General features: G+C 37.1%; 1 protein-coding gene across 3 annotated transcripts; it reads right to left on the bottom strand.

Moving 5' to 3' along the window:
* Positions 1–2,173: 2,173 nt before the first annotated feature.
* TSPAN8 (tetraspanin 8) lies at positions 2,174–36,056 on the bottom strand. 3 transcript variants are annotated; one of them, XM_071218952.1, is made up of 9 exons: positions 35,950–36,056; positions 35,696–35,867; positions 18,286–18,348; positions 14,235–14,360; positions 12,270–12,344; positions 12,063–12,170; positions 8,595–8,729; positions 5,075–5,158; positions 2,174–2,463 (listed from the first exon to the last, which is right to left on the bottom strand). In XM_071218952.1, the coding sequence occupies exons 2-9, from the start codon at positions 35,753–35,755 to the stop codon at positions 2,410–2,412; spliced, it is 705 nt and encodes a 234-aa protein (XP_071075053.1). In that variant the 5' UTR covers positions 35,756–35,867; positions 35,950–36,056; the 3' UTR covers positions 2,174–2,409. The 3 variants fall into 3 exon arrangements, with proteins under 3 accessions (XP_071075053.1, XP_071075054.1, XP_023444235.1); XM_071218953.1 differs by having other exon boundaries at positions 35,696–35,864; positions 35,950–36,054; XM_023588467.3 differs by having other exon boundaries at positions 35,696–36,024.
* Positions 36,057–72,089: the final 36,033 nt, after the last annotated feature.

A 72,089-nucleotide genomic window follows, 5' to 3' on the forward strand; every position in this document is an offset into this window, starting at 1 on the left:
GTGACTAGTTCCCCATACTAAATTCCCATCGTTTGAAATAGCTAGAGGTTTGGGTTTCCCCACCAACCCTAACTGCCTCAGTTCTTTATTCCACTGATTATAATACTGAGACAATATGTGCCAAGGACTATGCAAAAGCACTTGCATATTCATCTTCTTATCTAATTATCCTAGCAACACTGTGAGAGAGAACAACACGATATGATATAAGGAGCCTAGGTTTAGAGTCACTTAGACCATATCACAACTCCTCCACTTTCTAGTTGCAAGCCTTAAGAAAGGTTAGTTGATCTCACTAGACCTTGGATTCTTCATATGTAAAATGGATATAATAGTAGTACTAACCTAAGAGGGTTGCTCTGGATTAAATATTAGTCTATGTAAAGTGCTCAGAATATTTCTAGGCCATGTAGTAAGCTCTCAATAAATATAGCCATCATTTTTAGCTACAATTTCTTGAACACCTATTATGTGCCAAGCATTGTGATAGGTACTGGGGACTTAAAGACAAATGAAAAGCAATCAGTTCCTTCAAAGAGTTGTAGTATACTTACAGGGCTAACACATAAACAGGTGGTTATAAATAAAAATTCAGCAACTATTGATAAACACATCAGAGGAATGTCAAGAAGGCCATAATCAACAGCCAAGATTGGGAAGACAATTGCCAAACACTAACAGTTCGATTCTGGACAAATTGCCTAACTTCTGTAAGCCTCAATTTTCTTACCTGTAAAATGGGGGTAATAGTAGTACCTGCCTCATAAGGTTGTGGTGAGAAGTTCTGGTACAGCTCCTGGAAGATGACAAATGCTTAAAGAAAGATAGCTTCCTTTATCATTCATAGGGGAGCACAGAAAATGGATCCCTAACCCAATCCAGGGCTGCCAAGTTTCCTCCTCCTTGGTGATCACTCTGATCTACTTGTTAATATCATCCTCACTTTCTCTTCCTCCTCTTCAGATAGGGATTAAGAGGCTGTGAGCCTCTTTCTAGTATGAGTATAAATTAGTGCAACTATTTTAGAAGATTGTTTGACAGAACCTTTTAAAGCCAAAGCAATTCCATATCTGCATATACCTAGAAATGATTGCATATATGCACCAAACGTCATATATAAGATGTTCACAGCAGCTTTATTCAAATTGTAAACAACTCAAATGCCCATTAGGAAAATTGACAAAAACATTGCAATGAATTCATATACAGTGGAAAACTACACAATAGAGAGAACAAGCTACAGCTGCATACAACAATGTAGATGAATCTTAGACAAAACGTTGAGCAAAAGAAGCCAAGTATATAATAATACATTATTTATTGTTCCATTTAAACAAAAAGTTCAAGAACAGGCAAAATGAATCAATGGTGACAGAATTCAGAAAGGTGGTCAGGTCACCCTTGGAGAAGTATATTCCAGGAGGGGCACGGGTGTACTGGTAAATGTTTAACAATCTGCTCTCGGAAAAAAAAGCCCTGATTTTAAAGCATTGGCCAATTTTCATGGTGTTAATTCTCCTACTACTGTGGATTTCAAGCTACCACTGTGATATCACCAAAGATGAATTTGGAGGGAGATGCCTACTGTCTGCTCTGGCAAGCTGGCCAGCTAGTGCGAGGCAGCTCCAGGAGCCTTCTGGTGTGCTGGAAACATTCTGTTATCTAGATCTGGGTAATGCTATAAGCAGGGAGCTATACACTTAAGATTTGTTCACTTTACTGTATGTATATTACACTTGAAGAAAAAGTGAAAAAAATTAACTGCCTGTGATACGTAGGAAGAGAAAAGCTCTTACAACTGTGTCTCAGAGGAGGAAGCAAAGAGGCACCAGAGAATCAATGGCTATGAGGCAGGTATGGATATGGAGATATGAAGATATGGAGATACGGATATGGTGATATGGAGCAAAAGAGAGACACCGTTAGTGGTCACTGGTGTACAATTAGAGAAGAGATGGGGGCTCTTTGAACTGGACTATTCCTAATTATCAGCTTCAGACTTAATTCAATCTTATCACCAATGTTTATTTTACCACACAGAAGAGAGTGTTGCTTCTGAAAAGTCTAGATTTGCTGCTTTAACTCACTATGATCCTGTCACTTGGAGACAAAGATTATTCCCCTGGGTGGCCAGCACCACTAAACACAATGATCAGCCATGTAAAAGCACCAGTGTAAACAATGTTATTTTTATTTTGAGTAAAAATGCACATTCAAATCATTTCTCTTGCACCACTCAGATCTTAAATACGTTCAATACGTCTGGAAGATATCTGTGGTTTGGCTAAATGAGATGTTTTAATAGGACAGCTGCTCCTGCCATGTACAGCACTTATATATTTAAAGTTACAAAGCCAAAGCAAAATTTCAAAGGGGTTTGACTGATGATAACTTGACACATCCACAGACTCACTTGTTCCCGATCTGGCAGTACAAGACCATAGAAAATACCAAACCAAGTATCTAGAAAATAAAGTAACAGGATTAACATTGAAATTAAGAGGAAATGCTGGAGACATTACAAATAAGCAGGAAGAACATTATACATACAAAGCTTCTGGCTACTGACAGTTCTCAACTCATTCATCTAAGTCATCTCTCTTCTTGGGAAATTAGAGACTCTAATGGGACAAAAGAACACTTGAGAAAGCTGTGAGGTTGTATGTATGTGTGTGTGTGTGTGTGTGTGTGTTTAATTAGGTTTTCAGTTGGCCCGTCATCCTCTCATCAGCTCTATTTGATTGTCAGTAGCTGCTCCCACCAGATCAATTTCCCCTGTGCTCCAGCTCTCTCACACACACCTACCCTTCTGTACAACATCTCTTCTGGAGTTCTGGGATCTAGATATACCTATTTCTTCCATAAAAAGGTTATTGGCACCTGGTTTAGATCATCTACAAAAAAATGAAGGAGTCTAGAATTTCTCTTGCATTGCCAAGAGGCATTAAAAAAAGTAATTTTTTTTCAAAGCTGCTATATCTATGGGGAATTGCTTAATTCAGAGATTTCCTTTGAAGTGAAAAAGCACAGCTGAATGTCTGGGGCATATTTTCTATCTCATTAAGTAGTTCTCCCAAGAATGAGGGACCCCAAAGCTTCCCCTAATTGGCTTTGCCATTGGTGACTTGCATGCTGTGGCTTTGATGTAGCAATGACAGTTAGGACCTGCGTGCATGACAGATGGAAAGTTCTTTCCAACCAGTCCCCTTCCCTGCAGAGGCATGAGGGCAGTGTGCCATTTATGCTGAGTCATCTCAGAGTCCTGAGACTCTGTGCTTACTAATATTTTCCTGGAAATGCATTTCAAATGAGAACTGCTGCCCATTATTTCTTCCTTCTGAAGACATCAATTCTCTGCAAAAGTAATGATTTTCATTGAGAAAATTCTAAAAGTCGGGAATGAAGAATTATTTTTTTGCCTTGATCTCAGTCTTTAAGGCTAAGGCAATTATTGGAAAAAAATTAAGAAAATGGGTAAAAAATGGAATAAGGTAACCATTGTGTTTCACTTCTACATCCTTGAAGTATAAGCCCAGCACTCATCAGCATACTAGAGAGTTATTATCATTCTTTCTTACATTTCACTACCTCTGAAAAGATGTATTGTTGTTCAAGTGAACTGTGCGTTGTAAGCAAGTCATAGTCAATTATCTGAATTTGAGTTTAATGTGGAATTTAACACATATTGACACATAAATTGAATATTTCATTTAAAGCCTCCTCTCTCAAACTTTCATTTAAAGCCTACTCTATCAACTTATGTGTGCCTTTGTTATATATATAAATGTATGAATATACAAATATGTTCGATTCCCCATTTACTTCTGTGATCATTAGATCATAATTCTAAATGGGTATAAACACAAAGCAGAGCAGCAAAGGGCATTTTACAAAAGGCATAATTGAGAGAAAGAGAACTAACACAGAGCACCATTTAAATGTAACCAGATATCAGATATAAAGGACAACAGCTATACCAACAGAGAATGCTTCATATCTAAACCTATTCATTTGGGCTAAAAGGAAGTAATACTCAACAGCCCAATTTATGACAAATAGTCCCTCTCCTTTCTCTAATGGTTAGCTGGGAAATTCCACCAGTAGCCTAAATGACCATTTCAAGCACTATTTGCTTCAATACCAGGTAAAATTCCTCTCTGGCAGTGTTGTAGCATGACTGGGAGGTAGTAAGCTACCAGAAAGCCCAAGGAAGGCGCTGGGCAGCATTCCATGAGCGTGAAGCAGAAGTCACTCAGCTGAGCTAACCAGCCTTCAGGGAGACCTCTCACCTCAGCAGCATTCTTGCTAATGTTCCGAAATGGGATTGTGAGTGAATTTAACCCACTTGATATCTGAATTATCCGAGAACTGAGATGACTCCAAAATGCTTCTCTGAAATGGTTTTATTTAATCTGTTGATACTTTTAGGACTTGTAAAAAGCATCCTTCAGATTCTAGATAACCATGCCAAAAAATATCCATCAAGATAAATATTCTACAGTAGATTTTTTTTTCAACATCAATAATCAAATTGATGAGCATAATACATTAACCTCAAGCAGAGCCAACTTGAAACTTCTCCAAATGAGTCCATAATTCTTAAACTGGGAAAATCAGAAGCAACTGTCTCTAGTTTTTAGAACTTGCTAGATTTCACTAGAATGGAATAGCTGGAAAGCAACTCTCCACATTTTTGAGTTCTACTTTGATTTTGTTTCAAAATCAGAGTTGTGTTTTGTTTTTATTTAGTACTTTTTCTTCTAACTTCAGGAAACTTTAACTTTTATACTAATTTTCAATGGAGAAAGGACTCCTGGGACTAAGAACTGTGTGGAAATTAAGATTAATTCTATTTTTTTTTCTCAGTAGAAAAGCCATTCAGAAATAATACATTCAGGGCTTTTTGAATTCATAGATCAAACTCAAAGCTGGAAGCTGGCAGAAGGACCCTTGGCATTCCTGTGCTTTTCTGAAACACCTGGTTTTTATTTGGCTTACATATATTTGTTATAAGAATGAATGAACAAACAAGTGAATGAATAAAGAGATTCAATAACGCAAGATTATACTGTACCTCAATGACTGCAAGTCCAAATGCTATTCCAATAACTATGATGATATGTTTTGCAAGTACTTCTCTTATCAAAGAAATACATGGCTGTTAAACAATAACAACAACAACAAACATTAAAAAGTGACCTTTACTAAATTTTTTAAAATTTTAATCAAAATATTTATTCATTTGGTTGACTTTTTAAATTGATATCAAGGAACTCAACAAAAGGGAATTTAATTTTTTCACTCCACTCTCCTTCTCCCTGCCCTCCTCCCATTTATTTTTTTAACTTTTGTGCTTCTTTCATACATTAAAAATCAGTGAGGAGCAATATTTTACTTTAGCTACCCAAATGCTCAATCCAGGCATCTTTAATTATAAATAATAACTTCATCCTAACTTCAGTTTATTCATTTCAGAGCTGATATAAGTTCTTCTTTTTATTTCATATGTGTGTAATCAGAGATTTTTAGCTAGTTAGATTGGGGCATTTTGGGTACTTGGAGTTGTCCTAAATGATATTGCAGGGACAGATGCTGGACATTATATATTGTGCCATAACCCACTAAATATACTGGGGGAGGCTGTAAGCTACAATGTAAACTATAATCTCTGCGATGTAGCAGTGTTCCAAAATGTATTCACTAAAGGCAATGAATGTACCACAATGATGAAAGAGGTTGTTGATGTGGGAGGAGTGGGGTGGGATGGGGTGTGGGGTATATTGGAACTTCTTATATTTTTTAATGTAACATTTTTCATGATCTATGTAACTTTTTAATTTAAAGACAATTAAATTAAAATTTTTTCAAAAAAATTTAATTTCTAAAACAAATTTCTTTAAAAATTCCTTAATAATATATATCTGGGTTGCTTTTTTTCCTTAAGGACAAAAAAATCACTAAGTCCACTGTCATGCCCTTACTTTAGGTAAAAAAGAAAACTTAAAAAGTTGCCTCTCTGCCACATTTTTTTTGAAATTTATACAAACTAGCACACATTTCCAAGCTTAAAATATTTTAGAACAGAACGAAAAGTTCCACTGATTATAAACTATAGGGATCGCTAAAACTGGAAAAATCCTACACGATGTAAGAGTGGTATTCCCTATGTTTAATTTAACTTTGCTAAATTAAAAAGCTCTCCATGAGGCTGGTAAATACTATTTCTCTCTTCATTCCTGAATGCAATGGGCTTCTCCATTCACATCTGATCCAAAGTGGTAACATTAGAAAGAGGAAATTATTATGCCATTTAGGGATAACTATGAGATTAATGATCATATCTACTGAGTTACATTCATTATATTTGAGGGTTTTTTGTCACACACCCCCCTCCTCCCTCCTCCCCCCCCCCCCCCCCCCCCCCCCCCGATAACCAGGCTATCTTGGCAAAAGGGAAGGAAAAAAAAGAAATGTGAGTTATGGCCATTCCAGCATTTTTATTTTTCCAGATTATTTGCAAATGACACAAGGCAGATGGAAATCGTTTATGAATTTATGACCTGCATTTTGGGAAACTGGTTGAGCCATCAGCCTATATTCAGCTGAATTATGTGTGAAATTGAAGAGAATATTTGTTATGTTTTAGGGTAATGCTAGGGACATTTCAAATTCTATCTTGAAGAAAAACATCCTTGAGTTGAATCTTTAGCAGAAGACACATAGCAACCTGCCATTGAATTTACTAATTTTCCCCTGTCCTACCTGGAAACTATATTCACAGGCACCATATTTATTTCCCCTGATCTTTTTGGATATTGTGTCCCTAAACTGGATAGGGAGAAGGGGAGCAGGAAGGAACATAAAGTGTAAGAATAAAAATTTTATGGTGAATTTTTTTTGGCGGTGAAAAGACTGGATAACACTGTAATTTGTTAGGTAACTTCTCCCCCCAAATTACTTGAAATATTAGTGCCAGAAACACCCCTTTCAGTACAAAGACTCTTTAATGTTGATAATATCAGTCAAAGGGATATGAATAGTCAGAAGAAGCAAAATTTTCCCTGAGATACTTTCTACTTCCTTTTACAAATTAACTGCAGTATTGGATACTAACCTCCCCCCCGCCCCCAAAAAAAGGCTAGATCAAAAATAATCACCAGAAATTACAGAAATTAATTCATTGTGAATTATAACAACCTTTTATGTATTCCAATCCCAACTAAGTTGATTCTAGCAAGGGTTTGTCTTGACACAGAGCAGGCACTAAAGAATGACAGCAAATAAATGGGACAGATTCTTCCCAAAAAAGCTCGCAGTAAAGGGCAGATGTCATGTCTCACAGGAAGGCATCACTGAATGCACAGGATTGAGATGTGCTCCCATAATACCTTGTGCCTACTCCTATCTGAGCAATTCCTGTGGCTCATTTTGTAGAATGTGTCTAATTATCTCTCCTATTTGAGGATCAGCTCAATGAGGGCTGACATAGTGACCTTTACGTGATGGATCTCCAGGTCCTGGTAGATGGCCTGGAACATAGAAGGTGTAGAATAAATATTTGATGAGATGATCAATAATAAATGAAAGGTGTAGGACACCCATAAATTTACTGTATACCTGTAATGCAGAAAAGATAAACCCAGCTTTTTCAATTGACTTTAAATATCAGAGGCAACTTCTCAGTTAGAGCAATAACTAAGCAAATTGGCAGGTATGCTTAACTTTCATAGCCTAATCCCCTAAAATCCAAGTCCTTTCTTTATACCTACACAGTTACTTGAGAAAATGAAACTTTAAGAACAAAAAAAAAAACCTTGATGTTTGAAAAGTGAAGTGAAAATATTTTTCTCGAACTTATGTTAAAATAGAAAAAATGGAGAATAGTGAGTAAGGTCATTAAAGATGGGACAGGCGGCGGACTTGGCCCAGTGGTGAGGGTGTCCGTCTACCACATGGGAGGTCCGCGGTTCAAACCCCGGGCCTCCTTGACCCATGTGGAGCTGGCCCATGCACTGTGCTGATACGCGCAAGGAGTGTCCTGCCACGCAGGGTGTCCCCCGCGTAGGAGAGCCACATGCTCAAGGAATGCACCCCACAAGGAGAGCCTCCCAGCGCGAAAGAAAGTGCAGCCTGCCCAGGAATGGTGCCGCACACACACGGAGAGCTAACACAAGATGACACAACAACAAAGAAACACAGATTCTCGTGCCGCTGACAACAACAGAAGCAGACAAAGAAGACGCAGCAAATAGACACAGAGAACAGACAACCCGGGGGGGGGGGAGAAATAAATAAATAAATAAATAAATCTTTAAAAAGAAAAGATGAGACAAAGTAAACTTCTATCTATTAATTTGTACTCTGCCTCCCCTTTTAGTAGAAAATGATGCCAGATTCATAGAAGAAATGAAATGCTTTCATTTTTTAAACATATACTTACATTTAAAATAAGGATTTCTTTATTCTTTGGGACACTCCTAAAATTTTCATATCATGATTCCCATTACTATTGCTGCATTTTATTTTTTATAGAGACTTTCATTATGAAAAGAAAATAACAGAACTTACTGTGCCAAATTTGATTTATCACTCACCTCTCTATAAACGTTTTTTCCATCATATATTGTACAAGAAGAATCTGGTGAAGTTGGACATTCACATGACTTGTAATTTTGTTGAAAATTATTTCCCCAATCAGCAGGTCCATGTACCAAACCACAACATTTAAACTGATGAAAAGCAGATATGAAAAGTTACTAAAGAGGAAAAAACATTATCAATACATTGAATTATATTCTTCTGAAACCATTCTTAAGATGTTTCCCACACTAAAAATGTCGTATAAGTCATCTGACATACTTCTCTGACTATAGAAGCAAAAATGAAAGAGTTTTCCATTTTCATCTTAATATTAATAAAAGAAGAATGGGTTGCAGATGCAAAAGTCAGAGGAAGTTGGAGAGAAGATCAAGAAACCACCTTTCAGTTTTTAACACAAAAGAGGGAGGCAGAGTCAGATCTACATATCCTAGATTTTAGCAAAGAAGATCCTAAAGAGTTCATGAGATAGTCTATATCTCATAAAAGTACTGTTGCTCAGAACAGATGGGAGGTTTTGAAAGTGAAATTTCTATCTGACAATCATTGGTCACTCCTGGAGGAGAGGAAGAAAAGGGGTGACAGGCACTTCAAATGCCAAAGAGGATATTCAGGGACTCCTATGAAACTGAATTTTACATGGACATATATAAAATATGCGAGGAGGCACAAATGAAGAATGAAGCTTTAAGCATGACATCAGGAAGGATAAGGCCCAGAATAAATGGAAACATGGGAAAACTCTAAGGAAAGGGGAAGAGGGACTTGTAGGCTTATTTGAAGAAAAGAATAACAAGGAAATGATAATCCCAATGGCCGTGGCATATGGTCTATAATGTCATTAAATAAAAAGATAAAAATAAGCACCCCTCATCTTTCTCCTAGTTTCTCATCAGGGAGAAAGCTCTTAATGCAAAAATAGTAGGGGAAAATTACTAAAGACTGAGCCGTTCTCCTGGCTAATATGCATTTCAATGCCAGAATATTAAAACAACTTCACTTTACTGGCTGCATGACTGTCCTGGTTTGATTAGTGTACCCCCCAAATTTTGGTCCACCCAGAACCTCAGAATGTGACCTTATTTGGAAATGGGATATTTGCAGATGTAATTAGTTAGGATAAGGTCATACTTGGATTAGGGTGGCCCCTAAAGCCCATGACTGGTATCTTTATAAGAGAAAGAGGAAGGAGTTTCAGACACACACATACACAGGAACACTTAGAGAATGTGATAAAACAAACAATATTTTAAAACCTATGATTAGCACTGAGAATTTGAAACCCAGGTACAATGTCCAGCAAGTGAGACTCACACCTCAACTCAGAAACCCAGTGGCTCTGATATAGCCTGTGCATTAAATCAAAATTATTTCCAAGAGTACCTAGTCTCCAAGATGGCCAGATAAGTAATATAGGCCCTACAGTCTTTGAATGTTCAGAAGGGATGTGAGACTGAGTGTGTATTCAGGGCTGCCTCCAGACAATGTGGAGCTATGCTAATCCAAACTGGCTTGGATGTGGAGAATATGTAACTCACCTGGAGGAAATAACCTATCTGATACTAAGATCTGAAGAACCTAACCAAAGGTCTGTTTACCATCACTGTTAGTCTTCCTAATCCTATATCCTCTGTATAAAAGGGTCTGGAAAAGGCTGTTCAGGGCTCGGTTTTTATTAGGACAAGAGTCCGCCGAGCCCGGCCGGTCGAAATAAACCAACTTCCTTCTCGGTATTCTCGAGTCCTGGCCTTCGAAACCGCGCATACCCGAATTTCTCCACTACAGCTCCTTCTAGTATATCTTCATCTAGGTCAAGACAGTGAGGAAGGTTGAGGCTAATCAGCCCCAACCAGTAAGGGAATCAAGTTTGCTTAATCTTCCTACTCTAAACCTAGATTGTCTGGGCACTAGAGTAGAATAATCCAGGAGAGGAGAGGCTCAAGGGACACAGCTCTGAGGAAGCTAAGAAAAGCCCAACCCAGAGGAAGTTCAGTAGGGAATGACCCTATCAGATTTCAGCTCTTGGAAATAATGTTTTAAGCAAAAATTTTACAAGCTGGAGTGCATCCAGATAGGAACTGGTGAATGCTCTGGGGAAAAAAATGCCATCTGATAACTCAAGAAACCAGAGATGTTTAAACTTGAAAAGTAAAGCTTGGAGGAGGCACACAATAGCTATTTTCAAAGGAAAAGTTGTCATGTATAGAAACATCAATAGATTTTCTTTTTCCTTTGAAACTCTGGAAGGAAGAACTGGACTAAAAGACGTAAATTCTAGGGAGGAAGATTTTGTTTAAATTAAGAAAGAGCACACTAATAATCAGACCTGTATACAAATGGAATGGGATGGGCAAAGACTGATAAATTAATTAGAGAATGGATGACTATAAACAGAAAACACTTCAAGCAATAGGAAGTCAGGTTAAATGGCCTAAAAAAATACATCCCTCTTCTAAGACTCTGGGAATTTCTATACCATGCAAAATTAGTTCTAGATGGAGTTAATACAATGGGATTCTGAATAAAGAAAATGTGGTTAGGAGGAGTTTCAGGGTAAGAAATAATTTAATTGAGCATTAAAGAATATGCAGGATTTGGAAAGAAAGAAAAAAGTAGTAAGTACATTCCACGGAGGGGAAATGAGGCAAAGGTAGGAAGATAGCATTGCTCCGGGGACTAGAAAACCTGGCTGAACTGAAATGTTTGCTTTATGGAGCAGTGTTTAGTAAAACTAAAGATTAGGCTGGCGTGGATACTAGAATACCTTCGATGCCTGCCTAAATTTCAACTTCACCCGTAAGACAATGAGAAAGAAGAAAAGAAAGGTGTGGGGAGGGGCTATTTAAGTGAAGCATGGCATCATGACAGTTTCGATTACTTTTAGAAAGAACTCCCAGCCTTCCTAAGTGATCCTTCCTTGGTGTATTGGTTTAAAAAAATAGACTAAAACAAACCTGGACTCAAGTTCCAACCCCACCACTTGTCAGCTATCAGAACTCTCTGAGCCCCAGCTGCCTCGTCTGTAAAATGGGGATGATATTAGTCATTATACAGGATTGTTGTGAGGATTAAGTAAGCTACTGCATGTACAGCCTGGGACATGTAGCCATAGCTGTCAGCCGTAATGATTTTTATGAGAGAAGGGGGATGGGCAGAGAGAAAGAGAGAGACTCACCAAACTCCCCAACCACACTACCCTTCTAAACGGTAAATATTAAAACAGTTATTGATTTGACCCCATCTAGGCTTAATCGGTCATAAGCATACACTTCTTATTCTCTATTACTTCAGTGAACTACTTCAGAACATCATATGTGAAGATCAAAAAAATTATAAAAATTGTTAGTTTTTTATTCCATCATAACAAAAAAAATCCCCACCTTAAAGAAATGTGCCAGCTAAAAATTAAGTAAGCATGGAAGAATTATGTCAAACTCCACCAATGACCTACAAATTCTAATTACCGTTTCTTGAAATTCCATCAGGGCTTTCTGGAATTCCTTTCCAGAATCATCTGTTGTGCTCAAATACTTCACACTTTCATAAAGTGTTTCATTCAAATTACGTTCAGACTGAAAATTAAAAATTAATTTTAAATTATTCACTCCAGGAAGTAATATTTCATTTTTTTCATAATTTTCAAAAACTATTAAAATCATGTGTGTGCATACCTGGGGCTTTAAAACTGCTCCTAGGATACCTGCTGCCACTTGCAGAAGCAGAATTAGAAGCAACCCTATGAAAAACTGAAAGAAAAAAAAAAAAGGAGAAAGCATATTTATTATCCCCGGTAAATTCAATAACATCTTGGGGCATTTTGGCATGGTTTGATTTCTCTCTGCAGCCAGAGATCACAATATTGTCCATGCATCTCATTTTTCCCACCTTTGCCTCAAATTTCAAAGTTTAGGGTCATTACTACTCAGAATACTTAGAAACGTTAGCTTCAAAGACTGATCAAGAAAGGTGGTTAAAATGAAAGTTTATTTATGGGACAATTGCATTGGGTATGATGTGGAATGGAAGGAATTTTCAAAACTTAGTTTAAATTATTTGAATATTAACTCTTACCCTCCCTTTCCTTATCACACACACACACAAAACTGGTTTCAAAATAGTATTTCTACCACCATCAGAATCAACTGGGGTCTTGTTATAAATGCAAATTCCTGAACCTATATCAGCTCTATTGAATCATTGTTGTGGAGGATGCAGTCCACAGATTTGGCTTTCTTTTTAAGCTCCCTCAAGTGACTACCCCGTATTGTAAATTAGCCCTTCGCAATCAAAAAACAACCGTCAGGGATATTATTAGAGTCCATTTGAAACTGCCTCTACTCTCTACCCTCCCTCATTATAAATAGTTAAAAAATATTTGCAGGGGCTGGTACGATTCTTATTTGATTAGGGAAATGATTTTATTTTTTATTTTTTATTTTTTTAAAGATTTATTTATTTCTCTCCCCTTCCCGCCCCAACCCCCACCCCCGGTTGTCTGTTCTCTGTGTCTATTTGCTGTGTCTTCTTTGTCCGCTTCTGTTGTTGTCAGTGGCAAGGGAATCTGTTTCTTTTCTTGTTGCGTCATCTTGCTGCATCCGGCACCATTCCTGGGCAGGCTGCACTTTCTTTCGCGCTGGGCGGCTCTCCTTACAGGGAGCACCCCTTGTGCGTGGGGCTCCCCTACGCGGGGGACACCCCTGTGTGGCAGGGCACTCCTTGCGCGCATCAGCACTGCACGTGGGCCAGCTCCACACAGGTCAAGGAGGCCCGGGGTTTGAACCGCGGACCTCCCATGTGGTAAACGGATGCCCTAACCACTGGGCCAAGTCCGCTGCTGGGAAATGATTTTAGATTAGCTCTAAAGAACCCTTAGATTTATAATTAATAAATACTTGATTATTTTCAATTTATCATTTTTCTCCTCCATATGTTTAAAGTGGATGCCTCTGGGTTAACCCAACCCAATCCATCCTCTATGAAGCTTTTAAGCGACAAATCTGACTCTTTCATCCCTTTACAATTTTCTCAGTATGGCATGTAGGACACTTAATGATCTGACCCGGGTTCACACTCAGACTCATTTCCAATTATTCACTGAAAAATAGTCTGCCACTCTCCAGTCATACCCATAGCCTTGCAGTTCCCCAAACATGGTACCTCGGACGCTGCCCTTTCAGGCCCTCTTCCTGAGGAGCTCAGCATCACACCCTCGCCCATACAAACACCTTGCTCACTTCTGCTCATGCCTTGAAAGTCCCTTTCTCTATGCTTGTCCTGCTTTTATTGGGCCCACTGTAGTTATTTGTTTACTTGTCAATCTTTCCTGGTGGGTTCTAATTTTCTTAAGTTCTTACGTATCGTTTAGTACAATACCTGGCACATAGCACATGCTTTAGTAATGCAGAATAAATGAACGAGTAAGTGAATTAATGAACTAATGACCAGAACCATTATCTTCTCTCAGGGTATCCTCCATTCTAAGCTAAACATATTTACTTCTACAATCAAACCCTGTAAACAGAAGTAAGGTTTAGTGTTTCAACAAACTTGACAAGTCCTCTTGACAAACAATAGTGATGCAAGTTAAGCCTCAGAAACTTGAGGACTGGGTACTGGGATTTATCTGGAGAACCCACCAAAATAAGCATGCAGCGACTTTCTTTCATGGCACCACAGCATCCCAGGAAACCCAAAATCATGATGATGGCACCCACAGCAATCAATATATTCACAGCAACACTGGTAGTGTCAGAGCTGAACAACTGAAAAGAAAAAAAGATGTTAGTGATAGGATATCCCTTTCCTTGAAGTTTATTTTGCTTATTCAGTAAATATTCATTGGTGCCAGGCCCTGTTCCAGGACCTTGAGATAACTTCAGTGATCTAAACAAACAAAAATCCCTACCTTTGTGGAACTTATATTTTATTGAGGCTTTACTTGTCTGAATGGTATTTCCAACATTATAGTTTTCTAAGATGATATGCTAGAAGTTGAATGGAAGAAATATGATGCTTTTTAAAAATTATTTTAAAAAGCTTAGACAGGTGGGTACTTTTGTTCTTCTTTACATAATCTTTGGTTCTCATCTTTTTTGTTTTATACATAAGAGTAACATTACAGAGCATGTGTTTTACGGTAATTATTTAAATTTAAAAGCCCAAGTTCCTCAAACTACTGATAGACACCACAACATGAATGGATCTCAGACACATTATTTTGAGCTAAAGAAACAAGATGCAAAATAGTAACTACGATATGAGTCCATTTATATGAAGTTCAAGAATAGATAAATAAATCTCTGGTAATAGAAATGACAGCAGTGCTTGACTTGAGCAGGGTAGATGGCCAAGCAGGAACTGACAGGACAGGGGCATGAGGGAGCTTTATGACATGTTGATAAAAATGGTTTACATATGGATTGTGATAGGGATAGCAGGGGTCTATGAATTTGTCAAAACAAACCAAAACATTTAAGAAAAGATAATATATCCAGTTTCCAGGATTCTGTAACAATTCTGTCTCCTTATTCCTGGGAGGCATAGTCCATAGAGCTTCCAGAAACTCCTTATTTTGCCTGGACCGTCAAGGGATGGGATATTGAGGGGGAAAAAAACCTTGAGTCCTTTACAGTAGGATGGGTCACCCTGCACCATTCAGTTCTCCTCCCTCCTTGCTCTATGCGTCATCAGCCTGACAGCACCCAGCTTCAATCTAAAACTTGCCCTCCGTGTATGCCCAGAAGTAAATCACGATTAAAAGTGAAACCTTGTGCCTGTGTTATATGCGAATGCTCTGCGTATCCCCTCTGCCTCATCTAACCTCTCTATCAGTCAGGCTCTTTCTAGATAGAGCACTAGTCCGTAAACGAAGCCAGCGATTCTGCCTGCTAGAATCTGCTCTCCAGCACATAGTTCAGCTCTCTGCAGTCAGTACAAAAATGACTGCTACTGCTACTAATGATCTTTTTGTTTTTAAGGACTTTGGAAACCATCTCACAGCCTAGAGGAAACCTTTATTCAACCATTGGTAGGAAGCTATGTGCTGAAGTTTTAAAAATCTTAAAATAAAGTTCTATATTCCCGTCAGGAACCTGATACGTAATGAAATTTATAACCCTGGCACGGTCAGCTAACCCCGCTCAGTCCCAGCTTCCCATTTACAAGAGGGAATTGTATCAGCTTCTGTTTTCCGTAAAGACTTATAGAAAACATTTCATTTTACAATTTTTTTTTTACATATTTAGAAAGATTGGCGATGTCTTAAAGATTTGTTTGGTGTTTTTTGTTTTTCCCCAGAGTTTTTGTTTGTTTTTTATTTGTTTACTGGTTAAGATCGGAGCTAAGAAATCAACTTTGTTAATAAATGGGTATGAAAAACCAGCTCAACTGAATCACTACCAAATACAGCTTCAGTAGAATATTCCTGGTTAGTACGGGTGACCGTAAGGCGTCTGAGGGAGTTGAAGCTTCACTGGCTAAATTATTAGAACTGAGATCCGATAGCTCAGACATTGGAATAATAGGTCAAATATCTGCAGTTACGGCCCAGATTGTGTGAGCAGGACGTGGGCTTTGGGTAGTGAGGCACTTCTGAGACCAGCCTGGGCAGGGGCACCCCACTACAGCGGATAGGCTAGCAAGCAGTGCATTCACCAGCTGGGGTCACTGTCCCAATCCAGCCCAACAAGTGGCTATTCTTAATCAGGAATGAAATGGAAATCTGAGTTGACAGTTTGCTCCAGGAGAGGGACAGTAGCATTTTTAAAGCTATCTTGGGTGAACACTAGGTCTGTGTTTGTCTTGGGACAAGGGAAGAACTTCTAAGGAAGACAAACGTCTAGGCCTCAAGGAAGAGGGGATCAGGGAGAACAAAGTGTCCCTTTGAGACACCCTAGCAGGGAGAGATGCCATCTCCTGGCATCTTTCTTTTCTGTTTATGCCCATGTTTCCTCATCGAAAATTGCTACCTCTGTTTTTCCACCAGTAAAATGCAGTTTTTTGTACAGTCTTGATTTTTTGTCACTGACTTCATATAAATATATACATCAGGTCCATTTCACCTAAATCAGACTGGTTAATGTTGTGCTGGCAGACATAGACTTTTGTCCAGAGCTGGAGGCTGACAGAGCACAAGAGTCAAATGTAACTAAAGATGTTGTCTGGCTGAATTAATTCATTCTTATCCCTTGATGTTGAGTAACACCCTCTCAAGGACAACAGTTCTCCTTTAATACATTCAATGTGTGTGATTTCTTAACAGACTAAACACCAAGTTTGTTTACCAGAAGCACTGATGGAAAGAAAATGTTCCTGTATCAAACAGAAGTAAAGTAAAATAAATTACAGGCTGCACAAACAGCTTTAAAACGCCAAAGGGCCTCTTAGTAGGTGGCTGATCATCTCTCTGCCACTGAGTCACACGTCAGACATCAGATTCTAGACCACAGCGATTCTGCACACTTCCACATACTCACCGTGGGATCAAATGCTGGAGCCCAAGGCCAACGGGAAAGCCATGGTTCCGTTTATCCGCATACAACAATAAATGACATCCTGATGGAGGAGGATGTTACCAACTAGTGCCTTCACTTTTCCTCCAGTTTCCTTACCATTGTGAGGCACAGAATGAGGAAGCAAGTGATTGCTACTGTGATGCTCTAGGTGCTCCAGGAGGTGGGAAAGAAGGAGGGGGCGAGCGGGAGGGGAAAAGGAAGATACTTCCAGAAAATCCACCCCTTATAGCAAAAGAATCAGAATAGATGTTGATTTGCCCTTAATCTTTCTTTCAACTAGGCAAAGGCATTTAGTTGCATAATGGTATAATAAGTTTTAATAGAAAAATGCATTATCTTAATAGCAGGCATCAAAATTCTTGGTGGGGGGTGGGGGGCAGGGACTATCTTTACTTGGGTAAATATCTTGAAAAAGCTCTAGTGGTAGACTATGTGCATAGTGGCAAGAACCCAGATAACAAAGCATGAGTAAATTCCTCTACGTGAAATAAGAATAAAAATTCAGAAGGAGGTATTGCTTCTGAGAAGAGGAGAGAGAAAACACTGGAAGCAGGGAGCCAGGAAATGGTGCCAGGATGGCATTAATTATGCTGGGTAAGATGGACAGAAGAGCCATCCACATTCTCTTCTCCTTCCCCCTTTACATACTCTTCCCATATTTGTGATACTGTGCTATGGAACAGAAATTGTACACGTGGAATCCAAAGTCTGGAGTCAGAATTAACCATATGAACTAAACTTCCTCCAGACCTGTATAAATCTTTGTAAAAGTTTTGTACTACACAATCTTGGGATCAGCCAAATTATTAACAACACCTTGTTGTCCCATAAAATCGGTCCTTCTTGACTGGGGAGGAGAGGTGGTCTACAACGTGTACATCAGGCTGGCTTAAGCAAAAAGTGTAAGAGAAAATGTCCACATTGGCCCCTTCTCACATCCACTTTCAGGGCACTCTCCTATTTTTGAAACAGCGTCTTTTCCCTCCTCATGAGGATCATACCATGCCGAGTACAGTTTCAGGCACATAGTAAGTTACTTTGATCAATTGAATTGAATCGAGTTATAAAATCACATAGCACAGATTATTATTATTATTATTGCTATTATTTTCATCATTATAAAAGGGATAAACTACTTAGGGAGCAGAGAGGCTTTTCTTATTTATTTATTTACCTCTTGAGTATCTTTGCTTACTCGTATCCATATTGCAACTGCCAGGATCAAGATACCACATAGCTGCAGAAAAAAGAAAAAAATTGTTAGAATGCAATTGAGATGAAATAAAATGCTAATTACACACATACAACCATCCTTTTGGTTAAAATGATTTATCAGTAAATACATTCTTTGTGATGTAAAAGACATAAATGAGTCATACTTACGTGTAGATCATTGCTAAAATGTTAAATTGCAATTTATAACATTGATAAGAATAATTCTGTTCCCTATCCAGTTTATCTGTGGGTCTATGGTCAAGAAGCCATCTCCAGTAGCCAGGGAAAGATTATTTTCCATGTTTCAGTTCCAACCCACCGTTCTCCGTAGATTGTAACATTCATGAAATAAATCACAACAGCTTAAAGACAAAATATCCTTGTTATGTCCCTGGGTTTGTCTCTGACAAGCATTGTTAGGCCAAGGAGGAAGGGAATACCTGACTAGTCCACATTCTTTCAATAATCAAAAGACAAGGAGAAATTGGGATAGACGGAGAACAGCAGGACATTTGACAAAATTTGCAGTTAATCGACAAGGGTATAAATTATCTACCCTTTCTGTACCCAAATAAACTCTTTTAAAAACAAGCTCTGTTAGTGTTAAGCTTACCCAGAGAAGAGGCACAATGAGAAACAGCGCTTAAAGTCTTAAATTCCTTTAATGACTTTACCAGATTATTTAATTTGGAACAAGTCCAACACATAAAATGTGAAACACATTTTACTTTAGTGTAAGGAAAACCCTTGTCATTCAGGGTTTTTTAAAAAGGTATATATAGTGTGACCTTAAAAAAAAAAAAGTCCAAGATCTATTATAAGATAGAGATGTTGAGAGCAGGCCTGATAACATACCAGACTCAGTGGGTCTTGGAGGACTGCTAGAATATTTTCACAGAAAAACAGAGTCTTCCCAAACCTGATAGCCTTGGAGCATCACTCCTTTTATGCATAGTTGAGCCACATGCCTGGAACTCCAAAACAACTGTTTCACTCTTAATGGCTCATTCAATTTGCCAAGGAACAGAGTCAAGGACTTTCTGAAGGAATAGTGAGTAGCTGGGAGACAGTGACTTTGTGAAGGTCCAATACAATCCTGCCCCTGCTACATGCTTCAATGCCTACAAAGTAATTAATGCAATTAAATACCAAAGCTCTCTATCTAATTACCAAATAACCTCTGTAATTTACACACACATATACATCATAAAATACAAATCCTTGAAAAATAGTTTTAGGCCTTGAAATTTTTCCTTATTCCTTCTCCCTTTCCTATTAAGTCCTGATTTCATTTGCAAGTAGAGATAAATGCTTATGTTAGCAATTCTTTGTTAATAAGTCTGTGAGAGAGAATTACATGAAGTGATTCTGTAACTTTATATCAACTGAACTTTTTGTGTGTTATTCCATTGGTTTGCTGATACTTTTTCTTTTCCTTCTCCTTTCATAAGTAGATTTATATTAATTGTCCTAATAGTCACTGTGACTTTAATCTTTAACTGATAGTAATATTAAATATCCTAATACCTACTGTGATTATCATCCTTACCTGATATTTATGAAACTATCAATGAAAAAAGTTTAAGAACTCTTAGAAACTCAGATTGTGATATTTTTTAACTCTTTACTTTGTATGTGCATTTTTAGTTCACTTTTTCAACCTAGTAAGCCATGAAACTATTCAGAAATCTTATGAAATTAACTATATTTGCCCCTTACATGTTGACTTGTTGTCTTCTCTGCCACTGAAAAGTCACCTGTAACATTAATATTTGAAAGAAAAGGCAACCAATTGTTTTAGAAGCCAAGATTATTTTGCTCAACTTCAATTTTCAGAATTAGACAAATTTTATTAGAGATTTTGAGGTTGGCCAAACTATCATTTCCAGTTCTACCACTATCTTTTCTTTAATCATCATTTTTTAAAAAGCTAAAGGAAACAAAGTTTAAAATATATGATTTTTATCATAAGAATGGACTATTGAAGAAATTTATGTGTAAAGATCAAGTCTTAATGTCATGAAATTATTGACAAATTTATTGAGTGCTCTTAAAAAAAAATTCATTTTCTATCAAGAAAAATCATTCTAGAGTCATGATTCATACAAAACTGTTTCATTCCAGTTGTTAGCAAGATTGGCCATCATTAAGGTTCTTTCTTTAAGCTCCTTCCCCAGGTTTGCTTTAAGTGTTTGCCCCCACTTTTTTAATACTGTTTTAAACAATTAGGAGTATAACTTAAAATATGAGTCTAGCGCCATCCTACTTTGTGTTGATGAGATTGTAAAAGGAAATGGGTTGATCTATTGGGCACCCCAGCCTGTGGTCAGTGTATTTAGAGACCCCTGTCCTTCTGGTTTCTCTTTGGAGAATGACATATTCCTTTTATCTCAGACCTTTTCACATTCTCCTTATAGAGTTAATTGTCTGTGCTTTCTGAGAAATGATTGCTTATGAGCAGAAGCTGAAAAACATAAACTATCAGGAAGTAAATGGGTAAGTAGGCAGTGTCCAGGACAAAGGTAATTGGTACAGGGCAAGCTGATTTCTCTTCTCTGGCAACGTTTCTTCCAATCATTCCTACATCCTCTGCCACACAATTCTATTTTTTGATTGGGGTTTTAAAGTAGTGTATTTGAAGAGTGCTGAACATGAAAGAAAACACACAATGCTATGTTAGGAGAAGAGGCAGCTTGGGAACTTTACCATTATTGGTCCAAAATGGACACTCTTTAGACAAGCTTAAGGGAACTCTTCCTGTGGTGCTCCTGAGAGATTACAAAAGACTAAGAAAATATCCAAGTGGGTACCTACACGATTTGTATTATGATAACCCCAGAATACTAGAGGTCACAACCACAGGGGACAAGGATGCTGGCCATCCTAACCTCTTTCAGACACTACAGCTGCTGCTGCTGTGGTTGCTAGTTTTCAAGTTTCTCCTTTTATTTAAACATTTATTTAAAGCCAAGCTCAAATGCATTGTGGTAAGAGAATACAGACTGTACAGATTTTCCTTGTGATAGTTTATTTTTCTCTTTAGACCTTGACTTTTTATGATAAAATACACATAACATAAAATTTACCATTTTAGCAATTTAATGTGTATAAATCAGTGGCATTTAGAAAGTTCACGATGTTGTCCCTCCATCAGCACTAATTCCAGAGCTTTATTGTCATCCTGAAAGGGTGCCCAGTACCCATGAAGCACTCACTCCCTGTTCTCTTTCCACTTCTGCTTTCCACCACTGGATTTTCCTATATGGGATATTTCTTATATATGGAAGTATGGAAAATGTGGTCTTTTGTGTCTGGTTTATTTATTTTAGCATAATGTTTTCAAGGTTCATCTATGTTGTAGATCAGTACTTCATTCCATTTATGACCAAATAACATTCCATTATTCGTACATACTCCTTTGACCAGTTGATGGGCATTTGCATTGCTTTCACCTTTTGGCTGTTGTGCCTAGTGCTGCTATGAACATTTGTGTTCAAATTTTTGTTTATCTGTTTTCAATTATTTTGGGTATATACTTAGGAGTGGAATTTCTGGGGCATATGACAGTTCTACGCTTAACTTGCTTGTGAGGATTTTTCTATATTTGCTTCAATTTTTAAAGCTTCAGAGATACAAGAAAAGACAATAAAGTCTTTAGAAGTTATAAAATTAATTAGAAGTCTATTAAATATGGCTTATACATTTTATTATTTAGATCTTTTAAATCCTTGTTTTTCTTTTCGTTCTTGAGCTATCAAAAACTGAGAGATGTATTAGATTCAAATACTGGTGTTTGCTTCCACTACTCTGCATTCCTAGCAGTGTTTGCTTCATATAAGGCAGTAAATGTTATATAGTACTTTCAGTCTCAGATTTTAGCTGGGAATAACTGCTATTGAATTATTCTTTTATATTATGTCTCCTTTTACAAAAATATCTTAGGTTGTCACTTTGTTTATGTTGAAAAATACAATTTTTCAGACATAAGTGACTTCTTTAGTTCCATAACTTTGTTTCCATGATTTTCCTATGGTTCATACCTTAATCACTTAGGATGTGTTTCAGCAAATTTTATGGTATAAATATTTGCACACAATTTTCTCACTTGTTAATTTGTGAAAGACTTTTTTCTGGATATAAAATTATTGGCTCGCAATAATTTTCACTTTGAATACATGGCAGATGCTGTTCCATTGTCTTCTGATGTGCAGGATTGCAAAAAGAGAGGTCTGGGATTAGTCTCATTTTTGTTCGCACACTGTTCATTTGTATTCTTTTTTTGTTTGCTTATATGCAGATATTTGTAGTATTTTTCTTTATCCTTTAATTCAGTAACTTTCTTAATATTTATCTAGGCATAGATGTCATCTTTCATTGACTTTTCCTTGGCACAGAATAAGTACTTTCCATAGGCATACAAGGTATATTTTCAGCTCCACTAAATTTTCATATATTAATTTCATGATTGTCTTAGTTCCAGTTCTTCTGGTCTTTTCTTTAGAAATACCTTTTTTTTTAAATTTCCATCCTCTTTTCTCTGTATTTATTATCTTCTTTCACATCATTTTCATCTCTTATTTAATTTCCTCTAAGAAAGCTTCTCATTGCAAGTTTCTATATCACTGTTTACATTTAATGTGATATCTAGAGTAGATTTGAATTATTACTGCATTTCTAGTTTACTTGAAGTCCTTTATTTTATCCATTTCCCGCTTTATCTCCTCCTATGGTTTTTCAGTTAACTCTTTCTTCTCTTATAGCTTCCAGCCACTGTTGTTTGAGGGTTTTTTCCTGGCATCATGGATACTGATTTCCTGATGTTTTTATTAGTATTCTGAAGTGTTTCTTTCAGGGAAATGTGCTAGTCCTTTAAGGATTTGGAGCAACATCCTCTTTTACTTGTTCAACACATTTTTTGTTAAGCCTTATGTTAAATTTACCTCTTTATTCATCTTTGAATAAAATGAATACTAATTTATTATTTTTAAAGCAGTTTTATTGAGATATATTCACATACCATACAATCTATCCAAAGTGTATAACCAGTGGCTTTTAGTATATTTATTTAGTATAATCAGTGTTGTGCGTTCGCCACAAAAAATTTTAGAACAATTTCCATTAGTCCAAAAGGAAAAACTCCACATCCTTTAGTAGTCACCTCTCAATCCCTCTACCCTTCCCCAGAGCTACATAACCGCTAATCTAATTCAATCTTTCTGTACTTACCAAATGCAATGTATGTGTCATGATGATGGGAATGAGTGTTGCTGGGGGGGGAGAGGTGGGGTGGGGGTGGTGGGGTTGAATGGGACCTCATATATATATATATATATATATATATATATATATATTTTAATGTAATATTATTACAAAGTCAATAAAAAAATAATTCAATCTTTATAAATTGATTTATATTTACATTTTATATAAATGGAATCATACAATATGTAGTACTTTGTGTCTGGTTTCTTTCACTTAGCATCATGTTGGTTTTGTTTTGTGGGTTTTTTCCCAGATATTGACATCTCAGTAACGTTAACATTAACATACATTTGTTCAATTTCAAAGAAAAACAGTTTATATATGCAATATTACCCATATTCATATTTCACATGAGATTTTACTGTGCTATACAGTCCCATGTTACATTTTTTAGCTTTCCTACTTTCCCATTCAACCACTGTTATACCCATATAATAGCATTGTTAGTTACAAACATTATATTGTGCTTCAACTTTTCTATTCATTTCTAAAGATTAACAAACCACTGATTTACCAATTCTGCACAAGATTACCCTCAACTTTTCATTCTCTACCCTCATTCTATTTTCTAGTGACCTATATTCTACTTATTAACTCCATGAGTTTACACAATATATTTAGTTCATAATAGAGCAATCATACATTATTTGTCCTTTTGTGTCTTCTTGCTTCACTCAGCATTTTGCCCATCAGGTTCATCCATGTTATAATATGCTTCACAACTTCATTTCCTCTTAGAGCTGCATAATATTCCATCGTGTGAATATACCACAGTTACCCATTCAACAGTTGATTAACACCTGGGTTGTTTCCATGTTTGACAATTGTGAATAATGCTGCTATGAACATCAGTGTGCAGATGTCTGTTTGTGTCTCTGCTCTCAGTTCTTCTGGGTATATACTTAGTAGTGGTATTGCTGGGTCACATGGCACATCTATATTCAAATTCTTTAGGAACTACAAAACAGTCCTCAACAGCAGCTGTATCATTCTGCATTCCCACCAACAGTGAATAAGTGTTCCTATCTCTTCACATCCTCTCCAACACTTATAGTTTTCTGTCTTTTTAATAGTGGCTTTCATGATAGGTATGAAATAACATCTCATATCTTTAATTTTCATTTCGTTAATCGCTAGTGATATTGAACATTTTTTCATGTGTTTTTTTGCCACTTGTATTTCTTCTTTGGACAAGTGCCTATTCAAGTCTTTTGCCCATTTTTTAACTGGGTCATTTGTCTTTTTACTGTTGAGTTATAGCATCTCTTTAAATATGATGGATATTAAATCCTTATCAGAGATGTGATTGCCAATATGTTCTGCCACTGAGTTGGCTGCATTTTGACCCTTTGACAAATACCTTTGAGATGCAAAAGTGTTTAATTTTGAGGAGGTTCCATTAAACTATATATTTTTCTTTTGTTGCTCATTCTTTGGGTGTAAGGTTTAAGAAACTACCACCTACCACAAGATCTTTAAGATGTTTTCCAAAATTTTCTTCTAGTGGATTTATGGTACTGGCTTTTATATTTAAGACTTCCATCCATTTTGAGTTGATTCTTGTAAACAAGTGAGTTAATTCTTTTGGTTATGGATATCCAGTTCTCCCAGCACTATTTGCTAAAGAGATAATTTTCTATTGGTAAAATGGACTTCATAGGTCAAAAAACAGTTGGCTGTAGAGATAAGGGTTTATTTCTGTACTCTCAATTCTATTGCACTGATCAGTGTGGCTATCTTTATGCCAATACCATGCTATTTTGACCACTGTGGCTTTGTTGTATATTTCAAGGTCAGACAGTGAAAGTCCTTCCACAGCACTCTTCTTTTTTAGAATGCTTTTGGCTATTCACGTGCATTTTCCCTTTCTTATAAATTTGGTAATTGCCTTTTCTATTTCTGCAAAGTAGGGTTGTTGTTTTTTTTGGAATTTTGATTGGTATTGTATTGAATCTATAAATTAGTTTGAGTAGGATTGACATCTTCATGGTATGTAGTCTTCCAATCCTCATGAATACAAAATATTTTTCCAATTGTTTAGGTCATTTTTTTATTTCTTTTAGCATTGTTTTGTAGTCTTCTAAACATAGGTCCTGTACATCTTTGGTTAAATTGATTCCAAGGTATTTGAGTCTTTTTGTTGCTATTATAAATGGAATTATTTTCCTGAGTTCCACCTCAGATAGTTCAATACTAGCATACAGAAACATTACTGATTTTTTCATGTTGATCTTGTACCCTGCCACTTTGCTGAACTCATTTATTAGCTCAAGCAGCTTTTTCATAGACATTTCAGAATTTTCTAAATATAGGATCATGTAATCTGCAAGTAATGAAGCTTTACATCTTCTTTTCCTATTTGGATACCTTTTATTTATTTTTCCTTGTCTTATTGCTCTAGCTAGAACTTCTAGCACAATCTTGAATAACAGTAGCAAGAGTAGGCATCCTTGTCTTGATTCTGATCTTAGAGGAAAAGCTTTCACCTTTTCCCATTGAGTATGATGTTGGCTGTGGGTTTGTCATATATGCCCTTTATCATATTGAGGACTTTTCCTTCTATTCTCCTCTTTCAGAGTGTTTTTATCTAGAAAGAATACTGGATTTTGTAGAATGCCTTTTCTGCATCAATCGAGATGATTGTGTGGGTTTTTTCCCTTCAGTTTCTTAATGTGGTGTGTACAGCATTAATTGATTTTCTTATGTTGAACCACCCTTGCATACCAGGAATAAATCCCACTTGATTATGGTATATAATTATTTTATATGCTGCTGGATTCTATTTACAAGTATTTTGTTTAGAATTTTTGCATCTATGTTCATTAGAGAGAGTGGTTTGTAATTTTCTTTTCTTGTAGTTTCTTTACCTGGCTTTTATATTATGGTAATGCTAGCTTCATAAAATGTGTTGGGTAATTTTGCCTCCTCTTAAAGTTTTTGAAAGAGTTTAAATATGATTGGTGTTAATTCATCTCAAAATTCTTGGTAGAATTCACTTGTGAATCCATCTGGTCCTGGAGTTTTCTTTGTTGGGAGATTTGATGACTGATTTAATCTCTTTAAATGTGATTGGTTTGTCAAATTCTTATATTTTTTGTAGAGTCAATGTAGGTCATTTATGCATTTCTAGGAAGTTCTCCATTTTATCTAGGTTGTGTAGTTTGCATACAGTTTCTCATAGTACCTTCTTATGATCCCTTTTATTTCTGTGGGGTCAGTCACAACTTTCCCCCTTTCATCTCTGATTTTATTTATTTTTCTTTGTTAGATTAGCTAAGGGGTTGTCAATTTTATTGATCTTCTCAAAGAACCATCTTTGGGTTTTGTTAATTCTCTCTGTGGGTTTTTTAATTCTCAATTTCAAATTTCATTTATTCTTTCTCTAATCTTCCTTATTTCTTTGCTTTTGCTTCCTTAGGGATTATTTTGCTGACCTTTTTCTAGTTCTTCCAGGTGTTCCATTAGCGCTTTGATTTTAGCTCTTTCTTCTATTCCAATGTAGGCATTTAAAGCTATAAATTTCCCTCTCATCGCTGCCTTAGCTGCATCCCATAATTTTTATATGTTTTGTTCTCACTTCATTTGTCTCAAGATATTTACTGATTTCCCTTGAATTTCTTCTTTAACCCACAGATTATTTAAGAACGTATTGTTTAATTTCCATGTATTTGTGAATTCTCCAGTTCTCTGCTTGTTATTGATTCCCAGCTTCATTCCATTATGATCAGAAAATCTGTTTTGTATAATTGAAATCTTTTTTAATTTATTGAGTTTGGTTTGTGATCCAACATGTGGTCTATCCTGGAGAATGATCCATGCACACTTGAACAGAATATTTATCCTTCTATTTTAGGATGTAATGTTCTGTATATGTCTGTTAAGTACAGATCACTGATCACATTATTCAAGTTCTCTCTTTTCTTATTTATATTCTGTCTAGATGTTTTCTCTCTTGATGAGTGTGGTGTATTGAAGTCTCTAACTATTATTGTAGAGGTGTCTATTTCTTCCTTCCTTTGCCAGAGTTTGCCTCATGAATTTTGGGGCACCCTGGTTAAGTGCATAGATATTTATGACTGCTATTTCATTCTGTTAGATTGTCCCTTTTATTAATATATAAAGGCCCTCTGTATCTGTTATAATTTTTTTGCATGTAAAGTCTGATTTGTCTGATATTAGTTAACCTACCCTGCTCTTTTTTGGTTACTGTTTTTGTGGCTATCTTTTTCTAACCTTTCACTTTCAGCCAGTTTTTATCTCTGGGTCTAATGTGAGTCTCTTTTAGGCAGCATATGGATGGCTCTATGCTATTTTTATCCATTCTGTTAACCTATATATTTTGATTGGGGAGTATAATCCATTCACATTCAATAATATTTTGTAAATGCATATTTTCTTTCACAATTTTATTCTTTGGTTTTCAGATATCATTTTATTTTTGTCTGTCTTTTTACACTTTTGGTTATCCTTCCCACTGTTCTTGCCTTCTACATTCTCCTCCAAACCTCATTCTCCTGTTTTTTTCTTTTAGGGTGAGAGGGTCCCTTTAATATTTCCTGCAAAGGCAGATTCTTTATGATCTCTCTAAGTTTCTGTTTATTTGTTAATATTTTTAGGCTCACTTTCCTATTTGAAGGACAATTTTGCCAGATAAAGAATTCTTGGCTGGCAATTTTTATCTTTCAGTATCCTAATTATATCATACCACTGTCTTCTAACCTCCACACTTTCTGCTGAGAAATCTGCACTAAATCTTACTAGACATCCTTGTATGTGATAGTTTGTTTTTCTCTTGCTACTCTCAGAATTTTCTCTTTATCTTTGACATTAACATTCTGAGCAGTATGAGTCTTGAAGTAGGTATGTTTGTATTTATTCTAATTGGAGTATGCCACACTTCTTGGACATTGTAGCAGTTTGATATTATTGATGAATTCCAAAAAGAAATATTGGATTATGTTTGTAAACTGATCTTTTCCTCTGGGCATATTAGATTTTATTGGATTCATAGGTTTACTTGATTAAGTAATTACGTAAACCTCTTGTGCCAGTAGGGCTGTGAGTCCCCACCCACGAAAGGGTAGGGATTTTGGTGGGTGGGGACTCACTGATAAAAGCCATGGCAAAGGACAGAGTTGAGGGTTCTTAATGTTGGAGTTTTGATGTCGGAGTTTGATGCTGAAGCGGGAGCCCTGGGAAATGAGGAACCCTGAACCCAGAGAGAAGCAAGACCCTGGAAGGGAGGAACCCAGGATGCCTGAACTCTTGCAGACATTGGCAGGAATCTTGCTCCAACACCTGAAAATAGACTTTAGTGGGGGAAGTAACTTATACTTTATGGCCTGGTATCTGTAACCTCCTACCCCAAATAAATACCCTTTATGAAAACCAACCAATTTCTGGTATTTTCCATCAGCACCCCTTTGCCTGACTAATACAGACATGTAAGTTCATTTCTTTCATTAGAGTTGATGCAGTTCTGACTTACTAAAATAATCTCTTACCTTTCACTTAATACCTAGTTTTCTGATACTCTAAACCAGTAAAGTGGATTGAAAACTTCTAATCTTAGCAGTCTATCATGTTTTTTCTATCTTCAGCCCCAAGTGAATGTTTTTTATATCAATGAATATTCTATACACAATGCATGTGTCTCTGTAGTTCTACTCATCTGCAGCTTCTAAATCTATTAAGTAAACCAAGCACCCAGTACAACTGCCATACCTTAGCACTGAGTAATTCTAAATTTGGCGAAGAAAAATAAACTACATTTTTCTCAACACAAATAGGGCCTGAGTAAGCAATGCTTCAAGTTATCTATCCTTCACAAAAACATAAAATGCCTAAAATTCACATAACTTCAATATATTTAAAAAAGAAATGCGTGTCCAACATTTAATTAGCATCCTGAAGTTTCTGAATCATAAAGCAATGTTAATACAGGAATATTTTTTATGGCTTTGTTTCAAAAGCACAATTTCTGTATAAGTAACACCTGCAGACCTGTACATACATTTATAGGGCCTGGGGTAAGAATCAAAGTAACAGTCTGCAGACGATGCATCCATATATTGAGAAACTATAAGTGAAGAAACACACATAAAAATATGGTCTCCTCTCCTATCTTGGCAAATATTCATCAAAAGGGGGTGGCTTGAGAAGAGCCATCCTCACACCCACATCCTTCACCCCTGGATCCACACTGGTCCCTAGGGCCTTAACAGGAATGAGTACGGATACTGTAAGCTGCTAACTGAGCTATGTTTACAACCTGCTCCCATTCCTGGCAAACAGCTCCCCCTTGACCACACCTGGAGAATAGCCCTATGTAAACCCTGGAAGAAGGTTTGGGCCATTTGGGCAGGGAAATTTGGGGTCCCAGGTACCCAAAGTGTGGTCAAGAAAGGGACTAGTCTCAAGTAGGTAGATTCTTTGTCCCATGAGATTGGGATATAGGACAGAGGAGAGGTCATATTAGGAATCACATTTTGTTTGATTTATAAATTTCATTATGTGCAAAATACGATCACATCAGATGATATTAATACTTTTAAATTAAAAAGCAGTACAGGGAAGCAGATGTAGATCAAGTGATTGAGCACCTGCTTCCCATGTACAAGATCCCGGGTTCAAACCCCAGTAGCTGGGCTTTCTATAAAGTATTTCACTATTGATCCTGCTGGGTAAAATGATCATCCTTGTTTTACAAATGCAGATGCTGGGGCACAGAAAAGTCAAGGAGCATGTTCCAGGTCACAAAGCAATGAAGGATGGATCCAGGATTTGAACATAAGTCTATGTACTTACAAAATCCATTGTTTTCTATGTCTCTAATTTATGATAAAGGAATTTCTGCCTTATCACAATTCTTGCTATCTTGTTTTCTCCTACATTTTGAAATTCAACATTGACATTTATTCAACACTATGCAGCGTTTTTACACTTCTCTGTCTCATGAAAGTGACTACACAACGTTGGCTGAAATTTCCTTTTCTTGTAAATTTGTTTAGCATTTATACCAAGTTCTTTATATACATATGTGTGTGTGTGTATATATATATATATATATATCCCTGTATGATGATATATATAACTCATTTAATCCTTACAATCCCATGAGGTAGGCACTAATGTTATCCTCATTTTTAAAGATGAGGAACACTGAAACACAGACAGGTTAACTAATTTCTCCCAGGTCACACAGCTAGTGATGAAGGACTTAAGTTTCAAAAGTAGAGCCTGAACTCTCAACTACCAGACTCAAATGCCATTTCTTATTGGTATAGTTCCACATTGATTGCACAGTGAAAGACAACCACTATATTTTTATAATTCACACATTTCAGCCACAGTCAAGTGTTTACTTTGGGGGATTTCACCAAAGGACAGAATAAAATAAAATAAAATTGTGTCCTATTTTTGCAGCAATGGCAAAGAAGATGTTTTATCAATTCTAAGGGACAAAAATGGGGGGATATAAGGGGATATGGAATTTTTCCTTTTGGAATAATGAAAATGTTCTAAAATTGATAGAGGTGATGACAGTACAACTCTGTGATGAAAATGAGAGCAACTGAATGTACACTTTGAATGGGTGTACAAAGCATGGGACTATATAACACAGGGATCCAGTGGTGGAAGATGGATTATGGTTAAGACAGCAAATAAGAGAACATTCTGTCATGAACTAAAACAAATAAGCGATACTAATACAAAGTATTAGTAATTGGGTAGGTTGGGGGAAAAACACACCAAATGTAAGATATGGGCTTATTATATAGTATATAATATTACTATAGTTATCAGTAATATTTTGAAGATGCTTATTCATAGTTTGTAACAAATGTTTCACAACAATGCAAGGTGTTGGTGGTGGGTGATATGGAGCCTTGTATGATGATAGGCATGTTTGTTTTGTGCGTTCCCAACTTTTACTATATACTTTTTTTTATGAGTATGCACGTGTGAATGGTGTACTTCAATAAAGTGTTATTTAAATATATATATAATTTCATCCTATTTTATATACCTCTATCTCATAATTATATCTGCTTTGCTTCCAGTTTTCAATTGCTCTCAGCCCATCCATTTCAGAGGCTCAGGCACTAAATAAAATAATGTGATGAAATCAAAATGCTGGTTCCTGGACTCTCTCCAAGTTCTGACTTCCTTCTCTTTTCAAACTTCATGCATTGGCTTTCTTCAGTTGCTCATACACTTGGCTTCACCACTTGGCTCCTTCTTCTCACATTGCCCCATTTGGGATTACTTCACTACTTTCCCTCATGGGGAAGGGGCCTCCCCATAGCTCACTGTCTCTGCTAATTGTTCCACACATCCCCGACCCAAGGCCCCTTGCTCTATTCCTATCCAGACCCCTAAGACATCCCTAGCAGCTCTTCAGTATTCCCAAGTCTGACTCTATGAGAGGAGCATAAGAAAATCTGGGCATATCATCTGATTTTGACACAAAACTTGGGGAAATTGGTTTTTCACTTATAATTTATTATCTATAGCACTTTCGAGTCACTCTAACTTGAATCAAACTTTAGCATGAATAATTAGGAATGATTTTCACTTTTTCATGTTTTTCTTCAATTAGAAATTCTAGCAAATGGAAATCACTACACGTTTATGTGGCATATCTCAAGTTCTTCCCCAAAAGGCATTGATCTGTTTAGTTTCAATGACCATATGCATATCTTAGAGATATTTAAACATCTGGCCCTACTTTGCAGAGGCTTAGTTGCACCAGAAAGAATGTTTTTGAAAATACTAGGCTATGGACATCTAGAAGAAAACCACATCAGTGGGACCATGAAAATTTTTGCTTAAGTAAACATTAGGAATGTGACAAATTGCTCATTTCCAATGAAGGATCGTAAAATGGCAACTGAGAGCTCTGGGTAGTGATGTATTAGGGAGAGCAGAAATAGAAACATTCCCTAACCTCAGAGACGCCTCCTGTAGCTTAGATTATGAATTAAAATATTTATGGCACCATTTGATGAGAAGTTTTCACTGGTCTGACAACCATTGCTCTCACTCAAGGACTCTACTTCAAGATCTCTCAAATGGACCCTGTAGGACCTAACACATGCTGACGGGAAGAGCAAGGCTTTTTACCTGGAGGGCAATTAGACATAGTTAACTGAAATCTACAGTATCAGGAAGACTTTGCCCTCTTGAACAGAAAAGAAGTGATAACAAGAAACATAAAATTATCAGATGTCCCCAGGGAAAGCAGTTATGTTGTCCGGGTACAGTAAAGTACGGATCTCTACAGCTCATCTTAAACCCTGATTTTAAATATGCAATCCTGAACCTATAATAAACCACTTCACTAGAAGACCTACATCACTTGAGTTTAAAATTCAGATCTATAACAAATTCCTAATTAGCTACTTAATGCAACAATAAACTCTAATGTATTCATAGCCTGTGCTTTTGCATGCTGTTTTTAAACAACAGAGATATATTTTTAACTGTTTAACAATTTGGAAAACATTGTTAAAATAAGGAGACATACATCTATTAGCTTGTCTATATTTTAGTTTGTTTTAATGGACCATATAAGTATTCTGCATTATAAGAAGAATACAGGCTACAGTTCTTTAAGAACAAATATCAGACTTCCTGGAGAACTAGATAATTTCAGGAAATAGACAAATGATCCTGGTATGTTCTGTCATAACAGATAGTGCAGAACCTAGCAAAATTATTAGAATCATGTCAAAATAGAGGCTGCCACTGACCAAAGATGAATAAATTGCTCATCAAAATAAGGATAAGAACCATAATGGAGTTTAAATCCACAAGTTCATAAGGATACTAAAGAAATACTAGTTTATCACAACTGAAAGATACTAGAAAATTAATGGTCATTTTGAAATCTGGTAAGAGTAAGAAAGAAGCATTTATGTTGCCTTTTTTAAAATAAAAACTTTGTACACTGGTAATCAAATGGTAGATGAAAATTTCATTGAAAGTATTCCAATTAATAAATAAAGAAAAATTGACAGAATGAGAATATCAACAATTTGCAACTCTTACACAACTAATAGATATGAGCATCAATGGATAATATGACAAAAATAAACACAACCAGATATTATATGCCCCCTGATGAAAAACCACTTATAGCCTTGCCCCCTCCAAAAATTTTTTTAACCTGAATCTTATTAAACTTCCAGATGCAACTAGGACAGAGAAACATGTTAAAGTATACCATGATCATACAAATAGCAAAATCCAGACCATGGGAAATATGACAGGCAAACAACACACAACATAAAATTGTACATAATATTGCAAGGGGAAAAAGAAGGGTGGAGATGGAGGGAGAACTTAATTAAAATAGATCTAAAAGTATATCAACCTATCTCAATGTGTGGACCTTATTAGGATCTTAATTAAAACTGGAATATTTGTGAGGTAATTAGAAATTTGAATCCTGGATGGATATTTGATAAATGATTAAGAAATTCTTATTAAACTGTCATAATGTTTGTGATGAGATTTTTAAAGAATTATTTTCTTTTGGAGATATGCATTAAAATTTCCAGAAGAAATTATACATGTGGAATTTGCTTCAAAATAATATGGGATAGGGAAAGTGGATGAGATTATAGACAAAGGAAGTTTGGCCCTGGCTTCATAGCTGTTGGAGCTTACTGACAGGGCTAATTATTCTTCTTTTGTAATTGTTCAAAGTTCTCCAAAATAAAAATCTAAAAACAAAAGAAAACCAAGGGACATAGGCATATCTTTGTTTATATTCTACTCCAATGTTTAAGCAATTTTAAATATTTCAAGGAAAGAAATTTATAAGGACTAACTTTTAAAACCTGGCATATGTGCAAGAGCTTCACTTAAAATTTGCAGCAGCCTTTTTCCAGGGAAAAGAGAAAGTACGAAGGACAGACCTTCTTTATTTAATTTTATTGATTTATATACTTAGCTTCCTCATTTAATTTACCTATATATCATCTGTACTCATTAGGACTACTGACCATAGACTGGAAAGTCGTTCTATACAGTAAGACTGTATTCAGGTATTAAGTTTAACTAGGTTCATCGTTATTTTAACAGGACAGAAAATCTATCAACATGTAAAGACCAACAGATATAGAGCTGCTTGTTTACCAAGAGGAAAAACAGGTATGGAAACAAAATCAAAATTATTTCCTGCTTATATGGCATAAGCCTATTTGGAATCCATAAACAAAGTGCTTTTTTCATTTAGTTGTTTTGGACTATTTCCACTGATTTACTTTTGAACAATATTTAATTGTAACATATATACTAAAAATGGTAACATCAATTTCACAATGTCCCAACCTGTCCTTTTTACATCTTGTTTGCCAATTTTCCAATGTATGATGGTTCTTACCCATTTATTTGATATGGTTTTGCCAGTGGATTTTCAAGAAAAATATAGCAACTTGCTAAAAGGGAAACCCTGTTGATTAGTGGGTTGGGGATGATGCATCAAAATATGACTTCAAGATATGACTTTAAAATGCCAAAACAGACCCACTGTCTTAGTTTAGCAAGCTTTTAATTTTTTTATAATGAAAAACTTTTATCATTTTTTTTCCCTCTCAAGCTTTTTATGACCCGTTGTTTCTTTTTGGAGACTCTGAAAATGATCCTTTTGTCATGTATTTATCATCCTATACCCCACCGTCCACCTGTTTCAAACCCAGATATATAGGGTGGGAATCAGGGGCTGGTCTCAGGGATGGGCTCAGATCTTGTTTTTCCCACAAGGTGCTTAAGCTTGGGAAAACCTGCAAGATATACAACTGAAAATAATTGTCCTTTAATTAAGGAGTATTTTTCCTCTGTGATTGTTTTGCAAAAATATCAACACATTTATGAAATGTTTACCCTTACAGATCCTGGAGCATACTTTTGTGAGTCCTTGGCTTGTTTTCAATTACTGAAACAACCAACGAAAGACCAAACAAACCCAAACAAGTAAATGGAAAATACATTTTTCGTCTCCTCCTATTTCTCTAGATCAGAATCTGTTCTCATTTATGGTATTTATATCAAGATCCCCTTTCTTGCATAAAATTGGTAATTACAAGAAAAACACTTACCCAGAACAAGAAGTTGAAGATAAACATAGAATATTTTAAGCATCCACTCACACCTGCCATTTCTGAAAAGAATCAGGATTCCAGATGCCGTGAATGGAACTATTTGATATAGGATTGTCCGGCAATATGCTCTGGAGTAATTTGCCTGCAGAGATTTCTGTGTCCACGGCTTCTGAGCAGAAAAAGAAAGCAAAGAGGTAGAGAGAGAGAGAGAGAGAAATTCAGTTATTAAAGTAGTTAAAATATTAACCCACACATTTAAATATCACAAGGGCTATCTCTGGGCGGGTATGTTCTTTTGCTTGTCATGGCTCCTGGGGCTTGGGGCCAAAAGATTTATGGACCTTTCTCAAAAACTGCCTCCTTTAAAGTAAACAGATATCAAGTGAAGGGAGTGGCTTTGGATCAAGGAAGAGAATGGCACAATGATACTAGGTTATTGGGTTTCAGAAACGACAGCCTGACTTCCCTGCCTTCTATTTCAACTGTAAAGAAGTAAGGTTGTTTTGCTCTGATGTACAGAGTCATTATGCCTCAACTCATTTTTGTACCACGTTTTCTAAAGAATACAAAATGTCCTCCAAATGCAACAATATGCATTTAGAAATCTGAAAAGTCTGACGGCTTAGACACAGCAACAATTTATCCTTAATCCAGGAATGGTGAAACAACCACTACCTGTACCTGCCTTCAAACCTTCTAAATTTATTTCCAAACTATTCCATGGGGCTACCTTAACTGTCCCACGGTGGAGGAAGGTGGAGGACAAGGCGGCAGCACCTGTCTCAAACAGACCATTCAGATTTTATCTTCACATGTTTACAATGTTTAAAAAAAAAAAATCTCAGGAGTCACTCTCTGACTGCCCCTATTGTTTTCGTTTCATAATGTATAGCCATTCTGATAGTTCAGTTTGTTTTTAAGGCAGGAACTTCCCGTCCTCTGGAAAATTATGTCTAACAACTGCTCCTCGCCACCAACTCGGACATTTTCTGGATTCCTGGTCCTCTTCTACCAAAAATTCAAGATGGGGAGGTAGTTCAGAGGGCAGTGACCATAGATCGTACAATTTGTTTCTACAGCTAATAGAAGGCAGCTGGCTCAGAGAAGGGTAAAATTCTCTGACCTAATCAGGGAGGTGTGGCCTGTTTTGTGAAAATGACCTCGGTCATGTTAGTTTCTACCTCCTACCTCTTCAGGGGAGCTTCCCCCTCCTCCTAAATAAAAGAACTCCATATTTCAAAAGATTGTTGGGGAATTATTTCTTTAAAATCTTTGTGAAGTACTGTACAGTAAGTACAGACTTCTTCCCAAATGTTTTGTTAAATGAAAACACTATCTAATTTTCACTTACATACAAAGATGTTTTTGAGACAATCCCACACCCTGGCTATAAACACAATGTATTTATTTTTAATGCATTCACAGCAATAATACTTAGTATTAAAGGCCAAATTTAGGACTAGTTCAAAAAACAGTGGCTTAATATTTAAATCATCCCTGAAATTGTTAGTGTTCTGGGCTGTTTCCTCCTAGAAAATGGAAAAAATTGCACAACTTGTACTTAGAGATCAGTGTACATAAGCTAGTTTATGCTTGTAGAAGAAAGAATTTTTGATTGAATGAAAACAAAATGAGTTTACAGTCCCAGAAATGAGTATTTATCATTTGAATAAACAATATTGACAGATTTCACAGAAATGCTGTGAAATTACTCCTGGATCTGAAATTTTGTTGACAAGAATGTACTGAGTACTTACTAAATTTTAGTTTAGAATAGATTTTTGGTGGATATTGAATTGCCTTAGAAGTTCTACAGTCCTTGGTGAAGTCATTTTTGAATGCTGAGGCATAAAAATCAATGGATGTGTTTTTACTGGAAAATGACTTCCAATGTAGCAGACTCTCCAGTCCAAGTCAAACCCTATATGAAGGTGGTTCATTCCTGTAAATTCCTATCTCATGAAATGTTACAATCACACAACACTTGCCCAAGCTAAATGGTGCCTTCACGAACCTCACAGAATTTTCTCCTGCTCCTCTCTCCCTAGGCAGCCTCCGAGCCTATGAGCCTCAATCACAGAATGATTCCTCAGGCCTGGAACATGCCTTGGGACTTGATGCTTCTACACACATGCTTTTCCCTCCGCCTGGAATATCTTTTCCCACTTTCCCTGCTTTATGAATCATCATACTTCCCTCAGGGCTTTGGAACCCTCCCCTTCCTCATCACAGTGCCCATTCTGAGCAGAGTTACTTGCTTCTCAGTCCTCATGCCCATTAGAATTTGAACAAGTCTTTAGTCTACAACTGCCATCCTATATTACATGTATGCTTGTCCCCCCCATTTGATTCTTTATGTCTGAAAGGCAGAGATCCCGGCCCACTCAGCTCTGTTCCCACCATCAGGTGGCATTAGAGATAAAAGGATATGTAATTGCAGTAAGCTTCTCAGAAAGTTCAACTAATGAACTTTCATGCAGTATATATTTTCATAAAGTATGAGGGAACTGCAACATTTACCTCCTACGAAAAGTAATTATGGGAAGCGGACTTGGCCCAATGGATAGGGCATCCGACTACCACATGGGAGGTCCAAGGTTCAAACCCCGGGCCTCCTTGACCCATGTGGAGCTGGCCCACGCACAGTGCTGATGTGCACAAGAAGTGTCCTGTCACGCAGGGGTGTCCCCCACATAGGAGACCCCCACGCGCAAGGAGTGTGCCCCATAAGGAGAGCTGCCCAGAGTGAAAGAAAGCGCAGCCTGCCCAAGAATGGCGCTGCACACATGGAGAGCTGACGCAACAAGATGATGCAACAAAAAGAAACACAGATTCCTGTGCCGCTGATAAGGATAGAAGTGGCCACAGAAGAACACACAGTAAATGGACACAGAGAACAGACAACTGAGGGGGGAGGGAGGGGAGAGAAATAAATAAAAAGTAAATCTTTTTAAAAAAAAGTAATTATGAAAAAAAGAAAATTAGTTTTTTCCTTATAGGACTTATCAGAGCTTTTAACATGCTAATATCCAAGAAGATGATAAAATACATAGTAATTCACAAACGGTTGTGTTCCCAGAACATTTATTCAAGATACATATCCTGGAACCAGTGTTACAGAACTTAAAGAAACACTGATCTACATTTTACACATGAAATAAGTGATGCTCAGCAATGTTGACTAGGTCAGTTCACAAAACTAGTTAGTGGCCGAGTCCTTCTAGAAACGAGGTCTCATGATGACCAGGTCCACTTGCATCACCTATCTCTTGAGTTATGTAGCATGATTATAAGGTGAGTCAATTATCACCTTAGATCTTGAGAAAATGTTTCTATAACAGGAATTTTAACAATAGGGGATAGGGGAGTGACAGTAACAAATCTTAGATGGTGAAAGACGAGGGCAGGATGGAGAGGCAGTGGAAAGGAGGATATCATAACAAGAAAGGACAACTGAAGAGAAGAGCAGAAGGGAAGTCTTGATACACTTAAACTTAAGTTTTCCTAATGTTGACATCATACCAATTATTATCATGCATAGTGAATACACAGGGTTTATAAAGTAAAGTAACGTTCAAATCTGGTTAATCATGAAAACTCTCTGAGTCAATCGTCACTGAGCTAGGTTTTGATAGCAATACGAGATTCTGGCAAATAAAAGGGGGAGAGGGAGGGAGAAGGAGAGAGAGAGAGGAAGGGAAGAAAGAGGTGCCTAAGATGGAGGAAAGGGCTTAGAGATGACATCTGTTACCTGTACAAAACATTTTTCTCTAGGTCATCAAGCAGTGCAGGCCTACGTTTGAGACTACAATGAGAAACTAGGCATAGCTATGTGGCTCATATTTTCATCATGGCATGATATTTCCCTCTATAAGATATATTCAGTAATCTTTTCAACAAATTTTATTGAATGCCTACTATATTCCCAGCACTGTAAAAGGTGCTGGAGACACTGCAGTTTATAAGACAAAATGAAATTTCCCTCCTTCATGGAGCTTACATTATACTGAGAAAAGGATTTTCTTTGTATTTTTTGTTTCCAAAATCTAGTAGTCCAATATGTGTGTCATTGGAGTAGGTAGGAAAAAGAAAATCGTACATTTTAAACATGAAACTATATTCTTTTTCAGTGATATCCAATCTGCTTCACATTATCACTGTTACTGTATGGTATATGGTATATGGTGTTTACTTTTCTTAAAGCATTGTGAAAATTCTATTTATTTTCTCAAAGGCTGGAAACCTTAGAATAAAAAACAATGCTGAAGTTTCCCTTCCTTATTACTGTACTTAGGGTTGGATGTGTTCAATTACATTAGGTCATGTAATAAAATAGAGTGAAAAGAGAGCGTTTAGTACTCTTTAGCATTTCTCATTTTACAAAAGCTTTTTTCTTGTTTTTGGAAAATTGGGACTTGCTTACTGTTGGGTTTACCACTCCTTTCACAGGAGGAAAGCTTCGGCCCTTGTTTCCTCTAGTCCAATTCCAGCATTCCCAAGACCGACATTCTTCTTGTGCTTTCGTGTGAATACAATTTGAAATGATTTCTAGCCTGTATGTTTATGGAGCTAGGCTCATAAAAACCTTCTACATGTTCCCACTGGGACCAGAAGCATCTGGTATGAGAATGATCTTCCTCCTTCATTTGCAGGATATTTTGAAACAATATCTATTAAGACCATGAATTCCATTTCAAAAACAAAGTTGGCTTCGAATTTCCACTATGAAGCAGCAATATGGTATTCATGGAGAAGAGGTATCCAATATCCAATATTCCACCTATAAAAAATATACAGATATGTTTCTTCTAAAATATTACTGATTTGTACTTGGACAAAACAATTACTCACATATAGGTGATAGAAGAAAAAATACGTAAATACATATGGGAAAAATAGACTTTAGATCACCAAAATCCTTAGTAAGTGTCTGTAAATGGAAATTCAGTTCAATGGTACAGGGATTAAAAATGAAATTTTTAACTGTGGCAGATTAGAGTGAGAGGCCCATGAAATCTTATTAAGCTTCACTGTGGTGTTTGTCCTCCTTTCATACTTGCAGTAGTTACAGTAAGATGAGAAAGAGGTCAGCTTCTTGGTGGGGTCAAGGGTCAAGTCCTTAGCTTGGCAGTCCCCGAAGTTCAGCTTTGCCAGCCTTTCTTAGTGTGAACTGATTCTCAGGAAAGATTCACTTTCAATGATTTAACAGGAGTCAAAATGTCAATTTCATAGTTCATCCTGAGAAATGCACCCATCAAGCCATCTAGCATGATCATACATTAGCCAATACCAGAAAATTGTCTCCCTGTAAGAAAGCTGCACAGAAGCCAGAACGTACACAGATGGTTTCTTAGGGTTTAAATTCTTTAAACGAGACAGTGGCTGTGTTGCCAAGATTTGATGGATGGATGAGTCCAGAACCCAAGGATCCAGAAGTCAAGTCCTCCACTTCATGTTTTCTGCATTCATCCTCTCCTTGCGGTGTGAGGCACACACTACCAAATTCTTCCTCCTCCGGTTGCCTTCTTTATATTCTATTCAGTCCATGCCCCCTCTGTGATCTCCATCCACTCCAGATGGGGGTGTGCATGATAATCAACTGTACTGCCATTTACGAAACTATAATTATGATTCAGTTCTGCTTCCTACATTACATTTTAATTGCATTTTGGGTGTTCCTAAAATTCCTCATTTAAACACGACAGCTCTCTGGGTCCATTTCTGTGGATTTTACTAGGTGTTTTCTCAGAGGTCATATTATTGAGCCCCGTTCCAAATCAGGACTTGCCCCCACGTACCAACGGCAATATTTGACAAGAAATTGAAGAATGTAGAACAGACCTTTGTAATCGCCAGCCCAAGATCACTGATGACTCCATTTTTTGTGCTGAATATTTGCCCGACGTCTGCTTTTTGAGTTTAAAGCTTAAATGCCAACCTGCTTTTCCATGAGCTCTCTCTGAATTGGTCCTTTGTTTGGAGAGTTCACAAGGTATACATCAGCCACTGAGCGCAATAAGTTCTGCGTTAACAATGATTACAAGGTAAGGCAGTGAGTGGAGGCCACCGACCCAGAATTCTAAAAAGAAGAAAGATCTAGAACAGGGTGGGGATGTTTCATGCTTGTATCAGACACCAGTTTCTGTAACTGAAAGAGCCAGCAAAATGTTGCACTGAAATTAGCACAGGCTTATTCCATGACCGGTCAGAAATAAACATAAACTGTTTACTCACAATGCTAATTAGCATCTCACAAATGACTAATTCTAAATTAGAAAGATTTATTCAACCTCACACCCTGGGAACTTGTTGCATGGCTCTTCTGGTTCCCTAGGGAAAAATAAAATGACAGGAAGTCACTGTAAAAGATCTTTTATGAGGAAATCCCCAACCGCCATTTCACACCTTTTATAGGATGCAACCAAATTAGAAAAGTACTCAGACTCTGGTTTGAATGATTTTTAAAAGAGAATCCTATTTTAGTTTTTTCTTAAGTACTTGGAAGACTGGATTCTCTCTCAACGTGAGAAGACAAAAGAAACTAGGCAGCACAGGAAACCTGTGGCTTAGCGTCCAAACCATAGTTACTAAAAGAGGGGACGGTGGACTGGCTACATTTTCCTCACTGTCATCCAATATCACCCCAATTTCAACCCACATCAAGCAAAAATAAATGTCTTTTAAGAATCCAATATCCAAATGCAGCCTTTCCAGAAACCTGGCACAGAATACACCATTTCTCCTGTAATTCTCATTTGGTTCCTTTCTTCATTTATGACCAGGCTTTAATCATCCTTTCCTAGCTTTCTCAGTAATTCTTTGACTTATTAACACCCTGATTACTCTAGAAAGGGCTTCATCCATAGGCCATCTATGTGAGGAAGTCAGAATTTTGTTTTCTAGGATAAGCTACTCCTGGGGTCGTCCAAGTTGGAAAACCCAGAAAATGTTTTTACTTTAAAGTTTGAACAGTTGTGTTGAGCTTTAATTTTGCCTACACTCTCCATTAAGCCTTCAGAAAGTATTCCAAAGGAGACTGTACTCTTTTTTTTAATTGTGGAAAGGACCCAAGCTCTTTCTGTGTACTAATTTATTTATACCATATCCATATTTGAAGCTTCAGAGAGCCAGAGAATTCCCGTAAGTGCTCTGCCTGCTTTCCTCTTCACTCACCATGCTTTCTTGAATATATGAGTGTGAAGAGGTCTTGTTAAGCCAGAAAGAGTTGCCTAGCCAAGGCCCCTCAAAAAGGAATGTGCAAATCTGGGAACAGATTCCAGGATTTCTAGCTACCAGTACACGGCCTGATGTATGAGAAATATCAGCCAGAATTCTCAAGTGAGAATCACTCTATTCTCAGGCCATCCCCTAAGGAGCTTTCTGAGAAGGAAATAGTCCATAAAGCAGTCCTCTGTGCAGTAAATGATTATGTCACTCCCTGGCTTTGAACCCTCTAATGGATTCTCATCACAATTAGAGTAAAGTCCAAATCCCACATGAAGCCTTGCAAGCTGGGCCTTGGCTTCCCTGAGGACCTCATTTCCTCCCACTTTCTCCCTCGCTCATGCTGCTCTAGACACAGTGGACTCCTTGCTGATCCTTTGACCTGACCAGCTTAAGGCCTTTCCATTTCCTCCTTCCTCTCTGGCATCCCCACCCACAGAGCTAGATGGTTCATCTTCTCCATCCGTTACATTACATATCTGTTCATCTGTTTTACTGTCCACTTCTTTACTGCAACATGTGGTACAGGTCAGAGACATCATCTGTGGTGTTCACTGCCATAGCTCTGGTACTCACCACTGTGTGTCAGGGAATGTTCTGTGTGCTGAGACACAGCAGGGAAAAAGGAAAAAAGCAAGATCCACACTGCTCTTATGGAGCTTATATTTCACCAGCTGGAGACATCCAACAAACAAATACATAAATAAATAGGCAAGGAAACACCTGGTAGGGAGAGATGGCAGGATCCTGCACTGCAAAGTAGCTAAGGGAATTACTTCCCATTAAATGGGACACTGAGGAAGTGACATTTAGGCTGAGTCCTGCATGATAAGAAAGAACAAGTTTTACTTTAGACTATTATTTCATGTTTTGCTGTAGAGGCATTCAATATATGAAAGCTAGGATAATATGTTTTCACATTGTTCCACTGTCCATTGGGAATCTCAAAGGGATGGGAAAAATTGCCCCCATTTGAAATGTATGGGAGGGTTTCTTGCCATACGCAGAATTAAGATTGTGATATTGTGTCACAGAATTAGATTCCTCATTGATTTTATGAAAGCCTACAGAAAATCATAAGATGCAGACCACAGCTAAATAAATTGTAATATGAAACAGGAAAAAATAGAAATGCTAGAGTTTTTTGGATACTAATTTCCTACAGGCTCTTAATAAACCTCTCTCAATTGCTACAGTAACTAAGGATTGTTTCTTATACAATAACTATTAATAAGAAAATTACAAATCAAGTGAATACTAAAAAATCTAATCAAATATTAGAAGTCTTCGGTGGGAAGTTAAGGGAAGCCTGTGAGGAGAAATTTTGTAGATATGTAATACCTCATTCCAGAAAAAATCTTAGACATCTTACAAAAATATACACATAGGCAACTAGCAAGATGGCAGTGGAGTAAGGAGCTCCTAGAGTCAGCTCCTGCTACAGGGCAGTTAGTAAACACCCAGAGCTATCTGGACTTAGCTGAAGCACCTGTTTGGGGGCTCCAGAGACCAGAAGAGCATCCTGCAACATCCTTGAAGGAAAGAAATGAGGAAGTTGCCCTTCTGCAGAGAAAATTTGGGAGGAAGAAATGGTTGGTCATCAATTTCAGCTATTGATTAGTAAATTCAGCTACTTTACTAAAGTATAATCCTAAGAACAGTTACAGTTTGAACCTATCCAAGTTGGAAAGAGGTCGATAGCCACCATTTTGATTCTACCCCCAGCATGAGGAGAAGCCAGGCTGACCAAAAATCTCAGTGACCAGAGGGACCGGTTTCTTTCACCCAGATCAGCCTGCATCCCTAGCCAAAGCTTCAGCCCCACCACTGGCAAAGAGGAAACTGGTGGGCCCTACACCAGGCTATCCAAATAACTGCACATACATTTGACCGGCACAGACTGAAAAATCGTTAAGTGTACCAAGGCAACTGTGGTCATCTTGGACCTGCACTGCAGAGATTGCGGCCCACACCTGCAGCTCCATTCCCACCTCAGGCAGAGGAGAAAGGGCTGTGAAGGTTCATCAGTCTCTCTGGGCAATTGCAATCTGGGCCTGCTCGACTTGGACTATTCCACACAGTTGTGATTCTGTCCCTACCCCTGGCAAAGAAAAAAGTTGGGAGAAGCTTTATTGGTCCCTGGGCAATGAAGGCAGCTTGAGCCTCCACAGTTTATAGCACCAACTAAATCCTTAGCTCCTACTGCACAACCAACAAGGGAAAAAAGGGAGGAAGCCCTAAACTAGAGAGAAAAACTGCACTCAGAGTAAATACTCTAGTAAACTAGTCAGATGCCAAGACACCAACAAAAAATTACAATCCACACAAAGAAACAGGAAGATATGGCCCAGTTAAAGGAACAAGATAAGCCTCCAGATGACAAAAAGGAGTTGAGACAACTAATCATAGATGTTCAAACAAATCTCCTTACTAAATTCAATGCGATGACTAAAGAGATTAAAAATATTAAGAAGACATTGAATGAGCACAAAGAAGAATTTGAAAGTATACATAGAAAAAGAGCAGATCTTATGGGAATGAAAGGTGCAATAAAGGAAATTTAAAACACATTGGAATCATATAATAGCAGATTTGAGAAGGCAGAAGAAAGAATTGGTGAGCTTGAAGAAATGGTCTCTGAAGATGAACATACAAAAGAAAAGATGAAGAAAAGAATGGAAAAATTGAACAAGCTCTCAGGGAACTAAATGACAGCAAAAGAAGTGAAAACATACATGTCATGGGTATCCCAGAAGGAGAAAAGATGGGAAAAGGAGCAGAAGGAATATTTGAAGAAATAATGGTAGAAAATTTCCCAGCCCTATTGAAGGATGTAGATATCCATGTCCAAGAAGCACAACATACTTCCATCTGACAAAATCTGAATAGCCCAACTCTGGGACACATACTAATCAGAATGTCAAAAGACAAAGACAAAGAGAGAATTTTGAGAACAGCAAGAGAAAAGCAATGCATAATGTATAAGGGATACCTGATAAGATTAAGTGATTTCTCCAGAAACCATGGAGGCAAGAAACAGTGGTATGAAATATTTAAGATACTACCAGAGAAAAATTTCCAGTCAAGAATCTTATATCCAGCAAGATTGTCTTTCAAAAATGAGGGCAACTTTAGAATATTCACAGATAAAGAGAAACAGAGAATTTCTAAGCAAGAGATCAGATTTTCAGTATGTACTAAAGGGTGTGCTAGAGCCTAAAAAGAAGAGATAGGAGAAAGAAACCTAAAAGAGTGTCTTAAAATGAATATTATATCAATAAAATTAACTAAAATGTCAAAAGATTGGTGAAAATAAAATGTAACAGATAAAACTCAGTCAGGAATAAACTTAACCAATGATATAAAGCACTTACATTCAGAAAACTGCAACTTAATGTTAAAAGAAATAAAATATGTCCTAAATAACTGGAAGAACATTTCATGCTCACAAATTGGAAGACTAAATATCATTAAGATATCAATTCTACTCAAATTGATATACAAATTCAATGCAATCCCAATAAAAATTCCACCAGCATTTTTTTTTTTTGAAAACACGATTATCAAATTTATTTGGAAGAGTAAGGGGTCCTGAATGGCCAGAAACATCTTAAAAAGGAAAAGTGAACTCTCATCTTCAGACTTTAAATCATATTACCTAGCTGTAGTGGTAAAAACAGCATGGTACTGGCATAAAGACAGACACAAAGACCAGTGGAACCAAATTGATGGTTCAGAAGTAGACCCTTACATGTATCATCAAGTGATTTTTGACTAGCCTGTCAAACGCACACAGCTCGGGCAGAACACTCCATTCAATAAATGGTGCTGAAAGAACTGGATATCCATAACCAAAAGAAGGAAAGAGAACCCCTATCTCACACCTTATCTAAAAATTAATTCAAAATGGATGAAAAACCTAAAAATAAAAACAAGAACCATAAAGCTTCTACAAAAAAATTGTAGGAAAATAGCTTCAAGACTTGGTGGTAGGTAGTGGATTCTTAAAGGAGATAAGAGGAGAACTGAGATGGACTACTGATATTTAATGTATTTAGAAGTTTTAATTAGCTTTACTGTAAAAGTGTGGAAATGTATAGAGTAGATGGTAACACATAGTGAGTAACAGCTAGTTTATAAATGGGGTTGTGACTGAAAATGGTAGTCTAGGTATGTAAATGCCAATTGACAGAATGTTGAAGAATAATCTAGGAACTGAATAGCACAGTAAACCAAGAGGTGGATGAGAATTGTATTTGGTGGAACAGATGAAAGAGTGTCCTTTGTGAGCTAGAGCAAATGTATGTCACTATGACAGGGTGGTGGGAATGTGGAGAAGCATGGGAAAAATACAACTGTGTTAGCAATAATAATATAATATTTTTGCATCTATCCCAAAGGTGTACTGTGTTGATAATGGGGCAGTATGGAAAATGTGAGCTAAATGTACACTATGGATGTGGTAACAATCAGATGATATTATCTTATCTGTAACCAATGTTCCACCATGTTGTGGTGTGTTGATAGAGGGCTATTGTTTGGGATTTTAACACATGTGCATGATTGTTTTGTAAGTTTACATCTTCTGTCATAAAAATATATTTTAAAAATAATAATAGGGTGAGTTGGGGGGAAAATACACCAAATGTAAGATAAGGACTATAATTAATAGTAAGATTTTGACAATATTCTTTCATAATTTGTAACAAACATCTCACAACAATGCAAGGTGTTGGTGGAGGGTTGATGTATGGGACCCCTGTAAGATGTTAAGCATGTTTGCTTTGTTTATGTATGTTCATATGTAAATGACATCAAAATAATAATAATAGGGTGGGTTGGGGGAAAATAGTAGTAATAGTTTGATAATGCTCTTTAATCATTAGTTAAAACTGTTTAACAACAATGCAAGGTATTGGTGGTAAAATGAGGTATGAGAGTCCTGTATGATATTATATATGTTTGTCTTGTAAATACACCACTATTACTGTATACTTTCTGTTTATGTATGTTTATGTATGAGTGAAATACTTCAATAAACTTAAATATATATATACATAATTATAAAATAAATAAACAAGGAAATTTAAGGTGAAAGAATGGATGGGGACAGGGGAGGGGAAAGACTCACAGTTTATCTTTTGTTTCTTTTTTTATTTTGTGAATTATGTAAATGTAGTATCTATCCAGAAAATTAAGTTTAAAAAAAGAACTCAGAATTTCAATCAAAAGCAGAGGAGCCATATAAATGACCAGTTCCCAGCAGACAAGCTGAAAATGGTGTTTTAGATATGCTTTGGGTCATACCAGAGGGGAGCCAGCATGGTATAGCTGCATGCTGGCTGAAGGAGGCAGAGCCGAATTATGTAAAGGGGCACTCGATGACCAGGGTTGCAATGAAACACAAAGGAAATTTTTCAGGATAAGGAAATTGAGCACAGCTTTCTCAGGACCTTATAATAATAATAACAGATATAATAAGATGACAATGTTTGATGACCCTCCATGATAGAACAGGGACACTTTGTTCTATTCTTTGATTTTTTAAAAGTATTTTCAGAGTATAAAGACCAATTTTAGAAAATGTTAGACTAGTCTTCTGAGGGGAAAAAATGGGTTCTGCAGATGCTAGGACAGGACTGGTTCCCCTCAAGAATCCTCGGGGTTTGAGCCCTGGCTGTATTGCTTCCTTCATGAGTTGTATCCATCAGAAATACAAAGAGTATTCTGAACATGAACGGTCCCTCATTTCCCACCAGAGCTGTTTACTATTCTCAATTTTGCTGCTGTTTTACCAGCATTTTTTGGCCTTCCTAGGGAATTCACATCTTTCTTTGTTCAATTCCTTTATTTGTCATACTGATACAGTCACAACTCTCAGGACCTCCAACTCAAGACTTCACCAAATTAAACTGATTTGTTCCCCCAAACAAACAAGTATTATCTTCTAACTTTCCTATTTTTTTTAATATATATTTTTTTATTTCTCCCCATCCCCTCACTGTTTGCACTTGCTGTGTCTGTTTGTCTTCCTTGTTTCCTTAGGAGGCACTGGGAACTGAACCCAGAACCTCCGATGTAAGAGGGAGGTGTCTAATCACTTGAGTCACCTCCATTCCCTGTTTTGTTGGATGTCTCGTTATGTTTTTCTTGTTGTGTCAGTTTGCCGCGCCTGCCCATCATGCCAGCTTGCTCTCTTCTTTAAGAGGCACCAGGAACTGAACCATGAACCTCCTATGTGGTAGGTGGGAGCTTAATCACTTGACTCACTTCTGCTTCCCTTTCTTATTTATTTTTAATGGGACAACCATCATTCCGTGTGGGACTGCTCAAAGACACTGTACTTGACTAATTCTTTTCCCAATTTTTGGACACACTTTTTTTTTATTCTACTTCTGAAATAGCTCTAGCCTTTGCTCTGCTTTACCATGCTTTTTATCAACACATCACTGTGCTTTATTGAATTACTACAATAGCTGTTTACTTGGTCTTCAAGATTTCAGTCAGTCAAGAACTGCGAAGGTTCTGAGAGTTTACCCCACTAGCAAGGTAACAGGTTAGCTTGCCATAATTTCATGGCTGCTGTCAAAAGACATGAGACTCCTGGGCCAGAGACAAATGACTTTACAGCTCATAGCATAGCAAACCCCCATGATCTTCATGTTTGTATTGGTTCCCCTTGTTCCCTAAGTCCCATGAGGGAGAAGTCCAGCAGCCTTGGTGGATGCTGAGTACACAGTGAGTTTGTATCACTGCTGAGGAATCTTAAGTTTAGGAAACGCCAATCTTTAAAGGGGCTCCTTCCTCTTTAAAATATTCCCTCTGCCCTAAGGGAGACACTAACTCTGTCTTTCAAGGATGTTTTCCATCCAAGTATTCCTGAAAAGATAGTGTGACGCAATCGCTGTCAATGCCTCTGCTCAGAAGAGACACAGAAATTTTCTCCCAATAGTCTTTCATCTCTTCAGTTCATGGTGGGCTGCTGGAATAAGTTTTCCTTTTAAAATAGCTCCTTATGTTTAATTTAAAAATACCTGTAAGCATTTTCTCTCTCCTACTTAAATATAAACTCCTTAGCAGAGCATTTAAGGCCCTTCAACACCAGTCTTCCAATTCCTGCTTCTAATCCTAATTCCCAAAATATACCATCCATGCTAGTCAATATAGACTTTGTCTTTCTCCTGTTCCCACCAGCTCTTTTCTTTTATTCTTTCCAGTCTCCCTGTCTCAAATGCTTTCTGCTTATCAACAACTTCATTGATGTAGTTGGATCCATTTGTTCAAGCCTCAAATCAAATGTTACCACTCTCATGATACCTTTTAAAAATAGGTCACTTCCTGTTCTTGAAACTCTTATACCACTTTTTATCCATAACTCAATTTTAGCACTCTCTATTAGAGTTACTTATCAATTTGTATTTTCTCTGAACTAGCATACAAGCAACCAGAGACTGTATTTCTTCAATTTTGTGTCTCTCATATTAATATAGCCTGTGCATAAATTCAAACTTATTTTATATCCAAATATGCCTAGAAAGCCAATTGAGAAGTATAAACTCTATAGGCTTTCAATATTCAGGGAGGATGCAAGCCAAACATGTCAAGCTTACCTGGAATGTAGGGTATATGTGTTAACTAAAGCTTACCTGGAATGTGGCGGTTCTGTACTAAAAGGTTACCTGTAATGTGGGGGATATGTGTTAAATCAAGTTTACCTGGAGGAAATAACCTAATACTCAGAAAAAACACTTGAAGAACCTAACAGAAAGTCCTTTTGCATACAAGCACTGTTTGACTCCCCACTCTCATATCCTCTGTATAGAAGGGACCTGAAAATTCTATTCAGGGCTCGGTTTTTATCAAGACAAGAATCCACCAAGTCCAGCCAGTCAACATAAAACTTTCTTCTCAGAATTCTCGCATCCTGGCCTTCGAAGCCACGTATACCCGACTTCTCTCTGCTACTACAATATCATGTACTGTGCTTCTCAGATACTGACTGAATGGAAGAATAAATAAGTTTAATTTTTGTATTTTGTTAAGGAAGTTACAGAAAGAGAAGAGGGTATGATTTTGAAAAACAATCAATTTTTATCAACAAAATAACTGTCCCCCAGCTCACCAGCTTTTCCTCACCACCACCATAATTAGAAATATTTTTGAAGATTTCCTCATTGTTTTGGCACAAAACCAGTGCTTTCTGTTATACCTGCTGTAACATTTAACCTTATGTGAAAGTAGCAAGCAAAACCAAAAACTGCACTGTGACTTGTCAACATCCCTATTTTTATCCCTTTTACATCTTGACTAAAATCCTTCTCCAACCGCCCTACATGTTTGTCATCCTTTGAGTGCTCGCATGTTAGCATCACTCTTCATGAAGTCACCTTGCACAATCCAGCCCTCCCAAGAGAAGAGCAAGTTCCAATTAGGCTACAGAAAACAGGTTCAAAACAGTTGTCTACTGAGTTCAGAAAACACACTGCTTTCAAGAATGAACAGTTCACAACTTTTTTTCCTAAAAACAAGGCTTCTCAGCTTTCAGGGAAGACAAGGTGGCTCCATCAGAGTGGCTGAGGTGAAGGGGCAGAGAAAGAAAGACAAAACAAAGCCTCATGGAAAAAGTATGGGCATTGTCCTGGGCTTGAAAGTAAAATCTGCTTCTTAATAACCAGACATTTTGTTGTTGTTGTTGTTGTTGTTGTTGTTTTTGTCTATTTAACAAATATTTATTAAGTGCTTATTAAGTGCTGGTTTTGGGGGATTTGAAGAGAAGAATAAAACAAATGTAGTCCCAGCCCTGGTAGTTTTTACAGTCTGGCAGAACACATAGACACAAAACAAATAAACCAACAAATAAATTTATGCTTATAAATTACGGTAAGGCTAGGAAAGAAAATCCTATTGTGTTGAGTCAAGGATCCTAAGACCCTACTTTGATTGTGTGCTGTAGAAGGCCTCCTCTAAGAAGGTAACATTTAAGCTGATATGAAAAATAAAGAGTCAGCCATACAGTGGGAGAAATACTGATCAGGGAAAGAAAAGATTTTATACTTCATCTGCACAATGGGTGCCCTTGTAAGAGTGAAATGAGAGTTGACATATAAAGTACTTGGCATAGGGCTGGCACTTTGTAAACACTCAATGAGTGAGCATCCCTAAGGCTGTTGACCTTATGACTGTGTAGGCAGCCTATAAAAGACTACGGATCACAGAGCAATCTTTTAATCCCTAACAGACATTTATAAAACAAGCTTCAGTAGTTCCATCTTTACACAAGAAATATAGAGAAATTTTTACAAAATACAGAGAAAGTTTCATGACAAATTCAATATACTTTTCTTCTTGTGTCCTTGACTGATCCTTCATCTGGATATCTGTATTATAGCAAAACCTCACTAATTCATATGCTGATAATTAGGGATTTTACATTTGCTCTGTAAAGCAAATGAATAATGTAATCAAAATGTAAGGAGGCAGAATGTTTAATTTAATTAAGGAAATCTGTTGTTTCTGAGCAGATTTAACCACATACATTTGCATACAATTAATGTGTTGATTGCAAGTGATTTGGATTTACTCATTAAAGCAAGCACCAAGTAAGACTTTATTCTGTAACACTTGACCTTGTAAAACTGTATTTCTTGACAAAATTTGCCACAAATAAGGCACGCTGCTAGAATAGACTGATTCTTTTATTCAGTCCAAATTAGTTTGCAACACGGCCAGCCCTAAACTGACCTGCTTTTCTTTAGCAGTTTCGATAATTTATGCTTTCTGTCATTTTCCAGAATTTAGTGGATCCAATTAAGGTGGACTCTTTTATGGTTAAAAGATCTTTGTAATAGTTATAATTTGATAAAGATTCAAAGGGTGTTCAAGATGTAATTTTCCTTCTTTTATTATTCTGCCAAATCTTCGTTTCTATAATCCTCAAGACTATTCCCACATCTCTAATGCCATATGCCCAGAGCCCCATAAGGGCCCCATATGATTCTCCACATACTTAAAAATACGTGTCTTTGTTCTCTGCCTCATGGGAGGAGATGAGTTGTGAGAAGGGTTGTGCAAGTTTTAGCGCAGAGACCCTGTTGTCAGTCCCTCCCATTAGAAAAAATGTCCTAAACTTGGCCCTGAATGACTATTTTATAACTTTGAATGATAATCTCAATGAATCTTGGGATGGATAGTTTCAGATTCTCTCTAGAGTATGTCCAGATATTTCATAAAATATTTTAAATGTCCAAGATCATCACTAGACAAGTTTTGAGCACTGTTAAAGGAAAATTTAATTTTTAAAAAGAGATAAAGTCATGGCTCTCATATAGACATCAAATAAATATATGTTAAATGTTTTATTTAATTCATCATTATTGAGAAAATCAGTAAGAAGCTGCAAGCAATTTAAAAGAATCCAAAGAATAGACAGTTTATAAAATATTGAAATATATGTGCAAATGGAGTCAAAACTAACTCTTTCTATACTGATGGAGAGAAGTCAGTTGAATCTCCCCTGGACTGAATTTATTTGCATGTCCAAACCAAGAATTATTTTGCCTTTCTATCAGTTATCTAACAATATCCAGAGTTGTGAAGTAGCTCAAAGGCAAGGTAAGATCCAGAGCTCCCATAAAATCAGAATCAGATAGCCCATAAGTATAGGCCTTAAACAACACAGAGTTTTCCATTAAACACATTTTCCCTGCAGAACTAATGGTTCATTCATCCACAATTATACATTGAAATATTCCTGTATGCCCTAAAGGGTTCTAGTCTTTGAGCACCCAGATGTGAATCATACTTAGTCCCTGTCCTGAAAATGTTTAAAATGTCACAGGGAGAGATATGAGTGCAAAAAAATGAGGGCACCAAAGCTCCCAGAGGGGTTATTATAAAAGTTTATACAGAACATAGTGTGTGGGGGGGGGCGGGGGGGAGGATGGGCAGAAATAATGACTAACATTTAGTAAGTGTTAATATGCCTAGAATTGTTCTAATGTTTTTGCATGATTGTCTCCTTTGAGCTTCCCAATTCCACGTGGTAGTAATTACCACTAAGCCCATTTTATAGATCAGGATACTGAGACACACTGGAATTAAATAAATTTATCCGAGATCCCACAGGTCATAAATGATAGAGACAGAATTTAGGCATATGATTCCAAAGCGCTCTATATTACACAACTCTTCCACAAAGGACAGAACAGTAAATTCCACCTTGGATGAGGGGTGTGGGTGGGAAACTAGAGTAGGAGACAATTGAGATGAATTTTTTTAAAAACTGGGATGCTTCTACAGGTTGAGTCAGAAAGAAAGAGAGCCACTTGAACTCACACACTGAGACCCACACATATTGCTAGGACTAGAGGCCAGATGTTGGAGCGCCTCTTAAACCAAGCTAAACATTTTTAACTTTCTCTGTGGTGAATGAAGAGTTGTTGAGGAGTTTAAAGCTGGGGAAAGCCATGATCCATTTTACAGTCTTATTCTTTCAATGGTTGTGTGGAGGATGGATTAGAGACTGGGACATTCATTAAGAAACTCCGGGAGGAAGCAGACTTGGCCCAGTGGTTAGGGCCTCTGTCTACCACATGGGAGGTACGCGGTTCAAATCCCGGGCCTCCTTGACCCGTGTGGAGCTGGCCCATGGGCAGTGCTGATGCACGCAAGGAGTGCCGTGCCACGCAGGGGTGTCCCCCGCATAGGGAAGCCCCACGCGCAAGGAGTGCACCCCGTAGGGAGAGCTGCCCAGCGCGAAAGGAAGTGCTGCCTGCCCAAGAATGACGCAGCACACACGGAGAGCTGACACAACAAGATGACGCAACAAAAGGAAACACAGATTCCCAGTGCTGCAGATAGAAGTGGTCACAAAAGAACACACAGCAAATGGACACAGAGAGCAGACAAATGGGAGGAGAGGGTGGAAGGGGAGAAAAATAAAAATAAATACATAAATCTTTAAAATAGAAAAAACCATGGGAGTAGGGCAGACAAGAGATAAGAAAGGACTAAACCCAAACAGCAATATTGCATATTGTATATGAAGAGAAGGAATACACACACACTACATGCATAAAGCAAAGGCAGTCAAGTTGAGAAAATTCAAATACAGAACTGTAAGAAACCCCACAATTTTGAGATGATTTATAAGAGTGCTTCTATTTTAAGTTATTGGGGAGATGAGATAAGATAGAAAAAAATGTGAGGAGAAACAAGACTAGAGGAAAGATAAGCTTGGTTATGGTCATGTTGAGTTTGACATGAAAACATCCAGAAGAATGTTGCATTCCAAGGACTAGAGCTTAGGGTAAAAATCTAAACAGTGATACAAAGTCATGAATCTTGCCTACCAATGATGTAGGTATAACCATTCCATATGAAATTACTTCTAGCCTGGCAGAAAAGTCAGAAGACAAAGAACTTCAGGGTACACCAGTAATAAAAATGTGGACCAAGAAAGAAGACCCCACAAAGGAAACCGGAAACAATGGTCAGAGAAGTAAGGGATTCAAGCATGAATGAATTACATAATCCAAGGAGATGTGTTTTAGGATGATAGAAATTGTCAATTTCAAATGCCTTAGATAAAACAAGTCCAACTGAGGCCTGAAAATATCCACTGATTTTGGTATTGAAGGTCATCTGTTATCTTGCCAAAGCAGATTCAATACTATGGAGATGTGGTTGGAAAAGGTATTTGAAAGTGAATGGTTGGGAAACGGACTTTGGCCCAGTGGTTAGGGCGTCCGTCTACCATATGGGAGGTCCACAGTTCAAACCCCAGGCCTCCTTGACCCGTGTGGAGCTGGCCATGCGCAGTGCTGATGCGCACAAGGAGTGCCGTGCCACGCAAGGGTGTCCCCCGCGTTGGGGAGCCCCATGCGCAAGCAGTGCGCCGGTGAGGAAAGCCACCCAGCGTGAAAAGAAAGTGCAGCCTGCCCAGGAATGGCGCCGCCCACATTTCCTGTGCCGCTGACGACAACAGAAGCGGACAAAGAAACAAGGCGCAGCAAATAGACACCAAGAACAGACAACCAGGGGAGGGGGGGAAATTAAATAAATAAATAAATAAATCTTTAAAAAAAAAAAAAAAAAGAAAGTGAATGGTAATACCTGGTATGGTTTGAGTCTTTTGTGGACCCCAGAAAATCTTGTTCTTACAGCTAATCCATTACTGTGCATGTAAACCTATTATAGGTGTGATATTTTGTTGAAATTACTTAAGATAATGGCCAGGTGTAACCCAGGGTAGGTATTGATCCTCTTGGAGTCTCTCATAAATGGGAGAAACAAGGAGAGACACAAGTAGCTCAGAGAGACTCTCCCAGAAGTGGAGAAAGAATGCCCCAGAAGCCAGAAGCCAGAAGCTTAAATCAACAGAATACAGACGCCAAAAGGAACCACTGAAACAAGAAATTGAAAGCATGAGGCTCAGCGAAGAGGAAAGAGATGAGCACATGCCACCATTGTGCCCTGCCATGTGCCTGATTTCCCATAGCTGCAGATCATGCAGAAAGCAAATCCTGAAGAAGGCTTGATTTGAACATTTTTCTTGACCTCAAAACTAAGTTTTTAAACTAATAAATACCCATTGTAAAAGCCAATCCACTTCTAATATATAGTCTTGGCAGCCTTTAGCAAACTAATACACCTGGTTAGAGGTAGCAAATTGAAAATATCTCTTTACCCTTGTCCTCTTCTGAATCCACCAAAATAATGGCAAAGAAATTTGCTAAGTCATTTACCTTTGATGATAAAGCAGACAGGAGAAAAGATGATAAAAATAAAATTTTGGAAGCTGGAAAACTGATGGATAACTGATAGATGATTTAACAAATCAAGAAACTGAATTCAAAACCAACAGTGAGGAAAGCTAAGAAGCTGAAATTACAGATTAGAGAGGGAACGATGAAAGAGCAGTCTCCTGGCCCTGATGGGAGTGGAAGGAACTAGCCAGTATACACAATTTTGAGCAGGAGAGGGAATACCACTTCTTCTGAACCTTGTGGAAAGGAAGGAAAAGAGCATGTGGATGGAGACAAAAATTGAGGTAATGATGTCAGGGAGGAGAAAAAATATGAAACATTCTAATGCTGAATCCTCAAAACTCAATGAGTGGTGATGTCATCAACATGGTGATCTAATATATCCCCTGAAAAAACCTCCAAGAGATTCAGTGAATAAATGGATAGATCCTACTTTCTTAGAACTCCAGAGGATGGTAGACTCTGAAGAAGGACTCCATAAACACTGAATAAAATAAAAAGGAAATTATCAGGTAGTAAATTTCCATCCTGAATCTGCCAGTCCATTCCCTCTCCGTCACTCATTCTTGCACAGCTTGGGAGTTGCTTGAAAGTAGCAACCCAGATCCCTCCCACAGGCCACTGGGTACAGCAGTGATAGAACCCCACACATACCCAAGCAGAGGGACCCAAGTCCACAGAGATCCAGAGTGGAACACAACCTCCTGAGGAGTGCTGCTTACAAAAAAAGCTTCCTGGAGGGATGAAAAAGAGAGAGAGACTGTGGTAAAACTGTGGCAGAAAGTGCTGCATTCACTCAATCCAGTTTCTGTTGACTGGACAACCTAAATGCAAAACAGACTTTTCTGAAGTAACCCAAAATTCTAGATTGACCCTATCTTTCTTTCCCTAAGCATTGTATCCTAACCAGGGAGAAACCAGAACGTGAAAAGCTCACAGAGAAAAGAATGTGGGGGTTAAACTGTACTGCTGTAAGACAGGAGGGTCCCAGAACAGAAAAGAGTAAGGAAAACAGAGCACTGAGTGAGGAGGAGAATTTAAACAAATTATGGGCTCTGTGGAGCAAATTCTGCACAAAGACAAACAGAATAGATCAAGATTCCTGGAAAAGGATCAGAGGAAAGGAAGTTTTCTCTGGAAGTGAAACAATTACACAAAAAGTGCAATCTTAAAAATTGTTCCACATATCCAGGGCAAAAATCAGATGAAGAGCTGAGAAAATCTGATCAGTTTAATATGGGCTATTCTAAAAATCTAGAATATATTGGACCAAGCATCAAAGAAGAGCCTTAACATAAAATCCAATCAAAAATAAAACCCTGGACAAGAAGGAGAAACAGACCTTCAGAGTTAACACATCATAATAATCACATGCTTAGACATTAGCAAAAAATCACAATCCATGCTAATGAACAGGAAGATATGACTTAGTCAAAGGAACAAATTAAAACTTCAGAGAAGACACAAAATTTGGAGCAACTAATGAAAGTTCAAACAAACCTCCTAAATCAATTCAATGACTTGAAGGAAAACATGCATAAAGACATAAAAGATATTAATAAGACAATATGTGAGCATAAAGAAGAATTTGGAAGTATAATAAGAAAAATAACAGAAATTATAGGGATAAAAGTCACTATGGCAGATATTAAAAAGTACACTAGATGACTACAACAGCAGATTTGAACATGAAGAAGAAAGAATCAGCAAACTAGGACACAGGACAATTGAAATCATACAATCAGAAAAATCAGATAGAGAAAAGAATAGAAGAATAGAAAAAAATATGAGAAGTATCTCAAGAACACCATGGGTGTCCCAGTAGGTAAAGAGAAGGGAAAGGGGACAGAGAATATTTGAGGAAATAATGGTTGAAAATTTCCCAACTCTAATGAAAGACATAAATATATGTATTCAAGAAGCTCAACATGTTCCAGACAGAATAAATCCTAATAGACCTAGTCTGACACACATAAAAATCAGAATGTCAAATGCCAAAGATAAAGAGAGAATCCTGAAAGCAGCAAGACAAAAGTGATTCATCACATAAAAGAAATCTTCAATAAGGCTAAGTGCCAATTTCTCATCAGAAACCATGTAGGCACAATGGAATTGGTGTGATATGTTTAAGTTAGTTAAAGAGAAAAACTGCCAAGAAGAAATTCTTTATCTGGCAAAACTATCCTTCATAAATGAAGGAGAATTTAAAACATTCACAGATAAACAGAAACTAAGAGAGTTCATCAACAAGAAAACTGCCATATAAGAAATACTAAAAGGAGCTCTGCAGGCTGAAAAGAAGAGACAGGAGAGAGTGGTTTGGGGTATTGTGAAGAAATGAAGATTATCAGTAAGGGTAACTAAAAGAGTAAATGCAAACCCAATAGAACTTTATCCTTAATATACAACGCTACTCTTTAATTTCTTTAAGAGTCAGATTACAATTGAACAAGAAAAAGCCATATTCCCTGATCATCGGGGGTAAACAACATAAAGACAGGAAACAGAGGGATGTGGGAGCAGAGAGCATATATGTTATAGAAATTAGATTGCTATCTTTTCATATTAGTAGGTTATAAGTGTGAATTAGATAATATAAACCCCAGGATAAAGACAAAGAAAGTACAGAAATGAAGAAGGGATTGGTCAGATACATCACAAAAGATGAACTATACAGAAAAGGAGTTTGCAATAAAGGAAAAGAGAGGCAAAAAATATAGGACATATAAAAACCAAGGGACAAAATCGTTGAAGTAAGTACCTTTACAATAATAACACTGAATGTTAAGAGATTAGCTCCCCAATTTAAAAATGCAGAATAGCAGAAGGGATTAAAAAAAAAAAAGCATGGCTCAACTATATGTTACTTATAAAAGACTCACCTTAGACCCAAAGACACAAATAGGTTAAAAGTGAAAGGTTGGAAAAAGATATTCCATGCAAACAGTAACCAAAAATAAAAGAGCTGGGACAGCTATACTAATATCAGACAAAACATATTTTAAGTCAAAAGCTGTTATAAAAGACAAAGAAGGACCCTATATATTAACAAAAGAGGAAAACTACCAAGAGGAAATAACCATAATAAGTATTTATGCTTCTAACCACAGTGCACAAAAAGACATGAGGAAAACACTGGTAAAACTGAAGGCAGAAATAGACACCTCTACAAAATAGTTGGAGACTTCAATACACCCCACTCATCAATAAAGACTATATCTGGACAGAAGATAAATTAAAAAAGAGAATTTGAATAATATGATAAACAATCTACACCTAACAGACATACACAGAACATAACATCCCACAATAGCAGGATAAATATTCTGTTCAAGTGTGCATAGATCATTCTCCAGAATAGACCACATGTTGGATCACAAACCAAACTCAATAAATTTTAAAAGATTGCTATTATACGAGCAGTTTTTCGACCATAATGGAATGAAGCTGGAAATCAATAACAGGTGGAGAACAGGATAATTCACAAATATATGGAAGTTAAACAACACACTCTTAAACAATCAGTGGGTCAAAGAAGAAAATCAAGGGAAATAAGTAAATATCTTGAAACAAATGAAAATGACAACTAAATATATCAAAAATTATGGGATGCAAGGAGCAAATATAGCTCGTGGTTGAACACCTGCTTCCCATGTATGAGGTCCCAGGTTTGATCCCCAGGACTTCCTAAAAAAAAAATTATGGGATGCAGTTAAGGCAGTGATGAGAGAGAAATCAAAGACCTAATGGCACACCTGGGAGAACTAGATAAAGAACAGCAAAATAATCCCAAAGCAAGCAAAGGAAAGAAATAACAAAGACTAGAGAAAAAATAGATGAAATTGAGAATAAAAGTGCAGAGTAAATTAACAAAACCAAAGTTGATTCTTTGAAAAAATATCAATAAAATTGACAAACCCTTAGCTAGACTGACAAAGAAAAAAAGATAAAAGATTCAAATAAATAGTTTCAGAAATGAGAGGTAGAACATTACTGACCCCAAAGAAATAAAAGGGATGATTAGAGGATACTATGAACAAATGTATGCCAAGAAATTAGACAACCTAGGAGAAAGTGGCCATGGTGGCTGCAGGGGGTAGGGAGTGGGAGGAAGAGATGTGATGTGGGGGCATTTTCGGGGGTTGGAATTGTCCTGGGTGGTGCTGCAGGGACAGTTACTGGGCATTGTATGTCCTCCCATGGCCCACTGGGTGGACTGTGGGAGAGTGTGGGCTATGGTGTGGATCATTGATCATGAGGTGCAGCGGTGCTCAGAGATGTATTCACCAAATGCAATGAATGTCTCATGATGATGGAGAGGGTTGTTGCTATGGGAGGAGGGGTGGGGAGTATATGGGGACCTCATATTTTTTTAATGTAACATTAAAAAACAAATAAAGACAAAAAAAAAGAAATTAGACAACCTAGATGACATGGATAATTTCCTAGAAACACACAAACAGCCTGCACTGACTGTAGAAGAAAAAGAAGACCTCAATGGACCAATTACAAATAAAGAGATTAAATCAGTCAACAAAAACTTTCTAATAAAGAAAATCCCAGCACCAGATGAATTCACAGGTGAATCTGCCAATCATTCCAAGAAGAATTAATATCTATTCTGTTCAAACTCTTCCAAAAAATTGAAGAGGAGGGAATACTCCCTAACTCATTCTATGAAGCCAACATCACCCTAATATAAAGCCAGACAAAGGTACTATGAAAAATTAAAATTACAGATCATTTTTTCTTATAAATACAAATGCAAAATCCTCAACAAATGCTTGCAAACCAAATCCAGCAGCACATTAAAAGAATTATATACCATGATCAAGTGGGTTTTATCCCAGGTTTACAATGGTGGTCCAACATTAGAAAATCAATGAATGTAGTATACCACATTACCAAAATTAAAGGAAAAAAACACATAATCATCTCCATTGATGCAGAAGGACATTTGAAAAAATCCAGCATTCTTTTTTCATAAAAAAAAATTTTAGAAAAATAAGAAGAGAAAGAAACTTCATCAACCAGATAAAAGGCATAGATGAAAAAACCACAGCTAACACTATACTCAGTGGTGAAAGACTGAAAGCTTTCCCTCTAACATCTGGAACAAGATGGGGATGCCTAATACTATCACTGTTATTTACATTGTACTTGAAGTTCTAGCCAGAGGAGTTAGGAAAGTAAAAGAAATAAAAGTCATCCTTATTGGACAGGAAGAAGTAAAAGTTTCCTTATTTGCAGATGACATCATTCTATATATAGCAAGTCCTGGAAGATCTACAATAAAACTGCTAGAGCTAATAAACAAGTTCAGCAAAGTGGCAGGATGCAAGATCAACATGCAAAAATCAGTATTGTTTCTATACAGTAGGAATGAGCAATCTGAGGAGGAAATCAAGAAAAAATTCCATTTACAATAGCAACTAAAAGAATCAAATATCTAGCAATAAATTTAAACAAGGATGTAAAAGAATTGTACATAAAAAACTACAAAACAATGCTAAAAGAAATCAAAGAAGACCTAAATAAATGTAACAACATTCTGTGTTCATGGATTGGAAGATTAGATATCACGAAGATGTCAATTCTACCCCTAATTATTTGCATATTCAAAGCAATCTCAATCAAAATGCCAACAGTCTTCTTTGCAGAAATGGAAAAGACAATTATCAAATATATTTGGAAGGATAAGGAGACCTGAATAGCCAGAAACATCTTGAAAAGAAAGAACAGTGTTGGAGTACTCACACTTTCTGACTTTAAAGCATATTACAATGCTATTGTGGTCAAAATAGCATGGTATTGGCACAAGGATAGGTATATTTACCTATAGAATTTAACTGAAAATTCAAAAATAGATTCTCACTTCTTTTTTTTTTTTTTTTTTAAATTTTTTTATTTTTTATTGACTTTGTAATAATATTACATTAAAAATATATATGTGAGGTCCCATTCAACCCCACCCCCCCACCCCCCCCAACAACACTCGTTCCCATCATCATGACACATCCATTGGATTTGGTAAGTACATCTTTGGGCACCTCTGCACCTCATATACATTGGTTCACATCATGGCCCATACTCTCCTCTATTCCATCAAGTGGGCCCTGTGAGGATTTACAATGTCCGGTGATTACCTCTGAAGCACCATCCAGGGCAGCTCCATGTCCCGAAGACGCCTCCACCTCTCATCTCTTCCTGCCTTTCCCCATACCCTTTGTCCATTATGTCCACTTTTCCCAATCCAATGCCACCTCTTCTATGTGGACATTGGATTGGTTGTGTCCATTGCACCTCTATGTCAAGAGGAGGGTCAGATTCCACCTGGATGCTGGATGCAATCCTCCCATTTTCAGTTGTAATCACTAGATTCTCACTTCTTTAGCCAATTGGCCTTTGGCAAAGTTGCCCAGACCTCTCAACTTAGAAACAATAGTCTCTTCAAAAATAGTGCTGGCAGAACAGGATATCCATATGCAAAAGAAGGAAAAATGACCCCTATCTCACACCATATATAAAAATTAACTCAAAATGAATGAAAGACTAAATATAAGAATCAAGGCTATAAAACTCCTAGAGGAGAATGTAGGGAAGCATCTTGAAGATCTTGTGGTAGGCACTGATTTCTTAGACTTTACACCCAAAATACAAACAATGAAAGAAAATAAACAGATACGTGGGACCTCCTCAAAATTAAAACTTTTGTGCATCAAAAGACTTTGTCTTGAAAGTGAAAAGACAATCTGTTCAATTGGAGAACATATTTGAAAACCACATTTTTGATAATGGTTTAATATCCAGACTATATAAAGACATCCAACAACACAACAATAAAAAGGCAAACAACCCAATTATAAAAAGGGCAAAAGACTTGAACAGACATTTCTCCAGAGAGGATTTGCAAATGACTAAAAAGCACATGAAAAGATGCTCAACATCACTAGCTAAGGGAAATACAAATCAAAACCACAATGAGATAGCATTTCACAATCACCGAAATTACTACTATTAAAAAGGCTGAAAACTACAAGTGTTGGAGAGGATGTGGAGAAATAGGAACACTCATTCATTGTTGGTGGGAATGTAAAATGGTGCATCCACTGGAGAAAATGATTTGGCAGTTCCTCAGGAAGCTAAGGGTAGAATTACCATATGACTCAACTAATCCTGCTCCTGGGAATATACTCAGAGGAACTGAAAACAGGAATCTCAGAGATATTCGCATACCGATGTTCATCTCAGCATTACTCACAATTGCCAAAAGATGAAAGCAACCCAGCTGTCCATCAACCGATGGATGGATAAACAAAAGTGGTATATACATACGATGGCAGATTATTCAGCTGCAAAATGGAATGAAGTCCTGATGCATGGCATACTTGGATGAACCTTGAGGACATAATGAAATAAGCCACACACAAAAGGACAAACATTGTATGAGCTCACTGATTTGAAACAATTAGAATAAGCAAATTCATAGAGTTAGAATCTAGACTATAGGATACCATGGGATAGATTGGATTTAGAGAACAGGAAGTCGATGCTTAATTTGTACAGCATTTCTATTTTGGTTGATTGTAAAGGTTTGGAATTGGATGATGATGAGAGTAGCACATTATTATGAAGCAAAATTAACAGCACTGAATTATATAGTAAATGTTAAAACAGGGAATCTTTAGGTCATATAAGTTACTAGAATAAAAATAAATGATAAAACATAGAACTGTATAAAATATGAGTCCTACTGTAGGCAATAAACTACAGTTTATAGTACAAGAATGTTCATTAATGAATTATAACAAATGTCACTAATACAAGATGTTAAAAATAAGGTTGTGTATGGAAAAAGTACACCTAATGTAAACTATGGATGGTCATTAATAGTACTATTTTAAAATTTTTTCATCAATTGTAACAAAAGTAACTACTGTTAAAAAAAATTAGTATTTTTTTTAAAGCGCTATCATCAATTGTAACAAAAGTTCCACACCAATGCAAGGTGTTGGTGGGAGGGTTGTATAGAGAATCCTGTATCTTATATATGGTTGGCCTGTAAACACAACTTCTCTAATAATGAACAAAGTATAGAATGTGAATCTTCAATAGAAATTTTAGATGTACTTCCTAGTTCCCACAATCGGTTGCCACTAATTATTTCATTTTGATATTGTGATGTCATTGCACTCACTGATCCCTTGTTTATTTTCTTGCCTGTTTTTAAGTCACTCCTGCAGTAGCAAATATAGGTGCGCACACACACACATACACACATACAAGGCTTCTTACACAAAAATGTCCCTTCTGGAAAAATTATGCTGGTAGCTTAGCAAAAATTCTTTGGTATTTTCTTATAATTAAAGAAATCGTTTTCCAATTTGCATCTCTCAAGGATACTAAGACAACAGCAATAACCTGTGGTAACTCCCAGTTTACTTAACTCTTAGAGACCACACACAACTTGGAGACCGAAATTCAACAATTGTTCATCAAATTACGGTTCCTATCTGAGCCTCCTCTTGACATAGAGGTGCAATGGACACAACCAATCCAATGTCCACAGAGAAAAGGTGGCATTGGAGTGGGAAAAGTGGACATGGTGGCTAATGGGTATGGGGAATGGCAGGAAGAGACGAGATGTGGAGGCATCTTTGGGACTTGGAGCTGCCCTGGATGGTGCTTCAGGGGCAATCACCGGACATTGTAAATCCTCACAGGGCCCACTGGATGGAATGGGGGAGAGTATGGGCCATGATGTGGACCATTGACCATGAGGTGCAGAGGTGCCCAGAGATGTACTTACCAAATGCAATGGATGTGTCATGATGATGGGAATGAGTGTTGCTGGGGGGGGGGAGTGGTGGGGTGGGGGTGGTAGGGTTGAATGGGTCCTCATATATTTTTTTTTAATGTAATAATTTTACAAAATCAATTTTAAAAAAATTACAGTTCCTGTGGATTTGTAGTGTTACATTGACCTGGAATAACACTAATACTGTCCTGAAATGTCACATCTTTCAGATAATAAACCATAGCCCTGGAGAAATATATAATCAATTATATCTGTCCTCTTCAATAGTGTTTAATTTTCAATTTGTTTTTCTTTCATATTAATGTGACTTTTATTATAAGTGATTTTAGATGCATTTCACATGAGTAACTAACATTGAGAATTTACAATGTGTTAGACACTGTACTAAGATTTTTACATTCATTATCTTATATTATTCTTCTAACAATCACCCCAGAGTGTAAGTACAGTATTAGCTCCACTTTATGGGATTAAAATTCCCTGAATCAGGATCCAAATCCAGGTCTTTCTCCCTCCAGTGCCTTAGAGAAGCAGGTGCTACTTCTTCTCAGGCTGCCACGGTCCAAGGAAGAAATGAGGGTTTATACCTGGGCCATCACCATGGCCCCAGAAAAGATGGCAGAGGTGCCTTTTGCTTTTCACTTAACAGCACATTTGCTGCAGGACGGTAATAAGCTGACATCCACTAAAAACTTTATATAAACCCTCTCTCTCATTACAAATATCCTTCCTGAATCCCTTAAGGTTTGGAGATGCCCATGCGTCTGTGTGTTTCCATATGCCAGGAAATATTTATATGTTACCTTTCATTTTCATTTATGCTGTTATCTATGTTTTTTATTTCTTATTTTGTTCGAACAAACATTCCCCATCCCTCGGTAACCTCTTATCTACTTTGCATCTCTGCAAATTTGCTACTTTTAGTCATCTCTTCTAAGTGTTATCATTCAATATTTATCCTGATAAGCCTTGCTTATTTCACAGAATAATATTTTCAAGGTTCTTCCATGTTTACAGCATGTCTCGTAACTTCATTCTTTTTTATGACCAAATAATATTCCATTGTGCATATGTAACACATTTTGTTTATCCATTCACTTGTTGATGAACACTTGGGTTGTTTCCACCTTTTGGCTACTATGAATAAAGTTACTATAAGCGCTGGTTTACAAGTATCTGTTTGACACCCTGTTTTTATTTTCCTTGGGCATATATCTAGAAGTGAATTACTAGGTCATAAAGCAATTCTATATTTAACTTTCTGAGGAGTTGCTATATTGCATTCCACAGTGGTTGCACCATTTTGTTTTATATATTATCTCATCAATCTTTACAACAATACCATGAGTTATATATTATTATCCCTGTTTTATGGAAAAGGAAATTGAGACACTAAGAGGTCAAGTGACATGTCTGCCTTAAACACCTTGAGAATGCTGGGCCTGAGAGTTTGGGAGAAAGTGCAGTAGTAATGCAACCATCTTTTAAGCCAAGTTTTGAATACTGCAGTTGTAAATAATAATGTGTCAAGCAGTATTCCCCCTCTCTGTTGTTCTTCTGTACCCGGCCCAGACATGATAGTGACATGTGAATTTTTTATTAATTTTAAAAGAGACACTTTGAAGACACCAATTTAGTAAATAATATGGGTATACTATTATATCTAGACACTCAGAATGCATCCTAATTTCCATGTGGTTTAAATGCAGCAGTTGATAGGTTAAACTCTAGCTCATTATTTTTTATGATACAGGAACAGACCAAGGACATTCATTGCACATAAATAAGATCATGCAAAAATTATTCCTTCATAGGACTTATGTTGTACAGCTCAAGGTTTAACTATCCCATGTGAATGCTGCAAACAGATGTGCCTTTGAACAGACAAAGGTGTTTCCCTGAAAGACTTCATTTCTTTCCTGCTTATAAAAAAAAATGTCATGCTAATCATGAGTTCCCTGCTTTGCAATATTCAAAGGACAGTCTTCTCTCAGGATGAACCAGGAAACAATATTCAGCTTTCTATGGAAAAATTTGCCTCATAAAATTATCTGGACCTTGAGATATTTTTAAAGTAAAATGAATATGAAAATTGTTCTTAGGCAACCCCCAGAATGTTTTTCTGAGAAATTTCCTCTACCTGAACTGTTTAATCATGCTTTTTAAACTATCCTCACTTCTTACTCTTTGGCTTTTGAAAGGGTTTTTTTATTTCATTTGGTTTGGAGCAGACAGAAGAACTGGCACAGCACAGGGCCGTCTTAATAAGAAATCATATTTTCAAGTTAGAAGAGGAATAATTCGTTTTTTCAACATTATATACAGTTGTATTTTCCTTCTAAACTGTCTTGCTACATACTCCAAACCCAGATATACTAAGGACATGAAAATTAGAATATGTGTACACTCAAAAATAACATCATCTTTAGAAAGCTCTACCTACTCTAGCAGACTTTTGTGGTTTTTTTTCCAGAAGGAAAATTCCAGCAACGATCTAAACTTACCTTGTCAGAGAATAAAGAAGAATGAATTTTCACACAGATGACAGCTAAGCCCACAACAGACTCTAAAATACAGTATGATTCCACATTTGTAATTATGCAAAATACTCCAAATATGAAGGCATCACACCCAAGGGAAATGCACAAATTTAAAAATCTCATCACTTGTGTGACTTTCAGAGAACTTCACTTTTCTCCCATTTCATGCTACATCATGTGTGAGTGTTCCATCAAAGTAAACAGTTTATTTCATTTAAAATCTCTTCAGTGACCTTCCTGAAAACAGCTGTAGTGCATGTCTCTCCCCTCACATTGAAACTACCAAGGGTCCTTTTTGCTTGGCTTCCAGTCTATTCTTGATTAACTCCATTTGCAAAAAGTCTGCTCAGCCACCTGTCTCCATGTCCAATATTAATTATTGTTTCCCCCTGGGAGATAGAAGTGTAGGTAAACAACGTTGGTATACTTTTTTATACAGAATACAAACAAACTATGAAAAGAATGGAGAAAAGAAGAAAAGGGAGAGATGGAAGGAGGGTAAAAAGGAAGGAAACGGGATTTTTTAATAAGGGCTTACACTGGCCTTTTAAATTTTTTTGCTTTGGGCACAACTCATCAACATAATAGTTGTACTGCCATTAGAATAAATCAGCTACCTTAGACAGGGGACAGGGCAAAGGCAGGAAGTATCTATAATTCCTGCTGGCTTCAGTATATGATATACAGTGAGGAAGCTTTATCCACCAAAACATCATTTGACCAAGAAGTAGATACTTCCCAATTTGGAAGAGGTAAAGTCCCTTTCTCCCTGCCATTATTTTACAATCTGGCTTCACTACTACATTATATTTCAAACTGGTTACAGTTAACAAATCCTGGATATCAAAAGAAATACTGACAAAAAAATGTACACACATTTTGCATGTATAGTATTAATTCTTTAATTCTCTTAAATTTCACACATCTGGGCATCTTTATCTTGTGGGTTTCCCTATACAGAGAATTATTAAGGTCATAAGCTTTAGTATTGTTCTCTAAAGCAATATGATTCCTTTGGAGTTGCATGGAATGCAAATTTGTAAACGCATGCTTCTTTATTGGGGCAACATTTTCAGAAGAGTAGAAAGTCATCACCTCCAGAAGGTATGGTTATAATTACAAAAGCCTACTACAGCAAAAACTTCATATCAAGTGTCATTAACTCTAACTCACACTGCCAAACCACTGGTGGCAAAGTATATTTACAGAGTACCCTTTGTCACAAGTTTATTATACCCTAGCAGATCTTCTATTGCAAAATATTTTGTCTCCAGGAAAATCTGTACAAAACAGAAGTGTATGTTTCTGTGTTCCACTGATTGGGGAATGGAAATCTAGAGGCAATGGATATATTCAACAATAATGTTAAGCCTCATCTAATAGCAATCCCATCCTCTCAAATGAAAGAAATGGAAAAATTCCCCTAAGAGCCTGTTAATTTCATTACCTATTCATGAAGAAAGTGGATAGATTATACCTAATTTAATTAGCTAAATGCTCTTGCATTGCTTTTCCAGGGAAATGAGCAAAAAGAGGAGCCCAGTCTTAAATTTACAGGGGTATTCTTCATAATGTCATCCATATGGCAGTTTCATTACCAAGAAACAGCATAATGCAATGAGGTGTCAGGATACCTGGTTTCTGGTCCTGGTTTTCCCATTCAGTAGCTGTATAGTGTTAGGAAGTTTGTTTAACTTCTCTGGGTCATCATTCGTTCACATTTTGCTAATGGATAGGAATTATGTTTGTCTTGCTATGTTCTATACTCATAATAGATTTTAAATTCAGTTACGAGAATGTCTAAAGGGCTGAAAATGTATCTTATAAAAATAATAATGTTATCAGCTTCTAGTTATATCTATTTCTATTGCGTTGTTCCCATGTAGGGCACTGGTGACACATAACCATTACTAGGCAACATAGACAGCATGGCAGAAACACAGACAAATATGAGCTTAATTGTCCAGTATTAACATTCAATGATGCAATTAACCAAACTGGCAGAGTTTCCTGGGAAAACAAATGCCGACAAGAGCCGACAAATGGCATGGATCGGCTTACCAATGATTTCCAGGCAGCTTTCCTAGTTGATGCCAGATGAGTGCCTAAATCAGGATTCAGCAATTTTTTTTTTTCTGTAAAGGACCAGACAGTAAATATTTTCAGCTTTTCAGGTCTTTGTCCCAGCTACTCATCTCTGCTGTTGCAGCACAAAAGCAACCATATGAGCATGACTGTGTTGCAATAAAACTTTATTTATGGTCACTGATATTTGAATTTTGCATAATTTTCATGTGTCATAAAAGATTTTTGTTTTGTTCTTTGCCCCACTATTTCAAAATGTAAAAACCATCCTTAACTCTTGGATGTACAAAAGCAGGCAGTGGTGGGGATTTGGCCCAAGGGCCTTAGATTGTCCATCTTTAGATGAATGTTAAGAAACGATCGGGTTTATTCATCTGGGCTCTGTTGAGGTTTCTCTTTGGGTCGTATTCCATGATCGTTAAGTGTTCTCAGCACTGATAACCCTTTGCAATATGGTGATTGTGTCAGTGAATCAGTGACACTGCACAAAATGAATACACTGAGAAAAACAATCTCCCAGGTGGCACTGAGAGAAAGACAAGCAGCGGAGTTCATCCATTCCAAAACCAGGGGGCAGACCCTATCTGATCCTACCCTTGGTGTAGAATCACCGTGAGACTAAAGGAAGGATAAAAGCAATAGTCTTAATGCAATAAAGGCAAAGGCTGCTAATGAAACACAATTCTCCCATCTTAGGGATTGTCTAATACTTCAGCAATCACCTGCTCCCTAACTGGTTTGACGCACATCGGAGGCCCCTGCCTATTGTTGATAGTAAAATTCTATCAGGAACACTCGGTCCTGTCTCTGACTCCCTTTGGAAATGGCAAATACATCTCATAAAAATCACTCAGTAGGGCACCAATGTTAGTGTTGACCAGGTTATTTTGCTCAGTACTTAGAACAAACAGGAAGAGCAGATAGGAGCTAGAGGTGAACAGACGCTCAAGGGGGAGAAAAAAAGGACAACAACAAGAAGAAGAAAGCACTCAAATATTGCCAGGTCAATGGGTCAGACTAAATGGATCCCTGCCTTTCATGCCATAGCATTTATTGGGCCCCTACGCAATTCAAAATTCTTGGTAATCAGACCCCTCACCTTCACTATGCTTGCAAACACAGAAATATGATTAAGCCTTTTTTTTTTTTTTTTAATGACAGCTAATGTTAAATAAGAAGGTCACTTGTATTCCAGTAAGGAAGTCAAAGTTAGTTAAGAATTTCTGGAGAAGTGTTCATTTTCATTCAAAATACCCCATAATGAAATCTTCAGTATAATACTCTCCTGAGCTGATTGCCTAGAAGATTCCTTTACTTATATTTTTTCCACATTTGTATCCAATATAAGTTAGCTAATATGCTACTACTAATATAGTACTATACTAATGTAATGAATGTAGTGGCTAATCATCCATGTGCAAATTAAATACATGAGAGGAATAATCCCAACTTGAGTTTGGCAAGAATTCTTACTATTTGCTTTGCTAATATTTTGTGGTAAGAACAAATTTCCAAAAATGATTAGTGGAACATTCTTCTCATTAAAATACACATTGATTACTATGTTGCCACTAACAATGTGGGAAAGATAGATCAAACAGAAATGCCTGAAATATTTTAGGTATGACCCCAGGGGCAAAATGAACTTTAGAGTCTGATAGACCCAGATTTAAGTTCCAGCTCAGCCATTAACCAACAGCACAAGTGATACCAACTCTCCAAGTCTCAATTTCCTCATTTGTAAAATGAGGGTAGACTTGTTAAGAGGTTTCCATGATATACTGTCTGTAAGGGGACACTGGATGGTGTGTGGCACAGAGCAGCCTTCCAAACAATGCTAACTCCCTTTAAGAGACTGCATTGTACTATTCTTTATAGGAAACCCATGTTAAATAGAGCTCATAGTCATAGGCTTTCTGGCTAATGACTATGAGGTCACTAGCCTCGTAGTGCATAGT

The sequence above is a fragment of the Dasypus novemcinctus genome, chromosome 12 (genome assembly GCF_030445035.2).
Source record: "Dasypus novemcinctus isolate mDasNov1 chromosome 12, mDasNov1.1.hap2, whole genome shotgun sequence".
Taxonomy (NCBI): Eukaryota; Metazoa; Chordata; class Mammalia; order Cingulata; family Dasypodidae; genus Dasypus; species Dasypus novemcinctus.

What these genes read in the sequence shown, in the direction of transcription:
- TSPAN8 (XM_071218952.1), bottom strand. Translation starts at nt 35,755, where the DNA reads ATGGCAGGTGTGAGTGGATGCTTAAAATATTCTATGTTTATCTTCAAC. An exon ending in TCTTCAACTTCTTGTTCTGG is followed by an intron (nt 18,349 to 35,695) that starts GTAAGTGTTTTT and finishes TTTTTTCTGCAG; the next exon opens with CTATGTGGTATCTTGATCCT. An exon ending in GTCGCTGCATGCTTATTTTG is followed by an intron (nt 12,345 to 14,234) that starts GTGGGTTCTCCA and finishes TTTTTCTTTCAG; the next exon opens with TTTTTCATAGGGTTGCTTCT.